The sequence below is a fragment of the Acartia tonsa genome, chromosome 5, assembly GCF_053477335.1.
Source record: "Acartia tonsa isolate MP-2025a chromosome 5, ASM5347733v1, whole genome shotgun sequence".
Lineage (NCBI taxonomy): Eukaryota > Metazoa > Arthropoda > Copepoda > Calanoida > Acartiidae > Acartia > Acartia tonsa.
In genome coordinates, this window is record NC_137264.1 from 46,950,322 (window position 1) to 47,022,410 (window position 72,089).

General features: G+C 30.5%; 4 protein-coding genes across 7 annotated transcripts in view; 2 read left to right on the forward strand and 2 right to left on the reverse strand.

Annotated features, from left to right (window-relative positions):
• Positions 1 to 1,388, forward strand: part of LOC145320174 (uncharacterized) — a 2,145-nt gene extending 757 nt beyond the window's left edge. Inside the window, exons 3-5 of the mRNA XM_080162614.1 lie at positions 258 to 395; positions 569 to 672; positions 1,244 to 1,388. Coding sequence (XP_080018740.1) covers positions 258 to 395; positions 569 to 672; positions 1,244 to 1,388 — 387 coding nt within the window. The remainder of the gene's footprint in view (positions 1 to 257; positions 396 to 568; positions 673 to 1,243) is intronic.
• A 139-nt stretch (positions 1,389 to 1,527) lies between these two features.
• LOC145319659 (4-galactosyl-N-acetylglucosaminide 3-alpha-L-fucosyltransferase FUT6-like) lies at positions 1,528 to 10,545 on the forward strand. The gene is made up of 4 exons (XM_080161935.1): positions 1,528 to 1,737; positions 3,409 to 3,515; positions 8,111 to 8,205; positions 10,263 to 10,545. The coding sequence occupies exons 1-4, from the start codon at positions 1,610 to 1,612 to the stop codon at positions 10,365 to 10,367; spliced, it is 435 nt and encodes a 144-aa protein (XP_080018061.1). The 5' UTR covers positions 1,528 to 1,609; the 3' UTR covers positions 10,368 to 10,545.
• Positions 10,546 to 11,563: 1,018 nt separating this feature from the next.
• Positions 11,564 to 59,049, reverse strand: LOC145319660 (uncharacterized). Its single transcript, XM_080161936.1, has 79 exons — positions 58,913 to 59,049; positions 57,217 to 57,307; positions 57,122 to 57,140; positions 56,965 to 57,016; positions 56,508 to 56,560; positions 56,315 to 56,362; positions 55,676 to 55,792; positions 54,533 to 54,596; positions 54,151 to 54,301; positions 53,761 to 53,826; positions 51,560 to 51,615; positions 51,360 to 51,436; positions 45,375 to 45,435; positions 45,202 to 45,231; positions 44,967 to 45,033; positions 44,006 to 44,033; positions 43,276 to 43,363; positions 42,950 to 43,011; positions 42,301 to 42,357; positions 41,834 to 41,884; positions 41,736 to 41,757; positions 40,826 to 40,936; positions 40,490 to 40,713; positions 40,323 to 40,414; positions 40,119 to 40,212; positions 39,920 to 39,997; positions 39,726 to 39,794; positions 38,126 to 38,213; positions 36,837 to 36,937; positions 36,544 to 36,614; positions 36,213 to 36,303; positions 35,963 to 36,076; positions 34,904 to 34,940; positions 34,683 to 34,767; positions 34,276 to 34,439; positions 33,786 to 33,892; positions 33,638 to 33,709; positions 33,489 to 33,527; positions 33,195 to 33,382; positions 33,025 to 33,126; positions 29,052 to 29,198; positions 28,827 to 28,912; positions 27,945 to 28,074; positions 27,439 to 27,515; positions 26,167 to 26,247; positions 26,056 to 26,105; positions 25,224 to 25,294; positions 24,995 to 25,118; positions 24,636 to 24,758; positions 21,580 to 24,066; positions 20,255 to 21,265; positions 19,961 to 20,081; positions 19,433 to 19,533; positions 18,902 to 19,067; positions 18,610 to 18,791; positions 18,466 to 18,540; positions 18,274 to 18,388; positions 18,141 to 18,192; positions 17,988 to 18,075; positions 17,783 to 17,919; positions 17,603 to 17,700; positions 17,356 to 17,464; positions 17,087 to 17,209; positions 16,930 to 17,022; positions 16,460 to 16,568; positions 15,805 to 15,925; positions 15,602 to 15,655; positions 15,355 to 15,448; positions 14,887 to 15,058; positions 14,610 to 14,770; positions 14,417 to 14,537; positions 14,064 to 14,170; positions 13,501 to 13,612; positions 13,280 to 13,358; positions 12,606 to 12,718; positions 12,429 to 12,492; positions 12,257 to 12,328; positions 12,080 to 12,144; positions 11,564 to 11,798 (listed from the first exon to the last, which is right to left on the reverse strand). The coding sequence occupies exons 1-79, from the start codon at positions 59,017 to 59,019 to the stop codon at positions 11,680 to 11,682; spliced, it is 10,704 nt and encodes a 3,567-aa protein (XP_080018062.1). The 5' UTR covers positions 59,020 to 59,049; the 3' UTR covers positions 11,564 to 11,679.
• An 8,071-nt stretch (positions 59,050 to 67,120) lies between these two features.
• LOC145319668 (uncharacterized) overlaps positions 67,121 to 72,089 on the reverse strand; it is a 5,377-nt gene continuing 408 nt past the window's right edge. The window contains exons 2-5 of one of the 4 annotated variants that reach the window (XM_080161952.1): positions 72,074 to 72,089; positions 71,191 to 71,244; positions 70,501 to 70,573; positions 67,121 to 69,079 (exon numbers count right to left, since the gene is read on the reverse strand). The exon at positions 72,074 to 72,089 is cut by the window's right edge and continues 55 nt beyond it. In XM_080161952.1, the coding sequence (XP_080018078.1) occupies positions 67,462 to 69,054 (1,593 nt within the window). In that variant the 5' untranslated portion in view covers positions 69,055 to 69,079; positions 70,501 to 70,573; positions 71,191 to 71,244; positions 72,074 to 72,089 and the 3' untranslated portion in view covers positions 67,121 to 67,461. Of the gene's footprint in view, positions 69,080 to 70,500; positions 70,574 to 70,960; positions 71,046 to 71,190; positions 71,245 to 72,073 lie in introns of all 4 variants that reach the window. The other 3 variants (XM_080161950.1, XM_080161949.1, XM_080161953.1) reach the window with 3 other exon arrangements.

Here is a 72,089-nt window from a genome sequence, read left to right on the forward strand (position 1 = left end):
AATAACTATTCCAGTATGGCTTCCAAACTGATTATTAAAAGCCAGTTTGCAGCCACTCTGAAAAATCATGTATCATATCGTATTATATCCAGTTTTTTATAATATACAAATGTACAATCATGATATTAAAACAAGTTTTGTTAGCCTCTGCCTTCGGGATTTCGGGGTTAACAAAACAGGTTTTAATCGTATAATTGTACATTTTTATAACCACTGAAAGCTGTTTATAATACAATGTGATTAATAACTATTATCAGGGTCCCCTTGATTCTTCCATGAGACTGCCTCAAGGATTTACCCCTCCAAGATCTCAAAAATGGATTGCATGGTTTAAGGGAGAATCTCCACAGTGGTTAAGAGGAAACAGAGGAAAGAACCTCAGGAATGACTTAAAGGTAATCAATGGTATGGCTACAATGGCTGTGATCTTCTTTTAGAACAAAGAAGCTACAATTGCCACTTATAATGCTGCATAGAGTTATAGGAACATGGTAATATTTTTCCAGTGAAATAATTAAAACTAAAATTAATATTGCTATTATTAAGAAATAAAATTTTTAATTTTCAGTCTTGGAATGGAATATTGGATTGGACAGTAAACTATCGGTCAGATTCAACCTTTCAAATTAATATGAACAATAATTGTGTTTATGTCAAAGGAAAACCAGAAAGGTACCTTTTAAGAGAGATTGTGTAAGTATCTGTCTGTCTGTATGTATAAATTAAGCTATAAAAATTGGAAAGAATTTTAATGAATATAATAGATTTGAAATCTGCATAAAATTTTAAGGATTTTTTATAAAATTCGTTTTTTATATAATTCATTATTTAAAAGCGCAAATCCAATTTAAGTTCATACATTTTGACCAATAGGATAGGTGGATTGGAAACTGCCTGCGCTCTAATTGGTTGAATGATGTACGTCACTTAAGCTTCTCCAATCAGGGTGCAGATAGTTTTCAATCCACCAATCACAGATGTCAAAATTATTTAACTTAATTTGTATTTGCGCTTATAGATAAAGAATTATACAAAAAACGAATTTTATAAAAATTCCTTAAAATTTTATGCAGATTTCAAATCTATTATATTCATTAAAATTCTTTCCAATTTTTATAGCTTAGTATACATGTTATATTTGGGTTTTATAGAATAGTTTTATGTTGTTGATTGACATATTCCAATAAAAAAATATACCTGTTTCATGTCACTTAACCATAATTTTTCATTTTAAATTTAATAGATACCTGAACAAGGAAACAATCCTTAGTAACAAAACTGGTCAGGCTCTCTGGATAGCCTCTCATTGCCCTACTGAAGACAAGAGAGAGAGCTATGTGGCTGAACTTAGCGAATTTATACAAGGAATATTTGAATATATATTTTAAAGATTTTTATGTTAATAAAAGTTACAAGTTAAAGCAAATTTAAAATACAGTTTATTTGTGTTAATTACTTGAACTTAAATTTTATAACAGTTTTAATCATTTATTATTATAAAGAAATAACAAATAAAATTACAGTGACCAAAAAGGGAAAACAAAATTGTGATCTCACTAAGCTTCCTGATGATGTTCCACTTAATGATAAGGGAAAAGAATTAATCAATATGGACATTAACAACAACTACTATTTCTACCTTGCATTTGAAAACTCTTTGTGTGATGAGTATATAACAGAGAAATTCTTCAGAACTCTTAATTATAATACTGTTCCAGTTGTTATGGGGGGTCCCAGGTAATTATAATACTGTTCCTGTTGTTAGGGGTGGTCCCAGGTAATTATAATACTGTTCCTGTTGTTAGGGGTAGTCCCAGGTAATTATAATACTGTTCCTGCTGTTAGGGGTGGTCCTAGGTAATTATAATACTGTTCCTGTTGTTAGGGGTGGTCCCAGGTAATTATAATAATGTTCTTGTTGTTAGGGGTGGTCCCAGGTAATTATAATACTGTTCCTGCTGTTAGGGGTGGTCCTAGGTAATTATAATACTGTTCCTGTTGTTAGGGGTGGTCCCAGGTAATTATAATACTGTTCCTGTTGTTAGGGGTGTTCCCAGGTAATTATAATACTGTTCCTGCTGTTAGGGGTGGTCCTAGGTAATTATAATATTGTTCCTGTTGTTAGGGTTGGTCCCATGTAATTAAAATACTGTTCCTGTTGTTAAGGGTGGCCCAGGTAATTATAATACTGTTTCTGTTGTTAGGAGTGGTCCCATGTAATTATAATACTGTTCCTGTAGTTAGGGGTTGTCCCAAGTAATTAAAATACTGTTCCTGTTGTTAGGGGTGGTCGCAGGTAATTATAATACTGTTCCTGCTGTAAGTGGTGGTCCCAGGTAATTATAATACTGTTCCTGTTGTTAGGGGTGTTCCCAGGTAATTATAATACTGTTCCTGTTGTTAGGGGTGTTCCCAGATAATTATAATACTGTTCCTGTTGTTAGGGGTGGTCGCAGGTAATTATAATACTGTTTCTGTTGTTAGGGGTGGTCGCAGGTAATTATAATACTGTTCCAGCTGTAAGGGGTGGTCCCAGGTAATTATAATACTGTTCCTGTTGTTAGGGGTGTTCCCAGGTAATTATAATACTGTTCCTGCTGTAAAGGGTGGTCCCAGGTAATTATAATACTGTTCCTGTTGTTAGGGGTGGTCGCAGGTAATTATAATACTGTTCCTGTTGTTTGGGGTGTTCCCAGGTAATTATAATACTGTTCCTGTTGTTAGGGGTGGTCTCAGGTAATTATAATACTGTTCCTGTTGTTAGGGGTGGTCCCAGGTAATTATAATACTGTTCCTGTTGTTAGGGGTGTTCCCAGGTAATTATAATACTGTTCCTGCTGTAAAGGGTGGTCCCAGGTAATTATAATACTGTTCCTGTTGTTAGGGGTGGTCGCAGGTAATTATAATACTGTTCCTGTTGTTTGGGGTGTTCCCAGGTAATTATAATACTGTTCCTGTTGTTAGGGGTGGTCTCAGGTAATTATAATACTGTTCCTGTTGTTAGGGGTGGTCCTAGGTAATTATATTACTGTTCCTGTTGTTAGGGGTGGTCCTAGGTAACTATAATACTGTTCCAGTTGTTAGGGCAAAAAGAAAAACATATTTTCACTTCAGATTATCAATCCCCTTTCCTTAAATTTATATAATAAAATTTAATAAATTAAAATTTTAAATCCTGATGAAAATTTATGTGGGTTACTATTTTTATTTTTAACTCTGCTATATGATTTTACAAGTGTCAGAGTGTATTTTTAATACACCTTTCAAAAATGGTTCATTGAAATCATTAATACAAATATAAGATGAGAACAGTGCCCCTAGTTGCTATTTTTAAACATATAAGCCCAAAAAATTAACTGACTGTTTTTTTTCCTTAAGATCCCTGATATATATATAATTATTATATAGGAAATATTATGAAGACATGGCACCACCAAATTCTTTCATCCACATCAGTGATTATAAGTCTCCCAAAGAGCTGGCGGAGTATCTCATCTTTCTACAGAATAATCCAGGTAATTACAAAGGTACCCAAAGTTTGGTAAAAACGTCTTGGGTACTTTTATTAAGTTTTGACCCTAGGGGTCAAATGAATAATATAATTATATCACATAAAAAATTGTTGTCAAAAGAGTGCCGCTTTTAAAAACACTTGCTATTTTAAAATGTGGCTTTAATTAACTTAATTGATACAGGTCAGAATTTATAAAGAACAAGGATGACAACATCCATAAAAGCGAAGCTCTGAAACGATAAGACAAACGGACATTAACACTTATATAGTGTCAGAACTGAATAATCAGAATATAAATGAACAAGAGTCGAAGCAAAATTGTAAGAAAATTTGTTGAAAAACTTCTTGATTTACATTTTAAGGACTTCATTATATAGTTGCTTTGCTTATAATATTGTAGTTTGTTGACCCAGGAATCAGTACACCAAAAATCCGAACAATCGGATAATTAGATCACATGCAAATTTGTTGCTAAAAAAGTGAAAAATCAATATGTTTAAAATGGACGTACAGACATTCTGGTACTGATTATAGAGTTGCTATGCTTTCTAAAACGTACCTAACTACTACAGAAATTATCATGCAAAGTTTGAAATCGATAGGATAATTCTAACATGCCTAAATTAACGAAAATTATAGAAAAGATTCGCTTTTAAAAATATAAATTGCCTGGAAACAAATAATATAACTTAAATTATATTGATAAACAGGGATGACAACTTTCATAAGTAGTGAAGCACAAAAAAAATATGGTATGACTAACCGTCAAAGTGAATCAAGCATATACAGTGGTCATAAAAAATATGGAAGAAAGAGAAAGGACATAAAAACAAAAGATTAAAAGTGACTATAACATTGCTTCAAAGCAGTCAGACTGCTATGATTGTTATATACTCAAATATGCCCAATAATGGTTTTAATAAAAATCAGAGTTCTACCGTTAATAACAGCTGAATAAATCTTGTTTCCCCCATTCTGTTACGTAAAGACAAGCTGACAATGAGTTAAAGAGTAACTCATCTACTAAGAACACTTGCTTTTTTGCAATGTGGCTTTATTTTAAATTAAATGCAGCCGCTTTGTAGCCAACCAGCTTAAATTATCTTAACTGTTTTCAAAGATCTACTGTTGTATTATAGGGATCTTAAAGGATAAGACATTGGCTGATACATTAATGTAATTGTAAACAAAAGTTTGGACACTGCAAATTTGGAACCATTGTGGCCATAAAAAAGTGCCTCAATCTACTCTCACTGTGGGCTACAATTGAATCAAGACAAAAGTAAGTGCCGAGCCCTGGGACCTATGTAGGGTGAAAATATACATAAATCCTTGATGATTCCAGGTGGAGACAAAATATTTTAGCGGGGTCTTTTGGTTTTTTTTCAATTTAAAGTTCTGAAAAAAAATTGAAAAAAATATGAAAATCTTTAATAAAAAACAAACAAAAATAATTTTTAATATTTTTTTTTATTTAAAGATATAAACAACTTATATAAATACTATAAGCTTAAAAAAAATCACAATTTTCAAATTTAGACTTTCAATATAAAGATTTGTAGAAAAAACCTAACAACAAATTCTAACATATTTCTGATCAACATAGCAATAAAACGTCTTTTGCAAAATCTTTATCATCAAAAATAAATAGCACTTACTAAAGACTTTTTTTCATTTAAACTTATACTTTTCACATTATTTAACTTTAAAGATTGATTTTTTTAAAAAGAAAGGTTGCGTGATTTTTTTATTCATAATTAATTGCCTAATTTTGAGATTCAGACCTTACAGCTTTATATCATGGGTTACTCTACTAGCAGCGGCTACGCCTCTAGAGGCATATAGGGACCCTTAGGTTGGGTTGGAAGACGAACCCCCCTTACAATTACAGTTTTTTTTAATGAAAAAGTTAAAAACATTTATTTTGGAGAGTTGATTCTCTTGGGATAGTGATGGTACCCTTCCCCAAAATAGTAATAAACCTTACCAGGACATATAAGAAGCTACCATGTAAAGGAGAACCATATTGGTTCAGTGGTTAGTGAGATCCCTTGGTACACAAAGACTCACATAGAACGTGTTACTTTATTATAAAGATACATATATACACAGAAACTCTACAATCAGAGTATGTCTGTTTGTTCATCCGTCTGTATAAAAACATTACAGAATATATTTATTTGGTACTAGCGGCTACGCCCCTAGAGGCCTTTAGGGGCACTTGAAAGGGGAAGAAGTGGTTGAATTCTACAACTAGATTTTTATTTTAGACTTAAAAGAAAAAGTTATTTTTTGTGTGTGAAATGGGGTCCTTTTTTAGGGGTTGATTTCTCCTATGATGGTGGAGGTACCCTCCCAAAATAAGTTATAAACCTTCCAAGAACCAATGAGAAGCTACATAGAAAAAAAGAACCATTGATCATTGTTAATTACTATTCAGGGATCTAAAGGGATAAGACAATGACCGCTAAATTGATTTACATTCCCAAATATGATACATGGATAACCCTTCTGTATGTTTCAGTTAATGGTTGAAATGTTGGGCACTTAATTTAATAATCCAACCAAACAAAACTTGCAACAGGTCCCCTAATTAGTTAAGCCAACGAATAACAAATTCCTATATTAAACTATGGGGACTAGTCTAATAAACAGCCTATTGTCCCATCTCGCTCTGATTAATACATCTTTGTATCTGTATGTTACACTTGCTATTTTCTTTATTTGTATTCTTTTAAGCTTAAGAGCTTCACTAATTATGGATGTTGTCTTTTTCCCTTGTTAAATCCAATTACCTAATTCTGGATATTCTTTGAGGTTGATAATTACAATTATATTTTATTAAATGGAAAAAGAACAATTTAATCATAATTCAAGATAAAAATTATTTTATCACTAGCGGTTTTGCCCCTAGAGGCATCTAGGGGCCCTTGATAAGTGGGGGGAAGTTGACCCCTCCCCTACTTTCAGTTTTAGTATGTAAAAGAAAAAGTTTTTTTTAAATGTTGGGTAGGAACTAATTTTTTCTAAACTCAAAACTTCTCAGGCCCATGAAAAACTTGAACCAAAGAATCTTCGGTACTGACAGACACCCTCACACACACACACACACAAACAGACAGACACAGAAACTGTTACTTTTATATAAGGATTAATAGACACTAAACTACTCCTTAATATGTTGATCCTATATCAGTCTAAAAGATAGGTCAATAAAGAAGAACCAAATTGGTCCAGTGGTTAGCAAGAACTTCAGGCACAGACAGAAAAAACACACGGACATCCTATCTTTTTTATACAGGGATATAACTTTTAAACGATAGTAAAATTTTTTTTTTTCCAGATGATATTTCTCTCCCTGCTTTAAAGCACTATTTATGATACAAAATAGATTGATGTCTGTTTGTCCATCTTTCTGATGCTTAAGAACTGATATGGTTCTTTTTTTACTTTACTATGTAGCTTCTCATTGGTCCTTGGAAGGTTTATAACTTTTTTTGAGAAAGAGAAGAGAAATCGCCCCTTAAAAAAGGACCACAACACACAAAAAAACTTTTTCTTTTTAAGCCTAAAATAAAAATATAGTTGTTGAATTCAACCCCTTCTTCACCTATTAAGTGCCCCTAAAGGCCTCTAAGGGCGTAGCCGCTATAGCAAAATAAATATATTCTGTATTGTTTTTATACAGACGGATGAACAAACAGACATACTCTGATTGTAGAGTTTCTGTGTATATATGTATCTTTATAATAAAGTAACAGGTTCTATGTGAGTCTTTGTGAACTATGGTTCTCCTTTACATGGTAGCTTTTCATATGTCCTGGTAAGGTTTATAACTATATTAGGAAAGGGTACCACCACTATCCCAAGAGAATTAACTCTCCAAAATAAATGTTTTTGACTTATTCATTAAAAAAAAACTGTAATTCTAAGGGGGGTTCGACTTCCCCCCCAACCCAAGGGCCTCATATGCTTTTATCTGAATCTCAAAATTAGGCAATTAATTATGAATAAAAAAATCACGCAACCTTTCTTTTTTAAAAAATCAATCTTTAAAGTTAAATAATGTGAAAAGTATAAGTTTAAATGAAAAAAAGTCTTTAGTAAGTGCTATTTATTTTTGATGATAAAGATTTTGCAAAAGACGTTTTATTTCTATGTTGATCAGAAATATGTTAGAATTTGTTGTTAGGTTTTTTCTACAAATCTTTATATTGAAAGTCTAAATTTGAAAATTGTAATTTTTTAAAGCTCATAGTATTTATATAAGTTGTTTGTATCTTTAAATAAAAAAAAATATTACAAATTAATTTTTGTTTGTTTTTTATTCAAGATTTTCATATTTTTTTCAATTTTTTTTCAGAACTTTAAATTGAAAAAAAAACCAAAAGACCCCGCTAAAATATTTTGTCTCCACCTGGAATCATCAAGGATTTATGTATATTTTCACCCTACATAGGTCCCAGGGCTCGGCACTTACTTTTGTCTTGATTCAATTGTAGCCCACAGTGCTCTATGACGACTTAGGTTTAAATTCTATGAAACTATAGCCAATCAATCTATCAAATACCATGTTAGTTATTTTTCCTATTCTAGATAAATATTTTGAGTACCTGGCCTGGAAGGACAACTATGTGCAGAAATGTCCAGACTACAACCTTGCATGCCCAATTTGTGATAAACTACACAAGGTTCCAGTTTTTGTTAGAATTGTCAACTTGATTTTAAACTTTACACTAGAATAATTGTATCAATCCTATAATTTTTTTTATCCTGTAGAATCTTGCAAAGCTCTCAACCACTGATTATATTCTTCAGTTTAGGGAAGCTTTTCATAGGTCCCGCCAAGGACATCCAAGGGGGAGTAAAGTGGTGATTAACCCCCCCCCCAAAAAAAAAAAAAAATTAATAATCTCTAAAAAAAATTCCAGCATGCTACGCGTTCTTTGTTACTCCCACTTTCAAGATTTTTTACCACTGCCAAAAATCAAAAGACTATATAGTTACACCAGATTAAAACAGTTATGAACCATAATAAAAATACATGTTATAGTTTGCAATGGCCCTTTAATTAAACAATGCACTAGGTGTGTCTAAACAATGTCTATTCAAAGAAGTAACATTTTCCCAATTATTAAGAAAAAAATGTTTAAATCAAAATTAATTGTCTAGTTTCCATAAAATAGATCAATCAAACATTTCAGTAATTATCAAAATATCAAATTTTTTTTTCTAGGGGCAATTTATCTTGGCATGCTGCCAGGGTGGTGGTATCCTCCCCAAAACTAGTTAAAAACCTTACCAGGACCTATTTTAAGCTACACTATAAAGGAGAATCATATTGGTTCATCAGTTGTGAGTTGATTATTGTGTTTTCATGAATAGGAATGAGATACTACTAAATTTTTTATATTACTTTTTTACATTATTAAGTTACAACTCACCCCCCCCCCCTCTCCAACAAAATTATATATTAAAAATTAATTTTTGGCAACTTGACATTAGCAAAGCTTTTGGTGAAATTCTCAGTTTTTTATCAATTTTCAGGTATCATTAACTTTTTATTTTAAATTTGTTTATAGTTCTTTTCAATAAGGAATACCCATATTTAGTGAATGCTAATGTTCTTCTACTGTTTTTAAGCCTTAAAACTCACACCTTTACAGAATTTTAGCACAACCTACCTCTTCCTTTTATATCCATCCCTAGAGATGATACACAAAATTACCCCTTCTGTAGAATACAATTAGTGGTTGAAAAGTTTGGATACACAACTTAATGAATCAACCATTAAAAATTCAAGTCGAAAAAGTTGTTAAGCCAACGAATAAGAACGTTATTTTAAAACTTTGCGGACTAGAGTAATAATAATAGAGGGTACACCAATTTACAATTTATTGTAAGGGTGGAGAAACCCTCCAACAAAATACTTAACTATCTATTATCTCATACGGGCGATGGTACTGTCCATGACAGTCTAACGTCATGTCCAACATCCTAGTATATTTAAGGGGGGTCAAATCTATACTTTTCTGTCCAAACACCCAGATATGAGGTTAAGTAACACCCATGAGACAACCAACTCTTTGGTTGCATCACCTTCGGCTATAAGACCAAACTTTGCATACTTCTATAACTATCAACGTCGCGCACCTGACATATCAAAGATAGGAACCATTTTTATTGTCTTTAGTTATGATGCAGTGTTAAACCGAGATTTGAACTAATCACCTCTCCGACGACGAATGGATGTGCTATGGGTTGTTGAGCCAAAGTCGCGGGTTTTCCCCAAAGAATACTTAAAACATTATCTAGAACTAGCGGCTACGCCCCTAGAGGCCTCTAGTGGCACTTTAATTGTTTTTATTTATATTCAAAATATAGCTATTTAATGCTTGACGTTTATTTTTCGTTGAACTCTCTTTCTAAAATCGATAAATTTAAAAAAAATTTAATTTCTCTAGGGAGGGTGGTGGTACCCTCCCCCAAAATAGTTATAAACCTTCCCGGGACATATGGGAATATACCCTGTTAAGGAGAACCCGATCAGTTCAGCGGTTAGCGAGATCCTTCGGTACAAACACACAGACACACAAACACACAGACACACAAACATCCTGTTACTTTATTATAAGGATTATAGGAAGCTTTAATGCAGAAGTGGCTAGCAAACTCCTTAACTTATAAATATACAAGTACACACAGATATCTATTACTTTTGTAATAAAGACATTCATCTATATTTTAGGAGGATGGATGGACAACAGATCATATTGAAGACTTTTTAGAATGGTACAACAGAAAACCCTGTTATGGACATGATTATACTCTTACCAACAAATTAATCATTTAAATTTGTATAACTGTAACTTGTTATGATTTATTAAATATAGGTTAATTATTATGTCTGTTTCTGATATGCCCTCATATAAAAGTAACAGGATATCTATATGTGTGTCTTTAGGGAGTAGATAAGTTCGAATCTCGGCTCAAAACAGCCTCATTACTAAAGTTGTTAAAAATTTATTCCTACTGCTGTTATGTCAGATGCACCACAATAATAGACAGAGTAGCCATGCTATAGTTAGGATTCCCAGACAAAGGTAATGAAAAAAAACGGTTTGTTATCTGTGGGGTGTTGCTTAACCTAATACCAGGGGTGTTTGGAAAGAAAAGGGGAAATTAGGCTACCCTTTTTTATCCTTGATTGTTGGACTTGACATAAAAGTGGTATAGACAGCAGACTCGTCTTAATTTATAACATAATTTCAGAAAACACCTTGGATTATAACAAGGATTATAACTTCCAAATGTAACAAACCTGTTTAAATTATAAGCAAAATAATATAACTAAATCAGAAATTACAATAAAAAAGAGAGATAATTTTCTACTTAAACCTTTATAATATGTAAACATATGAGTACAAATACAGAAAATTTTGGCCTATATCCAATAGCCTGAATTTTGCTTTTAGTATTTAAAAACAAAAGAAATAACAAAACTACATGTTTGATTCAAACATGAGTTTGTTATTTGGATAGAACAAATAGATTATACAAATGATAATGCCTTTTGTAAAAAAAAAGTAGTTAATATTTAGCAGTTATACACTTACCTAATTATTACTTGCTGAAAGCTTGAGATTTTACTTCTTTCTCTTTCCAAGAGTGAAAAATAAAATAAAAAGTATATATACATTATTAATATAAAAGTATTTGATAAGTATATCATAACTGTATTTGTTGTCAAAAGAATTGTTTAGACTATACTATAAGGGGGACTGCCATTTACACATCCAGCAAATTTACAGTGGATTTTTTTTCGCCGGAGCAATGGATGTATTTATTACAAACTGAATTTTGACTGTTAAATGACAACAAAATCGTTTCTCCTGGCAATCTTACATCTAATATATTATTTATACTGTCAATAATACATCCATGACTGGCAAAAATACATCTGCCTAATTTAAAATCTATAATACAAAGTAGACTAATTGGTCATGGTCATATCCTGTTAGCCTGTTATTCTGTTAGCCTATGGGTTTTACATATGACTGCATTTTTGCTGGACCCTTGATATATTGTCTAAATATTGCAGTTTTCCTATTCTTGAGTACTAATTTAACCTACTGGATCTGTCCTTTTGCAACAAATATATAGTTTTAAATTTTTTTGTTATAAACTTGACCTGTACAGTCACTAACTGACTCTGGATACCACATCATTGTATCATTCAATCCTGCTTCAAGATCATGCATCCAGGTACAGGTCACTATTTGATCTTAATCATAATTATAAATTAGAAACAAAATATAAGCGTTTTGTTCGTTTAGGCCTGGATAGGATGAGTTAAATTGGGTAACAGGTAGCTGTGCATGGTTATAAAAAAACAATGATAGAAAAAGATTATCCACATTCTTATTTTCATTTTATTTTAAAAATAAATTGTTGGAGTACTGGGTTATTCATTATCAAAATGATATTTGTTTAATAGCACTGTTATATGATCATTTATTTTTTAAAAATTTCAAAAATTTTAGCACATAAATTAAATGTTGTTACCTCTTTGGGGATGTTCCTCTGTTCCATAGTCAGACCAGGTTTTTCCATCTAATTTTTCCCACCCACTAAATATTTAGTAAATTAGTACATTAGAAAAATTATATAGATTATTTTTAGCAGATATAATTACAACAAATAAAAAAAGTTTGAAAAAATTCATGAAAAAAAATGTCTTACTAAGGCAAAGGAATTTCCAACATTTTTCCTGCAGGACATCTGTAAATTATTTCATCTCCAAGCTCATTTACTCTAAATTTGTTAGTTATGTTTCTTTAGAATAACGGTTTTTTTTTAAAATGTTCTAAAAGGGAAAATGACATCATTTTCAATATTTATTTTTTAATACTACTTGTAGGGCCAAATAATTTCCATTCTTAGTTGAGCTGAAGGAGGTGGTTCTTCACATCTTCTCTCTAAATTAATGAGATATTTTTAATAATAAAAAAATCTGTTTAAAGTCAAAAAAAGAAAATAAACATTTGTAATGAAAATGATTTTTAAAAACAAATATTTGTGATGTTCTTACTTTTGCAAGGAACTGCTTCATCTGGATTTGCCCATTCTCTGTTAGGTCTGCATTCATTCATCCAGAAGGGAAAATCATTATTCTCAAACATGTATCCATTCTGACATCTATACCTATGTAAACAATTATTTCAGCTTACAAAAGAAAGATTTATAAAAAAACTTGAAAACTTTTAATATTTATCAACCAATACTTTAAGGAGCTTATTATTTTCCCTTTGTCCCTCTTTCACTATTCAAAAATAAGTGCACAGACACTAAATCTGCTAATTTATAGTTTCATTGGTTTCACTTCTATCCTGTAGGACCTCAGTAGTTTAGAATTTTCAGATCATTGAAAGAAAACAAAGCATTTGTTGTATTTTCACATTAGCTTTTCTATATCAATAAACATTTACTTAACCAAAAATAACCTTTGAAAAATACAAAAAAAAACACAACTGTCTTTCCTTGATCCAGTTTTTCTAATATGACAAAACCTTTTTGGTAGAGAAGCTTTTATTTTTGTGGGGTTGACCTATATGATAGTCCAAAAATTTCTATGACCTAAATTTAGGTCCTCTGTAAAATTGTGGACAGAAATTGCAACCCTTTACAAATTCTTACTAGACACACAAAAATGTTCAAATCTGTTATCCTGGACAATAAATATAATTAAATACAATAAAGTCTTACTTTGTTGCCAAAAGGCCATATTTTCTAAAAGCACCAGGTCCTTCATGGGAAGGTGGAGGTTGCACAGGACAATCAAGCTCTAGTAAGAATGCACAAATTTTTTTTTTATAATATTTATTGTGAGAAAAAGTAACACTAATTTCTTTTGCTTTCAAAAGAAAACTTGTTAATTTTCTTTTAAAAGTAAAGTTATATGAATTTTTTGTTTTAAAAGTACTTACTAACACACATCTCAATATTAGGATGGCTCCATGTCCCATTAGCTTGACAAACATTAATTGTTGTATTATATCCAGAAGAAGGATAACCCCAACCTTGTCTGGCACAGGAGTACTTTAAAATATATATTTATATATTAGACAAAAGAAATTAACATTAATTTATTATTTAACTAGCGGCTTCGCCCCTAGCCTCTAGGGGCTTTGCCCCAAGAGGTGATAAAAAAAAATTGAGGTGAAATTCGTAAAAGGACCAAGGAAATCTTCTGCAAAAAAAATAAAGGACCTAGGAAATCTTCTGCAAAAAAAAATAAAGGACCTAGGAAATCTTATGCAAAAAAAAATAAAGGACCTAGGAAATCTTCTGCAAAAAAAAAATAGGGGGGGATTTTTTTGTTTTTTTGGGGGGTAGGGGGTGTCCCACCCCCCAAGAAAATAGCCTAAAACCACCACAGGACCAGTAGGTATATACCCTGAAGAGTAGAATCCATTCGGTTCAGTGGTTACCGAGATCTTAAGGGACAGACAGACGGACAGACATCAAGCTACTTTGTATTATAGATTACCTCTATATGTGTGTTGTATGGCCTTGCATTTCCCTCTTCTTCAGTCCAGTTCATTAGAGATAATCCAGATGCATCAACTTGAAATGGAGCTTCAGTGCAGTTTATAGCTATAAAATAAAATTATTTGCATGGATATTAAAAGGAAATAGTATACTAATAACAATTCCAGTTATTCCAGAAAGGTTTATTCTATTTTGTTTTTCATATAAAAATCTATGTGATACAATACAATTAATGATTTTTCTTAAGAGCTTGAAACAGTGTTTTATCTAGCAGAATTTTATAGGATACAAAACCATACGGGAAAAAGATTTCTAGTGCATGTTACTTTATGCCTGATGTATAATACCTACCTATACAACTTGGCATTTCTGGAGGTTCAGGATATGGATTATGTGGGAGGACAGGTCGCCAGTAAGCATCTGCATCACATCTAATCTCAAACTTTGTAATGGCCAAAGTTTGCTCTGTTAACTAAAAGATTTAATATATTTCTTCCAATGTAATTCATTAATTCATATAATTACTTCATAATTGCAAGTTTACCTCATCTGGAAACTCTAAAACAGAGCCTTCAGGGCATGTGTAATTAACAACTTTTAAGAAACTGTTCCAATCTGTATCATTGGCAGCCAATGTTTCAGCATTGTGTAGAGCAACAACCGATCCTTCCGGGGATTCTGGGACAGTTTGGTTACAGTAAACAGCTATCAATATACATTTGAAATATTAACTTAATATCATATGATTCAGATCAAATTCATTAAATGAAACAAGCTCATGCTTCATTGCTTTGCAAAATAACAGTTGAAAAATTACTTACGTATACACTGAATAGAATCAGAAAAGTTATAATGCCAAGTTTTGTTAAGACACACAGCATGTTGTGTTATGTCATGTGTTCCATTGAATATGTAGCCAAGTCCACATCCATAGGTCACATTGTCACCATGAAACATTGGGTTGTACAGGGATGAGAGATCATCAAGATTGCTCTAATTGTACAGTCAAATATCCAATTTTATTAATGTCAATTGAATATTTAAAATCGAAATTTGTTTGTCATGGTATCTTTACACCAGGGTCCATGATTTAGTTTGCCCTGATAGGTTATTACTACAAAGGCTTTATGCTACTGCACAGCATCATTAAGAAAATATTTCAGAAAGGCATTTACATTGCCCCAAGAGGCAGACTTTAAGACAGGTAATTTGATGAAATATTTTGGGCCCTATACTCTTTTGTCCTAACTTCAGATGTTTGTTAAAGTTTACATTAGAAAAATTGATTCCTTGATGAATATTTCTACATCATCAGTTCTATTATCAGAATTGTATGGCCAGGTAGGATAATGAAGTCTTTCTCTTGTATTCCAAAGGCGATACCTGGACAAATGGTTAATCAAATATGCATAATACAATGTGTAAATATGTTTTGTGTGTAATATTTATGTGGTTATTATGTCCAGGATAGTATCTTTCTGAAGTATTATATAAGTATGATTAGAAAAGTTTATGAAAACATATATTTAGATTCACCTAGGTTTCTGGCTTTCAATTTCAAACCAGCTGGAGGTAAAATGTGCTTGAACACTATATTATGAAAATTGTTACAATTTAAAAAACATTTAAGGCATCATAATTAACCAGAGTCGTCAGTTTGATGTTCTATATTTGTATTATTAATAAACTATTATAGGTAATGAGTTAATTTTAGTTAGAAATTAGTAGCAATTATTTTCCTGCCAAATAATGGAAAGTCAGGAACAGGTGGTGGAGTCTCACAAGCTGGAATATAATCTTCCACAGGACAGTCCTTTAGGCATGATCCCCAAGATAAAATTTCACTGTTGCTTCCAATCTCTAAATATTTTGGGGTAACAAAAGAAGATCTTAAAATCAATAATGACACAAAAATAACAATTTCACAATACAAAACAAATTTAAAACATTCTTTTTTTCTTTTAATAAAAAAATTTACCAATTTATTTTGTGTTTTTACAATTTTTCCTTACTAAATCTTAGAAACTTTTTGAAATTGAATGAAAACTCTTTTATTTAATACTAGCACATGCGCCCTTAGGATCTAAGAGTTTTTATTCAAAGGGGGTAAACAAATAGCTTAAAACCATTCTAAGACTTTAATCGGAACATTAAAAAGTCTAAAACCATCACAGGACCAATGTAAAACTTAACTAAATTAGAGACCACAAATAGTTCAGTAGTTATTGAGATCTTAAGGTTCAGACAAAAACACTTATTAATTCATACAATAGGATAGATTATGAATCCAACAAATTTTGAGGAAAGGTTTAGTGATTTAATTATGAGATTAAAAGAGATTTGGTTTAAATTTTAAACAAATATACCTGTTGGGCAAATTTTATAGAAATATACCTGTTGGGCACCATGGATGAAAAATATCATCCATAATACATTTTGTATGTTCGACATCCTTGTAGGTAAAGGGAAACTTGCATTCTCTGCCCTCAATTGTGTAACATGCCTTGTTTGAAACAAAGATATAATAAAATATTCAAAATAAACAAATAATGAATTATATATAAAACCACTTAGGTTGTTAAAACATTACTACTTAGGTAAGTGATAGGTTTGAATCTCGACCCAAAAGAAGTTTCTACTGCTTCTATTTCACAACTGTAAGATAGCATTAGTAGGGACAAAACAAGTGTTGCAAAATACTATGCATATTTAGCACTTCTAGACAAGTTAGTTATCATAGGACATTTTGCTATATAATCTTGAACTCAATAAAGATTTGGTTTAGAGATACAAAAATATACAATTTGTAAACATTTTCCAGGTTAAAAATTTTATCTAAATTGAAAGGAAAGAAAAATATTTACCTGGTATTCACAAAGAGCATGGTGTGTTTCCAATTCACAACCATCTCCATGAACTGATATGACTCGACCATTAGGGGCTAGTTTCAAACAATTCTAAATACATGAAATAGTGTATAAAGATTTTCTTTTTAAATTTATTCATAGTGCTCTAGTATACCTTATTTCCTGTAAATCCAGCTAAATTAACTGTAAAACTTCCAACCATTTCAATATCAGAAATTTGTGAAAACAGGGAAGTATTATAGCTCAATGTTCCCTCATGATCGTCATTTACTGTCACCTATGATAATTAGATTAAATTTGATTATGAAAATTAAGACTTTACTTATATAAATGTTCATGCCTATAAATTTTATTTTGTAGATGTTAGTTATTGTATACAGCAATAGATTTGTGTAAATTAAAAAAAGAAAGAAATGTATTTACCACAAAAGTGTCATTAGCAGCTACTATTTTGACGCTAAAAGGCAAGTCAAGATCCTTTAGGTCTGGAAGAAGATACTCAACTTCATCTAACAGTTGTCCATTTACAACCCTGAAATTTAACTGTGTAGATATGTCATAGCATTACAGTTAAACTCAACCATAAAAGGTTTACTTAACGATTTAAAAGTAAAAAGTGCATTTTATTTTAAGCCAAACCATACATATTTGTAATATTTTTATTTATTACCTTGCCAGAGAATAGCTGTGTGGTTGTCCTTCTTCTCCAGCTTGTCCATTCATATGGAATGTCCATTTAAATGGATAATTTTCACTGTCTAGTTTGAACTGAAATGGTTAAAAATTAAAATTATTAGGAATATAATAAAAAATTAGAGAGCTGCATATATGAACTAAATATTCATTTTACCTTGATAACTGGTTTCTTAGAACTTAATCTTCTTGTTCCAAAACTTGCAAATACTGCAAACATTTGATTTTCATTTCCACCAATACTGTGTAACAAGGGCATCTTCATAGGGGTTTTCATATTTTCCACCATGTATCCTTCATTGAAATCAAAGTAATAAATGTGTCATAAGTTTCATAAATATAGTTTTAATTATTTACAGTACCTGAATCTAATAAACCCTGAATCCAAGATCTTTCTATTGAAGTATCAACTATGGCTTTAGGATTATTGAAAGAAAACTCTCTAGCAACCTAAATATTTTAAAATATAGAGCAATAATATAAACTAATATTTAATAAAGCTTTAATTTTAATACCATTGGAACATAATCCATTGTTCCCTCAGCAATTCCATCAATCCAAATGTATCTTCAATTATAAGTTTATTAAAATAGAATTAAACATCTTAATTATTAAGAAAATTTAAAGGAATAATGTTTAATCACTGACTTGTCAATCTGACGCATAGCCTCTACATCCAGTAAAGTTCCAGGTAGCGCTGGTCTTATTAAATCATGATCAGCTCCTTTGCATGTGCTGTTAATATCTCCAAATGATATTGCATCTACAATTATTTTGATATTGTATTATAAACATAAAAGTTTAACTAAATAACATTAACTCAAAACTAAAGTTAAATACCTGCAGACAACCCATAACATGTTCGTCCATCCTCTTCATGATTTGCAAGTATGTAATCCGTTGGACAAACTGGTGCTAAAAAAATACCTAGTTTAGTTTGAATTTTAAAAAATGTTATAAATAAGGATAAAAATGTATACTTACGGTTCCACAGACAGTAGTAATTCATATAATCTGTACAATCAGAACCCCTTGGTTTAAAGCCAATTCCTCTTTTTGCATAAACACAAAGTTTATCGAGGAATTTTATGTTATCTCCCTCAAAGTTGTAGCTGTCAGAGTTATAATCAGTTCCATCTGAATACTTGGCAGTAGTAATATTTATACCTAATATATATACCTAATATTGTCTATGTCCTTGTAACAAATATGTTGAATTTCTCTACATACTAATACTAAAATAATTTTTAAAAATATGTCTATAAACAATATTGTTCCTATGTGAAAATCGTCCATATTATTCCAAATTGCATGTGCTTTCAGAAAATTGAATAAGCCGACACTCTTTATTGGGACAATTAATCCTCCTCTAAATGCACAAAATTCCTTTGTTTCTGATACATTCAGTCTGTCTTGAAATTTGCTTGCATAAAAACATTTTCCTGAAAAAAAGAGTATCTTAACTTAGCTAGTAATCAACCACCTAATCTGCAAGAATAACATCTACATGGTACTTTGACAAGATACCTTTATTTTCAATAATATCAAAAACATGTTGGAAATACTGTTAGTTTATTTAATGAATGTTAAGAAACTGCTGGAAATTAAAAATTTTGAAATAATACGATCCTTGTTGCAACAAGACTTTCAAACAAAGGGTTCAAAGTCAAAAAGCAAGAAAAGCAAAAAAGAACCTGACTGACTAAAAAAACATTATGAAAAAAGGAAAACAGCACATAATCTTTTAAACCCTTAGCTCTGAAAGAAACGAAAAAAGTCAATTTATTAATGTTACAAATATTGTTACCTTTGTGGTAGAAGTGATCTTTTGGGCAAAGTGGCTTTTCTTCAATTGGAGAGCTACAGTAAAAATGGAATTTGTGTGTACAGTCAACAGATCTCAGTTTACTAAAAGTAGTTTAAATTTTATAGCTTATTTAAAATCAAATTTGAAAAATATTTTATACATGTGATTTCTTTTTTATGTTACTATTACATATACTAGCGGCTACGCCCCTAGAGGCCTCTAGTGGCACTTTAAATGTTTTTGTTTGATAAAGTCTCTACTTAAATTTTTTTGTACGATACCTCTTCATTTGACGTTGAAGTCTCCTAAACGTGTTTTAAAATTTCGATTTTTTTGTCATTTCTCTTGGGAGGGTGGTGGTACCCTCCCCCAAAATAGTTAAAAACCTTCCCGGGACTTATGAGAAGCTACCCTGTTAAGGAGAACCCGATCGGTTCAGCGGTTAGCGAGATCCTTCGGTACACACAGACAGACACACAGACAGACAGACACACAGACATCCTGTTACTTTAGTATAAGGATACGCACTTTTCAAGACTGTAATCAATGACTGCACAGTTGTTACCAGTAACAGGTTGATCATCTGCCCATGCAAGTTTAGTTACAATATTACCATCACTATCAATCCAATTACCACCAGCAGGGTGTTCTTAAATAGTGGGATATTATGAAAGAGATAGATATTATAATAAGAGTAAGTGTAAGAATAAACAATCAACTTCAAAAGACAAACTACAACTTTAAAAGCATGAATATTGCCTGTTGTCCTGTTCATATAGGATAATAAGAAGAAAAAATAATGTAATTAGAATATTTTCACACCTGTAATTCTATCAACTCCAACAAAGATAGCTTCTACTGATTTGTTATTTTTTGCCATCACAAGTAAATTTTGTTGATATTGGTACTTTGATGGAAAAGCTAATCTTGAAACTCTTTTTTGGTTTGGTGGAGAAGTACACACAATCTGAGCTTCAACATATGTCATAGGTCTTTCTGATAGTTTATAACAGACATTATCAATAAGAATGGAATCCTCTGAACATGCTTTTGCTCTAAGGTATTCTTTGTCAACATGACATACTTTAGACAGCTGATATATTTGAGATTTAGACAAAGCTTTTTCAAAGTATTGAAAACAAGAGAGCTTAGCCAGAAGAGGATTATCACCAACTTTATTCTTGCCAAATAAAACAGTAGGAAATTCTTCAAAGACTGTAGAAAAGTCAAGAGTTGCAACAGTAGTAAAAGTGCTTTCGCCATCAGATGTTCCATATGTATCATCAACAAAAAATGTACAAAGCTGGGTAAATGTATCATAAACAACAGCAACATACTGCCATTTTAATACTTCAAGAGCTCTGTGTGAAACAGCCATTTCACATGGATTCTCACTAATATGGCATAGTTTTAATGTTATTTCTCCATTTATCATGTAAAGTTGAATGATATTGTCAATGCTAAAAATATGCTGTTCTCCATCAATTTTTCCTGGATTAATCCAGAAACAAAAAGTGAAACCTTTATGTGTTGATAACCCTGGTAATAGTGGTTTGTCAGATAAATATGAGGTAGTATCTCCCATAAAACTAGCTGCTGACATTAATTCTGTCTCTGGAACAGCTATATCTGAAAACCCAACAAATGATTCAATGCTATTTTCAGTAACAGTGTCCAATGGATTTATATAGTAAGGTAATTTCATGGCTTCAATTTGATCAGGGTGTGGTTTTTGCTTAACCTGACATACAAATGGTCTTTTCTCAGAACAGGGTAAAAATTTTATTTCTGAATCAAATACATCAAGGGCCAAGCATTCACCTGGAGTAGTAGCTAAAAATAGAAAAGTAATATCAGTCATTAAATTATAAAAGGGATAGTTGCATGAAATGCATTTAACAAGTTTGATTCAAGTACATGTTACAAGAATACCATGTGACATATATAATTTTGTATTACAGTAAATAGCAATCACTTTGGCACCACCAAAATAGTCAACATGCTGTTTGTATGAAAACAGGACAGCCATTTATGTTGCATGTATTCAAAAAAATATGATTTTTAAGTCTTGATATTTTTAAAGCTACCTGGTAGAAAATTTAAATTCTTTCAAATATATAGAGCTTGTAATACTATAGAAAGCTTACCATTAATGTCAGATAAAGTAACTACATTGTTCAATGTAGAATGGTATATTTGATCTTGGGTTTCTGCTACATTGGTTGGATCTTTTCTGTATCCTGTCCAAACTTCTGTCTGAATAGAATGCTTTGCCATTTCAATGACGATAAGTTGAACTGTTATTGTTGGAATTTCTGCAAGAATTCCACCCTCTTCTTGACAGATAATCACTGCATCAGTAAATTTGTTTTGAATTTTATGAATTTTATAACAATCCTCTTGCAGCATTAGATATCCAGTGGGGCATATCCAATCAAAGTTTTGTTCACATATATAGCCTTTCTTATCAGTAGAATCTAAACCAGCATGATTAAGAGTAATGTCAGGTTTTTCATAAGACAAAAAGGCTATTTCAGGGGTTGTTGCTGATGTATCAGGAAGTGTTGCACAATCCTTTACTGAAGAAAATCCATCAGATCTCAAAATCGGTCTTTGAGCTTTAGTTGCCTCTGTTATTCTGCGAGGAAATAAATTATCCAATCCATTAGAAAATAGTCCTATCCAAAATAGATCAGATGTTTGTGTAATCATGAACTTTAGATCTAATGGAAGATTTTCTGCTTGGTCACATGTTTCAAAGCTAAGTAATCTTGCATTCATGTTAGAACATTGAAAAAGTGCATTTGATATTGTACTTTGGGATTTTTTGCTTACCACTTTAAGGCATTTTCTAACCCTTTTGTACCACAAAAACCCAGCCTGGCATTTAGACTCACAAATATAAGGTTTCTCAATATTTTTGTCAGCTGCTTGCCATGCAAAGTTTTTTCCAGCTTGAAGAGTAAGTCTATAATTATCAGTGCACTGATACAGTACACATCCTTCATTTTCTTTTTGATTTAGCCAATCTGAATATCTAGAAAAGTTCTTCCCATTACCTTCCCAAAACCACATGGAGTGATGAACCTCCCCACCTACCCAATATGAGGAAAGATCAGGAGAATATTTGGGAAGATATTCAATTCTTTTCTTAGAAACTAAACCAATATGCTCTTGTATAGCAGGAACAACAGTATCATCAAGTATTGAAAGCAGTGAGGCTCCTTCAGATTTACACTTGATCGAAGCAGCTTCAAAAGTTTCAGGAAATGGAGATACTCTTACACACATTCCGCCAACATTATCATAATTAACATTGCAGTTAGAACCATCACTTGCAAGATATTCAGTACAGTGGCCATATTCATCTGTAGTTTCATTAAACATTAAACCAGGATCTGCTAATTCCGTTGGACACCAAATATGTTCCTTAGGTTCCATAGCACATTTACCAAACCAAACTCTGTCATATAAGAATGGTAAGTGACATTGTTTACCAGATCCAGGACCATCATATGTTATTTCCCTTTCATCTGGACACAAACCTGTTTTGTCAGGAATGCCAACATTGTTGGTATCAAGTTCTGTGAAACACCAGGAATATCTTGAGGTTTCATTGTAAATGCATGAATGATGTAACATTTCTGTATTTTCAACAGTATAAAATGGAAAATGACAAAGTTTACCAATATCTAATCCATCAACAGTTATTAAAGGCTTTGCTTCACATATATATCCAAGTGCTTTGGTTAACCCATAACCAGTACACTCCTCGGCTTGAAACACTTCATTAGGAGACATGACTATACATGCTGAATCTGTGTAGGTAGATAGGTCTGATATGGTGGTTGAAGTTAGTCCACCTTGTTCAGCAACTTTGTATTCCAAATAATAAGCTCTGGTACCATCATTGTAAAATATTTCTTCTGTTACTGGATAGTTTATAGTAAGAGCCCCAAGCATCAACAATTTTGGATCTAATGATTGATGACTATGAAACATATGTTGCACAAAGTATTCCTCTGACTTGAAGAAATCTCCATCCAATAAAACATCTCTAGGCTGATATAACCTTGCTCCTAGTTCATGACAGATTTCCTCTGCCTTTTGACTATCTGTAACCATATCTATAGAAGTCATTGCTGAGATATGATAACAATTACCATTTTGCGAAAAGAAACCAATTGGACAGTTTTGAATAAGGCATGATGCTTGGCATAAGGCTCTACTATTTACGTCATCAATGTGGTTATCATTTTTATCTGTGTTAATACTACACCATGCTTCAGGTGAGTCTAGAGTTATACAAGAAGAATATAATCTTCCTTTGTATCTAAAAGGAAATAGGCAAACTTTGTTATCTATTGTTTTACATTCTCTATAATGGCAAGCAACACTGCTGTATTTGTCATCGGAATAGACACTACTTCTATCAGTCTGTTCCAGTTTGGTAGAGGTTGCAGTACCTTGAGAAGTTGCAGGTGATGCTGGACCATTTGTGTTTAATTTCAAACCCAAAATGTCAGTTTGGATAAGTAATATTGATCCAGCAATATCAGATTCACCCCAAATTTCCATTGTGCTACTGGTACCATAGTAAACTGTTCCATTTTCTGTTATTGTTCTTTTCCAACCTGTGTAAAAGTAATTTTTCATTGCATATTATTTATGTTTTTTTTTTGAATTCCTTAAACATTAAAAAATGATATTTAGATATTTATAAAGGGTCTTGGAAGAAATGTGCTTTTCATTTTCTACATGACACATCTGATGGAAATATGGAAATCACAATTTCTGTTTCTAAGTTAATAAAAGTTAGATAAAATATTTTAGATGTAGATATATACCTTGTAAAGCAGCAGTGTATTTTAAAGCTTAAAATTTTGAATTAGTTCATTTGTAGATAATGAATTTCAATATTTTTCTAGACTCCCAAGTAGATCTATAACTTGTAATACATTTTTGCTTTTATGGATGTTTAGAAACACATAGAATAAATTAGATTTTTTATCAGAAAACATGGACTGGTATATTTCATGCTGTCATTGTCTGAGATCATAAAACATTGTTATTTTACTATCAATTTATAATCTAATTTGTGTTTGAACTTAATGATGTCATTTTCTATCTTAAATAAAAGCAGAAAAATGAAAATGTTGTTGTTGACAAATATCTCTACTTATTCTTTTTTAAATGTTATTACCTGTGAGAGCAGTAGAGTTTTCTGGAAGATAAACACTCAGGAAATTGTCTACACCAGTAACATAATCATCTTCAGGAGATATGTGGAGAAGCCTTGTATTGTCTTCCATGCATAATCTTTCATCTGAAATTAATATTCTTCAGTTGTGATTTCAAGTGAATTATTGATAAGGGTTTGTAGATAGAGGAGAATAAGTATATTACATATAATGTATGCATAAAATAATTTTGAAAATGAAAAATTGACACTCATTAATTCTGTATCTATGTTTATTGGCAGATATTCAGTCAAAGATTGGAAAAATTGTCATAACTAATGTACATAATTTCCTGTCTTTAGATTCTTTAAAGAAATCAAACCTGAATGAATATCTCTGGAGGTGTCTGGATTATCATCACCAATTTTCTTTATAGTTACACAAGATCTTGATGGTGGCATCCATATATATCCTTCAGGACATACTGGACCAAGCTTACAGTATGCCTACATAAGGTAAATGAATATCTACTATTATCTAAGAATGAGGAAAATTTTTAAAAATCGAATATATTCAAAAACATATCTTTTTGTAATGTTTAGAATTTTAACCTTTGTTTTTGAATCACATGGAACTATCTTTCCCTTGAAATTATTTGTTGAATCAGCAATCATACAGCTCCCTTAATTAGACTTATGTAAAAGGGTTAGTTTCACGAAATGCATTTGAACTTAATTTAGTGAACCACATATTTTTTCCTAGTTAATTGGTTAAACTACATTTATATAGCATATATTTGAAATAATTTAAATTTTAATTGATATAATTTTCAATTTTAAAATATCAAGACTACGAGGTAGAAAATTGGAATTCTTTCAAATATATGCCATATAAATATAGTTTAACCCATTAACTAGCAAAAAATATGCTGTTCACTAAATTAAGTTCAAATGCATTTCGTGAAACTACCCCTTTATGTTATAATTTAATTCTAAGTTTTATATTATATAACGCTTAATTGTTGGGTGGGCCTTGAAGATAACCCCTCCGTTTTTTCCATCTCATTTTCTTTGTGTAAAAGATACAGAGCTGTAACTAACTAACTTTTTAAGTCTGGGATAATACATAATTGAGGTTTGACATTTATTTGATATCACAATCCTGGCAAAGACAGTATACCTTTGAATGCAATTTATAACTTTTGACTATCTTATTTATCCATTTAATATTAAAAGGTTGTCAAACTATAAGGGTTAAATTGGCAAGTTGACATGTCAGGAGCTTTAAACAATAAGTAAATCATTTAAATAGGGGTAATAGTCCTGCAGAATAATAAGATAATCTAATTTAACCTAACCAAAGATCAAGTTGAATTGTTGATATAAATTTTGTCTAATGGATTATACTAATGATACAAAAGAATAACAATTTTTAAATAATTACCTTGTGCTTCAGGATTTAAAACCTCAATGTCAACAACATGTAATGGTTTCCTGAAAAAAATATGAAATGATTTTTAAATATTATTCTCTGTGTTTTAGTAAAAGATTGTACCTGTCTAATTTTATCCATATACCATCTATTTTTTGGACTCCAAGCCAAAATGAGCCAAGTTCAGAATAAATTGAGTATGCCCTGAAATATCAAGTAAGAATTGTGTTTATTTATTAGTCATTCTAGCATAAATATAATGAACATTATCTAAATTATTCACTTTGTTTGTTCACTTAAAGGGACTGTAAACGAGAAAATTTCTCATCAGATTATCAAACCTTTCATCTTATTCATATAATCTCAAATATAGGGCAAAACTGTCTCTCGTTTCCTTAAAAAACGGCTTTTACCGCCGTCTTTTTTCCCTTCTATAGCTAAAACTAATTTTTTTGACATAGTTCTCTATTTTTCCTAACAGTTAAGCTGATTTTTAACATAATCCTTGCTTTAAACAAATGTATAGTTACTTAGAAATTGATAAAAATGAGCAATATTTTTTATATAATACCAAATACAATAACAAAGCTAGAAACAGGTTTTTTTTATTAGTATCCAAGTAACTTTAGTTGGCCCATCTCTCGTCCACCTTTAATTACAAAGAGAGGGGTAGGTTTCTAATAAAATCCGTAAAGGTGTGTGTTTTAAGGCTTAAAAATAGTAGTAGAACGATAATATTCACTAAATATGTGTATTTCTTATTGAAAAGAACTATAGACAACAAATTTTTTTAAAAACTTAACATAAATTTTTATCGTTCTACTACTGTTTTTTACTTATAACACAAAACCTTTACGGATTTTACCAGAAACCTAGCCATCTCTTTGTAAATAATAAACATGCAATATTTCTTTATAAACAGTCTGATAAAAGTGTAAACTAATTCTCCTAAGTGGACTATTTATTGTCCAACACAATAAAAAAGGATATTATTGTTTTAAATAACCTCTAAGATTCAACCCTTTGTAGACAGTGAGGTATTTTTGTTGTCAATAATACAAGTTTAAAATAGAACTTTATTACCTAATTACTATGTTATTAAAAAACTAATTGGCAATCTTATATCATAAAATAAATCCTTAACAGTAAGTAAATTGTTTAAACTATATATGACAAGTTAAATATTCCTACTAACATTATAAGGAACAAAAACGTTCAGATTTTCCCTGTTTTTTCCTTTTCCCTTCCAAAATACCATAAAATCAAGGCATTATTCTTGCATATTTTTGATAATAAGACGTTTTTGATTGATCATTATAGTAAAATGTGCTTAGAAAATGTTAAGATTTGATAATCAGATTAGAAATTTTTACGTTTACACTCCCTTTAACTTACCCAAGCATCCCAATGCTCAAATCACCATCTGGGATTGGCATATGTCCTGAATCTTGGTCACACTCATTAATAGCCTCCTAAACCATACATCTCTTATAACAATTTAATGTGATGTCTATCTGTCTGTCAAAGGATCTCCCTAACCCCTGAACCTATATGGTTCTCCTTCACAGAGTAGCATTTTATAGGTCCTGGGAAGATTTATAACTTTTTGTGGAAGAATACCACCACCCTTCCAAGAAAAACAGTCCCTAGAAAAAATTTTCACCCCCAAAAAAATAAAAAAATTATTTTAAAACTAAAATTGAAAATGTGGGGGGGGAAGGTGGTCAACCCCCCCCCCCCAAAAAAAAAAAAAAAGTTCACTTTTTCTTTTTCAATCTTAAATAAATAATTGGGTTATAACATTCATCTCTTCAGTCCTTAAGTGCCCCTAAAGGCTTCTATGGGTGTAGCCACTCGTAACTGTATAATAAAATAACCTTGATAAGATTTATCTAACTTACATCATATGTTTTCTCAGTTTCAAATAATTTAACACAGTGATGTTCAATTCCGATAACTGTATCATTAGAAGGACAAACAGCCATGGAAGGTGGTAAGATTTGCTGATTGCTGTCATCCTCCCAGTAGTTCCTAAAAAAATTATACCATAAAATTGTAATGATTATTTTACATAGTTATGTTCTTTATTAAAAATGGGTATATCTTAAAGAGTTTTATTGCTTATAGTCGCATTGTAATTCCGGAAATTTTTGGGATTAAAACTCCCTCCCCCCACCTTAAACCTTCTAAAGGGTTATGTAACAACCGTGGATACCATAAGAAGTGTCTGTCCATTTAGTTCTATAATAAAGTTAAAAAGAATCAATAAGCTCTCCCAAAAGAATTAAGATTTGAAAAAAAAAACTATAAGGGTTTGAGTTTAAACTTTAATGCAGTGTTCTGAAGCCGGAGCCGGGAGCAGCAACATTTTTGGTGGAGCCGGAGCCGGATCCGTATTTTTCGTTAAAAACGGCTCCGGCTCCGGATTAGCTAAAAATGATTTTTTAAAGTAATATTATAATTTGGCAACGGTCTATTTCCATATAATAAACTGAAAAACTATTGTTACTTAACAAATAGACACACATCCTTCTACTTTTATATAGCTTTAATCAAATAAAAGCAAAATATTTTATATTATTTATTTTATTTTATCAAATTCAATAATGAAAAAAATTGATATATTAATTTTAAGGTAGGAGCCGGAGCCGGAGCTGGAGCCGGAGCCGCATCAAAATAATACGGCTCCAACACCCTGCTTTAAAGTTTATGTATGGAGGGGTGCTATTAACTTGTATAAATAAGAGTATTAGGTTGATAAGGTATAAAAGTATATAGCCTACCATAACGTATCTCCAACATTGCATTTGACATTGTTGGTTACTGACTTGTGACAGATTATTTGAGAATGTCCTTGCACAACCTTGATCTGTTAACAATTTATTGTTATAGTATAGAACTAAAATATTAAAATTACATGTAAATATCAGCTCTCAATTTCATTTGTATTAATCAAATATAAAAAAATATAAAATAATCTTAGAATTGAAAATATATAAATTTATTACATTTGTTGAGGTCATGTTGTACATTTGAAGCATTTTATGTTGCCTCGGCAAAGGAAACAATTGTCCAATCCATTGATCATTAAATTGATCACTTTTAAAAGATGCTTCACTTGTGGGAGCTTGTACTAAACCATCGTAAATCCACTCCTGATGACAGAATATATATGCAAATAGAAATGAGATAAATATCAATTTTGAAATTGATACATTGTAACATTAATAAGCAAAAATTTATCCAATATATAATTCAAAGAAACAATGTCTGTCTTGTTCGTCTGAAGTTCTAGATATTGGTTGCCCCTTAACCAATTGGGTTCACTCTTGAAGAAATATAGCTACTGGTTCTGAGTGTATTTAATCAATTTGGGACACCACTAATCCCAAAAGAATAATACCCAATCTAAAAACCTTTTATACAACAAATAAACACAAAAAGTGGGGGTTGGCCTACCCCTCCATTAAAAAAGTAGTTGGAAACATTTTATTATTGTAAAAAATTATGGGCTCTGTGATATGAAAGTAAAAATATAGGAATGAAATGAAAACTACGCAGATTACAACACTCAGAACACCAACAAGAAGTGTTAGATCTTCAAATAACCTCTTGAAGCAAACCTTTTATATGCTAGGGGCAAATCCACTCACATTTCATTTTCGGAAAGTATATACTTTCTTGAAGTCAATCTTAACGAAGAAGGTATTTTTGGAAAGGGGAAAATGTCAGGGAATAAGGGAGGGGACAATGGGCAATTAATTCAATATAAGAGTTATCAAAGAAAGGGCATGAAATCCAGTTTAATCCAATAAATTTGTAGGAAATTATAAAGGGATTGTTAATTGAATAATAGATTTCCATAGCGTCATGTAAAGTGAAATCACAACTTGTTTTTGATGAAATATATTGAGGTTTTTTGGTGTAATTTTTATATTAAAAGATTATTTGACCCGGCCAGCTGCTAGCAAGAATATGACTGCCCCTTTTTATTCTGTTTATTTCCCTTGCCCCTTGCCCCCACCTCCCTTCTCCCCGTCTGCTACATTCCAAACTAACACAATGAGTGTTTATTTCCCTTGCCCCCACTTCCCTTATCCCTTCTCCCCGTCTGCAATATTCAAAACATACATAACGAGTAGCGGCATTTCATGCGCAAGTCCCCAAACTCAGTCAGAAACTGCTAAATTCTTGCACATTCCCTTTAAGCCAGTCCCCAAAGTCTGAGACTCCTAAAAATTTAATATTCGATCCATTGTCCCCTCCCTTACTCCCTGGGAAAATGTGCAGAAAACATTTTTAAAAGTTATTTGCAACATTTGCAATGTTAATTTGCAAAATTAATTTCATGCCTTAAATGGCATATTTTGAAATAAATATTGGTATAAAATCTATCATTTTAAATGCAAAAGTCAGATAATAAATCATTTTTAGAGCGAATATAATGCAAAAAGTAACCAAGGCATTTTAGCAAAGTATGAATATTTAAAGAAAGAAATACTTTTTATTTTAAATATACATATTATATAAATGAATAAAAAGAGAGAGAAAAAAAACTATAAACAAGTTATATGTTTTTTTCACTCTATAATTGAATAAAATGCACTTTTAGGTTTGATTATAAGCAACGCATCACATAAAAACTCATTTTTTACAGTTGTTAAACAAAATCAATGGAATTCTAAAATCAAGGCAGTTTTATAAAGCAGTAATCCTTTTTAAAAGCGAAGCTTTTCTATAATTAGGGTCGGTCCGTACGTCCGTCCGTACGTCCGTCCGTCCGAGATAGATAGCTTTTATTCGTTAATTTAGGCATGTTAGAATTGTCCTATCGATTTCAAACTTTGCATGATGATTCCTGTAGTAGTTGGGTACGATTTAGAAAGCGTAGCAACTCTATAATCATTACCAGAATGTCCGTACGTCCATTTTAAACATGTTGATTTTTTTACTTTTTTAACAACAAATTTTCAAGTGTTCTATTTATCCGTTTGATCTGATTTTTGGTATATTGATTCCTGGGACAACAAAGAACAATATTATAAGCGAAGCAACTCTATAATCAAGTCCAAAATGTAAGTATTATCCTGTTTTTAAGCAGTTTTTCAACAAATTTACCTACAATTTTGATTCGACATTTATACATTTATGTTCCGATTTTCTAGTTCAGATACTATACAAGTGTTAATGTCCGTTTGTCCTACCGTTTCAGTGCTTCGCTTTTATGGATGTTGTCATCCTTGTTGTAGCTATATTTTTTGCCAAATTTATTCTTTATTTTTATAAATAAACTTAATTAAAATCTAATGATTTGAGATTTCGTAATAAAGAACTTCATATTTTTACTGTTTAGACATATAAATTTCAAAGAAAAAGATTAAATCCTTTAAGTTTGAATAAAGCTTTATTTATTTACATAATGAAAACGTGAAAATCATTAAAAAATTTAAAAAAAGAAAAAATTAAGTAATTTTTATAAATGTTTTTGTGTTGTCATTATAAACTCTTTACGCTTTTATTATTAGACTGATAGAATTTAAAATAATAAATAACACTTGTTGGGCCTATCCTATTATATAAACTTAGTAAGATATTTTGTCTGTATCTTAAGGTTTGATAATACTAAACTGATTGAGTTCTCCATTTTAGGGAAACTTTACATTGGTCCCGGTATGAGTTTAAGCTATTCTATGTTCCCTTCTTAACCCTTCAGAAAACAGAGCCCCAAGAGATATCTAAATTGAAATTATTTTAACCTTAACAGTCGGACCCCTTCCAAAGCTTAACCCTTAACAGTTGGGCCTCTTGCCGCACCTTTATCGGCTGGGGGGGGGGGGGGTTCAATGCCCCTCTATTATCTCACTTCCTATTAGAGTTAAAGGGCTTAAAATTTTTGTGCATGTCCTCTGTTTGATAATGAATTTCTGACTATAAGTGAGTGAAAGTCAATTTTCGCTTCCTTCGCCCTTTTATTTAATAACCTTTGTTTGTAGGTCCTTTTTTACTAAAAAATTTAAAACAGCTGTCATTTTCTTATTTTTGAAGATAGAAAAACCTTTTTTTTCATAAAATGTTTATTTTTATGTAAATTTTATATTAGAAATCTCAAAACATAAATTTCGGCAGCTGCAGCTGTACTTGGCAGCTGCCAGACGCCGCAATAAAATTTTCTTATTTTTGAAGCTAGAAGAAATTTTTTTTGCAGAAAATGTTTATTTATATAAATTTTACATTAGAAATATCAAAATATAAATTTCAGCAGCTGCAGCTGTACTTTGCAGCTGAAAGCCGCCGCAGTCGGCAGTCGGCGGGAAAACAGTGGCGGATCTTTATGAAATTTTAATATGTTATGTAGACATGTAAGAAAAGCTGTAAATGTAAAAACATGTAAAATGTTTTTTTTTCCGTTTATTCTCTAACACTTTTTGTTCCCCCCAGAAATTCAGAGACTATAAACAAGAATAAAGGGGAAATAAGTGTACAAAGTTATTTACCCAGAAACCAATAATTTATGCCGCTATCTTTTATAAACAAAAATCCTGTATATTTTCGTTCATAAAAATGCAGATTTTATAGCTGAACGATATTGTTTTTAAAAAAGTATTTAATTTTTACAAATATTTTTTATTTAATATATCCAATCATGGGTATAGAGTGTACAAATGAAAAGAAAGGAAGAAAAAAAGCAATTAAAATAAAAGATGCTTCCGCTGTGGTAAAAATTACTGAATCAATTTAAAAAATAAATTTTAAAATCCCCAAAAAAACTATCTTGGGGACCTAATTAAAATTAAAGCCCTGCAGTCTGATTCTAAAAATGGCAGAGTATATTTTTGACCCCCCATTCAAAAATAGGTTAAAAACAGTTTAATAACATATAGCTTTTAAAGAGCCAGGGTTTGTGGATATGATCAACCTCAGCATCATTCTACTATGACTGTACCACTAAAAAAAAATTTAACATAAATTAAATCTATTTACCTCTGCAAAACCTACTTTATCATAAGAAAAATCCCAAGCAGTAACTATTGGCATTTCTCCTGTGTGGACTATAGAACCTATAAGCTGATTCTCCATGTAAACCTAAATTCATAGCATATTTGTAGTGTAAAGGTAAACATTTTTATTGCAAGTAAATATTTTTTGTAAACCTTAAAATCCAGATTTGTGCAAGTTAAGTGAAGATGTACAATTCTGGCTCTTGTGTCAAGAATAGCATCTGCAAACTCTGTTTTAGTTCCTCCAATGTCAACAGTAATGCTACTTCCACTTCCAGGGTAGATAAGTGTTACAACGAGAATATTTGCTCCACTACTGTCTTTCAAAGTTACTACCATTACTATAATATATATTGTTTAAAAATTTCAAAGATCAATTTTCAGTTTGCATAGTTTCTTTATTTTTACAATTTCACATAATTTCACATACTATTTAAATGTTCTTACTCGGTAATTCAGAAGATGGCAATGTTTGCTTCAATGCACCTAGACATTATATCAGCTTGATTAAGGAATAAAATTGAGCAAAAAATAATTTGAATTTGTCTCATTTGTTAAATATAAGCTTAACTTTAGCATGTTATAAAGGTTCCTACCTGAAAAATGTACACCTCCATCAGGACAAATTTTTTGATTATCTTTGGAAAGATTGTCTGTTATAGTTAATCCTGAAATTTATTGTTGACATTTTAGGATACTAATATAATCATAGAAATAACTAAATTAAGATAATTATGCACTTACGTTCAGTTTGTAATAATTTAGTATCAACAAGGTTAGATATTAGTTCTCCATACAGCTCAATATTTAATTCAAATTCAATTTCATTTCCAACTATCATCAGCTCAAGCCTAACCAATATATATTATTCTGTCATTTTCTTGCTCATTTTATTTGTTTGCAAATACAGTTATAACACAACAATTAATTAAAGAAGAGTATGTTTTTGAAAAATCATATATGAAACTATCTGAAATGTTTTGATAAGCAAATGAAATGACCAAAGTTTTCAATATACATTATAAATTTACTATAGATAAAAATAGGATAAATGATGCATTTTTAAAAACTACAAGGTTTGCAGGACACAAGGAATATATGTATTTTAATAACACAAAGAAAAAGTTTTTGCTTTAGTTTGATAACTATAACATCTTAATTTTGATAACTTGAAGTATAAGGTGATAACTTTAGCTTGTTCAATTGTGTTTTTTTTACTAATAAATTATCTTACCTGTCAGTTACAAAGCCTGTTTTAGGTTTGTATCTAAAATCTATTGCCTCTGTAGTTGGATCTGCATCATCTGTTATCCAAGGTATTTCATTTTCCACCATATTATCAGGCTCAGATGCTTTATATGACGGAATATTATACTTTAAATTTGTAATTGGCTTCTCCTAAAAATAATATATTTGAACCTGCACCCAACTTTATCTTTATGTATACATATATTACATATTTATTAGTCTATATATTTTATGTATAAGGGTAATGTTAAAACAACTGCGTTTTCCAGTTTTCTGAGACAACCAAAAAGAATAAGTGAAAAAACTATGAGTCTGTCTTCTCATGTAAATTATGTATATTTTATCCAATTTTACATAAAACTTAAATATATTTATGTGAATAAATATCATTACCTTAGGATACACAAAATACATTTCTTCAATATAAACATTTTGATCAAATTTCAGATGAATTTTGATTTCATTTTGGTCAATCCCCCTTTAATAAATACATAATGATGCATAAATACAATATGAATGTAACTTGAATATTTAAGCAAATTCTTTTTGTATTAATACTTGATTTCAGAGATTCAATTAAATATATTATTTTTGTTTTCTTGGAACCTGATTACCTGAATTTTTTTATTTTGAATGACACTCCTTCATAATCTATTTATATATTTTTTATATACAGGGTGATTCAGAATAAACTGCATTTCCCGATTTTCTGATACAACCAGAAGGAATACAAAAAAAATAATTATACATCCTTGTTCTCTGTAAAAAAAAAATACATTAAACTTAGAAAAGGTCTTTTTCAATATCTCTGAAAATAACGGCACATTTTAGAGCATAAATATTTCAAAAGAAACGTATGATGCTTTTTTCTGGTAGAATTTTGTGCTTTAAGGTTGGCTTTAAAAAATTTATTTACTTGAAAACAACATTTTAACAGGGCAAATAAAATATTCTACCAATTACAAATTTTTTTTTTTTTAATTCCTTCATTGTAAACAAATATTCAATTTTTCTTTTTGTATACTTAATAAACATAACCTTAAAAAATGCTCATGTTCGCTAATCCAAACCCCTAAATTATTTCTATAATCCTTTCATCTAATTGACAGATTAAGATATAAACTCATAATTTAGAAATTTTTGTCAAATGAAAAGGTATTTTTCTTTGTACTATAAGCTACGTTATTAAAATGTTCTTTTACTGTAAATGCATCACAATTAAGAAATGTGAAAAAATGACAAATTGCAGTTTCTTAAAACACTTTTGTGGGGAGCTAAAAAGCATTTCACCTTTAAAACTTATTAAGGTACTTTTCTCAGACCTTTTTCTAAATAAATATTGAAATTTTAAGAATTTTTATACATAATAGAAGAGTTATTTTGATTTTTCTTTCACAATATTTTTCACCCAAAGCATTTTTGGAAACTAAGTACCTATAATAGAGGCCGCATTTTTAGAGATAATGAAAAACACCTTTCATAAATTTGATGTACTTTTTTACAGAGAACAAGGATATATAATATTTTTTTTCTGTATTCATTCTAGTTGTGTCAAAAAAACGAAAAACGCAGCTTTTTCAGAATCACCGTGTACAATTTTATAGGTAAATTATCATAAATAAGATAATGAATAATTACTAATATAATATTTAAATAACAAAAATAAAACTTACCTTCGAGTATTTCTTCATTCATCTCAAAAAACACGTGACTAGACTTTGTTTTGTCAAATTTAAATTTGACATAGTCTTTTGAAAGTAAAGGTATTTCTGTTCCTTCTCCTTCCACTACAAAAATTTGAATTAAAATTGCTGTTATATTTTTTTAGACTAATTTTTTAACTAGATTTTTTAGATTTTGCACAACATCAATCAGTCTCAAAACTTATCATTATTTTTAATTTTATATGAAATTAAATCTTACTGATGGGTTTTTCACAAATAACTTTTCCTGGTCCAGCAATTGCACCATAGGTTAACACTCCATCAACAAGTGTATAGCCTTCTCCAGTAGCCTATTTTAATGTAAAATATTCAAAACAAATTATTTAACCTGTTGGTTTGTAAAATATAATTTCAATAGAAAAAAAAAATACAAATTCAAAATATAACTTATTTTCTAGAAAACTATTTACCATTTTCTTCCCCCCCCCCCCCCCCACAATAAATTATTGATGGTTAAAGAATAATGTGATCTATATAATTTCCTTTCTTGATCAATAATTTGACTAGAAGTAAACCAAGATTTTGCTTACCAGATTTGACTTTTTGTCCAATTCAATTGGATTAGGTGCTCTATGATCATTTACAATATATGGAATAGAATCTAAATTAAAGTTGAAAATATACTTAGAGAGTCTCTAAATATTATTTTTTAGTCACAATGAAAAAAATTTAGCGTGAAAATAAGATATAATCTATTCTCTTTATATTTCCACACCAATATTCAAAGAAACAATTATTGTGTAATATTGTATATTTTAATAACTTCTTATGTGGACAGCAATTATAATATTTATTTATGATTATTTATACATAAGAAACTTACAGTAAAATGGACTGTATCCTGGTATAGCTGTATCATCAAGAAAATGAACTCCATTATCAATTATATCCTCAATTCCAAGGATAATAGTAGCTGAAGAAATTCTAAATAAATTACTGGTTATAAGATAAGAAAATAATTGAAAGATTTTTGCACAAAAGTATATTCAGGATAGAGAGAGAATAGTCCCTTTTGTGGCAACACCCCTTAAGGGGCGATTTGTTATATTTTTAAAATGGCTTTTGATAGGTAATTCTAGGTTAGGTTAGGTTATATTGGGTAGGGATGGGAATCCGTCGAATTTTTGGGCCGGATTCGGATTCCGGATTCTGAAGGAATCCGTCAAAAAAAGTGACGGATTCTTGCGTATTCCGGATTCTTAATTTTGGCGGATTCCCGATTCTTAATTTTGGTGGATTCCGGATTCTTAATTTTGGCGGATTCCGGATTCAGATTCCGGATTCTAGCAGTATTTCAAAGGCCGTCCGTCACAGAGGGATAGCTTTTTTCGTTAATGTATCACTATGTTACTTGGTTGAAGCCTTGATTTGTTTAAAGTGTTGACTTCCAGCATAAGTAAAACATTTACATCACATTAGTAATTATTAAAATTTGTTATGTAGAAATTGAATAGCTCATCACGTGATCGCTGGCCTGACAATGAGAGCTCTGTGTTATCAGCTGGTATATCAACTTCGTGGTTTATCATGGAAGAAATGGGGGGGGGGTGAGGGGGAAGGTGGTGTGCTGGGGTTGGGGGGTGATCTTTGCCTTCAAAAAGAGGGAGTTGTAAGAAAAAACTCAAGACGGTAATTTTAGCCTACCAATTTAGAATCCGGAATCCGCTATAAAAAACGGATTCCGGATACGGATTCCAAAATAGGCCGAAAATTAGGCGGATTCCGGATCCGGATTCTCATCACTAATATTGGGTTAGGTGATTGCCCCACAGGGTTAGGCAATTGGCTCCGGAGGGTTAGAGCCCCCCGCAGGGGCTAGAAATAGGAGAAAAGCTTTGTGAAAAAAACAAAGAATTGCCCCTTAAGGAGCGTTGCCACGAAAGGGACTATACCCGATAGAGATATTTGAATTCTTAAAAACAGTTTTCTGGAGATAGTGAAATGAAAAGTCTAAACTAAAAATACAGGGATTAGTTTATCATTTTCATACCATTTCTTTTTGAGGAAAATTACAAATATATAACATGATAAATTGTATTTCATTATGGCTAATAACCAGTTCTTATCTAACAATAATTAATTGGATTTGAAGATATATTAAAAAAATTTTACCCAAATAAAGCTGGTATGGCAACTTCATCGCCTTGCTTTTTAGGTGCCCAAAGCATTGTGCCTTTAGAATGACAAGCTTTTAATGCATCTGGTAGAGGGAGTGGGGACAAAACACCTAATTTAAAAATACCTAATTTAAAAATGCCTAATTTTATAAATGTCTAATGTGACAAAACACCTAATTTATAAATACCTAATTTAAAAATGTCTAATTTAAAAATGCCTAATTTTAAAAATGCCTACAGTGACAAAACACCTAATTTTAAAAATGCCTAATTTTATAAATACCTAACTATAAATACCTAAGTTTAAAAATACCTAATTTTAAAATACCTAATTTAAAAAAAAACCTAATTTTAAGCATATCTTAAAACTGTTGTTAAATGTATTAAACTGGTGGCTACGCCCCCTAGAGACCTCTAGGGGCTATTGCAGTGCGGAGGGGAAACCAATTTAGTCTTGGGGTGGGGGGGGGGGGGTTACAACCCCCCCTCCACAATTTCAAAATATAGTTTGAAATAGAAAAATTTAGTAGAAAATTCTCTTAGGAAGGTGGTGTTAATCTCTCCAAAAATAGTTACCTAGACCAAGACCTATGATCTTTTAAAGTTATACATTTTTAAAGAAATTATTAGCTACTTAATAAGTGTCTCTTTTTAAAATTTATTATCATTAGATTCTAATCATTAGGCTGCTAATAATGAAAAAGTTTCTTTTCATAAAAAAAGAGAGTTCTTTATATCATTTATTGTCATGGACAAAAAAAATTATTATAATAATTTAAATATGAATCTCCTAAAATTCAACAATTGTTTTGATGTATGAATGGTTTACTTAATTTGCACACAAATAAGACACAATTGCAAAAAAATTGTTGAATACATTTTTTAAATTGATTTTTAAAAATATCTAATAAATTAATTTCCTTTTTTGGGGGAACATAAAAGAATATATATGTGAATCAAAATCATTATTGAAATTTTTGGTATTATAACCTAAAACTTTGATAAATTAAATGAACTCATATTTTGTTTACACGCCTAATAGAAAAATATCTAAAAGTTAATTATCGCATCATAATATTATCAAAGACAATTTTTTCGCGGATAGTTAAATGATTTTTTCAAAGGGCCATTTCTCATTGGAAGTTGTTGGTAACTTCCCCAAAAGCATTATAAACATTCCATTCCATGACCTATGGGAAGCTTCATTGTAAAGATGAATCATATTGGTTCATCGATTATGGAGCTCCTTCATTAAGAATCATTAGCCAATTGTATTAATGTTATCAAATTTTAGGTATTTTAGTGATAGAATTATATATTTTAGAATTAGGCATTTCTAAATTAGGCGTTTAGATAGTTTAGAATTAGGTATTTTTAAATTAGGCATTTTTAAAATTAGACATTTTTAAAATTAGGTATTTTTAGTTAGGCATTTTTAGTTAGGCGTTTTTAAATTAGGCATTTATAAATTAGGTGTTTTTAAATTAGGTGTTTTTAAGGTAGGTGTTTTTAACATTAGGTATTTTTAAACTTAGGTGTTTTTAGTTAGGCATTTTTAGTTAGGCATTTTTAAATTAGGTGTTTTGTCCCCACTCCTGGTAGAGTACTCTCTGCTTCTTCAATGTAACAACTTCCTCCAAATCTTTTGTAATCAGTTTCACACTCTAAGAATAGTAACTTAAAGTTCATATATCACACATATAAAACTAATGTTTAAAATTAAGCCCTTTCCTCTCTGAATAGATTTATTTTACCTAAGCAATGATTTTTATCAATAAAATTTTGTAACCTGCAATGTAAGCAGAATGTGTTTTCTCTCCTCCACACATTTGATTGTTATTACCAGTGCAAGGAAGATTACATTGACCTTAAACGTTTTATAGTCATAGATTTCATGAAAGAATTAGATAAACATATGTTCTTTATTGTAAACATCTACTTTTTCAAGGTAAGTTTTATTAAATATTAGTTAGCAAATTAAGAATTACCATTTATTACATTCTTTAATTGTAGTTTATTAAAAGAACCTCTACAGGAACATAACTTTCCATTAGTAATCAAGGCCAAGCGTTTATTGTTTTCCTAATAGATATAAAAAATGTAAAACTAAAAATTATTTTAAATGTTATAGATAACATGCATTTGGAAGAATATAACATCTAGGCTAACATCTAAGATATCAGTAAAAATACCTTACAATGTATAAGACAGTCTACTGGTGTAGCTACATCAGTTTCATGATCACCTTTTTCTGTCAAATAGCAACCCAAATAGTAGGGTAAATCTGTAATTATTTTTGTTTTCAAATTTAATCAGATTGTCATTAATATTTTCTAAGAATTTACAAAATATCTCTTACCAATATTATACTCAATTGGTGATATCCAAGTAAAACCCTGATATTTAGTGATTTCTACTTTGATCTCAATTGGAAAGTTTGTTGGAAAGGGACTTATTGTAGCAATAATTGGGAAGCTTTTGGTGTCAGAACTTCTAATTGCTTTGCCTTTTGTATCAACTTTAATACCATTAACATATATATCTGCTGTGATGTCTTGTTCTGAACCTGCCTCTTTTGTAGACCTTAAATAAAAAAGTTATCTAGTTTTAAAGTTTATAAGCATTCTCACTAAATAAGAGTGGGAAAAAATATGTTTGTTTCTTTAAAAATTAGATTAAGAATTTAAAAAGTTACCTTAACCAAAACTTTATTATTCCATTTGGATGGAATAAGTCTAGATATTTTTGTGTTAGTCCAAAAGACTCGGGACTTTCTAATCTTGTTCCCAAACTCCATATAAAGTTGCTGTATTAAAGTAATTTGATTAATCTTATTCTACATTTTCCAACGTAATTCCTAAACTACTATTTCAAAAAACTAGAGTTTGTGATGATTCTAACGGTATGCATAACATTTTTCTACTATTAACACAAGCCACGCAATTTGAATTTTAAAAATGTCTGCATTTATTTGCACAACTTTTAAATCCATAAATCTTTTAAAATAAGGTCTTTTGAAAACCCGGTTTTTAAGGCATAATTTATTGAAATAATCATTTTTAGATATTTTAAACATAAATGTTCCAAAACAGGTTTTCCAAACATATAAAGTTATGTGCATACTTTTTTTTCTATGCGTAATTAAGTTTTAAAAAATAACATTACTTTGAAACACCCTGTAAAGTATTAATTATTATGAAATTTGATAGATGAAATCCAAAGAACTGATTTTATTTTATGCTATAGTATAATATTTATGAAGCAAAACACACTAAAAGCTGAGAATTTTACCCAAAAAAAGAAGACACAAAAGCATTTAGCCAGATGGACCAAATAAATGAAAGAAAATAAAAGTTTAATTCATGATGAAAATTAATGTGGGTTATTATTCTTATTTTTAACTATGAAAGGTATCAGAGTATATTCTTGATAGCCATTTCAAAAATGCTTTAAAAAAATTTAATAAAATAAATATTCTACCAAAACAAAATCCATTTCTGGTTTCAGGTATGATTAGGTTCATGTTAAACTTTATAATATAGGCCTCCATCAAACTTAAGATAGCTCCTGTTATTATAGTTACTATATATAGTGAATATACTTACTTTGTGGCCGTTTGACAGATGCCTTAAACAAACTATAGGTAATTTTGAAAATTTTAGATTGGTGTTTTCAATTGAATTTTTGTTTTAATATATATTACCTAAATGTTCTACATAGTAACCATCAACCATGCCACCAAGACCAGCACTTTCTAAAAAAATAAGCAGTTAAAAAAATATTTTCAGGCAAATGTTTTTATCTGATTATTGAGGCTGTGGATGGATGAAACAAAGCTAAAGGAGGCTGCAACTGTTTCTTACTTTGAGCTACCTAGATTTCTTAAATTTAATTTATCCTTTTATCATGTAAGGATGAGGCGTAAATAGGACTATGAAAGCAGCACAGATAAAAAAATTCAGGAAATGCACTAAGAGCTATGAGTGAGTACTATAAAACATATTTGATGTGAAATAAAAACTTGAAATTCTTTGATATAATTAAATTGAGTTGTGAGGATGAGAAACCAAAAAAGGACACTAATAAACATTTATAACTATTATATAAGAGAAATTGGTAAGAAATGAGCTCATTAAGCATTTGTTTTGATAAAGTTTAGCGTGAAATTACCTCTTTTTCTTTGGCACAACACAGTTGCACCACATCCCATATTCTCAAACTTCATCCCTAGTACATTGAAATAATAAAACTGCATTCAATGAATTATAACAATTATTTTAAATGTATTTTTTTTATAATTAGCAGATTAAAGACATTTGTCACAGTGATATAGACAGTTGAAAGTTGAAATTTAATTTCCCATTATATAAATTACTGCAAATGTCATTGGGTCGGAATATACTATTTCATCTTCAACTATGGTACTTTTTTAATAGTGTCTATAGTATATGGTCTTTTTTATTAAATTTATATCGCTAAATTGAACTTACTTAAATTAATTATTAACTTAAAATTCTTCATTGGATTGGAGACTTTTATACCCAGAAAAAAAGTATATTTTATGAATTTAAACATTTAAAGTTATGTTGTTGAAACTATGACCTTGTAAACTGGTCTTCATTCATCAAATAACAATTACTAATTTATTGTCAAGGCATACTTGTTAAAAATCATTAACTATTTTTCTGCTAAAAAACTTCCCAATTCAAAGGAAGAAAATAAGATACTTATTATTCATTTCTGTTAGGGGTAAATTTATTAAATTGAGCAACAACAAAATTTTAAAAACAAAGTACAAAGTATAAATATAAAATCTTACATACTGCTTCAGATCGATATCTTGCACATTTATTATTTGGAAGTGTACTCTGTAACCACCAACTACAAATATCAATAAAAGTGAACAGTACATTTATTCTGTTCAATCAAAATTTTTCATTTGTTTAAAAAATCAGCTCTATCTATTATTAGATATTATGAATAAAACTATATTCAAAGTTTGAAAGGCATTTCAATAATAACAAGACAATATCATCAAACTTTGCGAAAGTATCAATTATAAATCATTTATTAATTGATTATTAATTATTAATTAATAATTTAAATCTCTCTTAAAAGCATTGACGTAAGAATTAAAACATATACCCTGGGTATAACGTTGCCAAATTATCAATTTCTGGAGTCCAATACCAATTGTCTTTAAGCCATCTCCATTTATGTGTAACTTCTATATCTAAATTTTAAAAAATCAAGATATTTTCTTTAATCGAAAAAATGGCTCTACTTATCTTTAAAAAGAAACTATTCCTTATCCTCATGTGCTCAGGAGTTTTGCATTTTTAAAGAATATAAGTTAGTGTATTTAGAAAAAAGTTGATCCATACTTAGATTGCAGCCCAACCCATATTAGTGCTGAAGGTCTAAAAATGGCTTTATAGTTTAATTTTTCATAAATATTCTCCAACTATTATAGCCAATCAAGGTCACATTTTGCTTCCTATTACAAAATACTATAATATCCCATATTAATAGAATCTCTTGCAAATGTAAGTATCTTATCCAAACTATAATTTTAAGCTCATCTACATAATGCAAAATTTTAGTATAGAAATCTTGCCATTTTTTAGCTGATTGTTATCTGACGCTGTAGCTGCAGCCATTGACCAAATTGGACTACTGCTGCTGTTAAAAATTCATATTTTAAATTCTATAAAAAAAACTTTACAAAAATAGACAATTATAACTAGATAGTATTCCCCTTGTTAACCCACAACATTAGAGTAAATTATAGTGTGCCTGCTTGCTGTCGGGTTCTTGTATGATCCACACAACATCATACCAAAGAAGTGTGTAAATTGTAATGATTAATACTTACCGTTTAAACCAAAAGAAATATCAGTTCCCTTAATAAATTAAAATTGGTTAAATAGTACATGTTTTGCAAAAACATCTAAGATAAGGTTTAGAATTTAACACATTTCAAACAGATGTTGGTATGGGAAATACCTTCTGCGCCGTCCTGGCTACATAAACTAAGCATAATTTTTTCATATAATTAGTCATATATAATGATTTCAATTATTCGAGAAACAAATTATCTTGACAATATAATTTCTCTAGTTTAAAAAAATAACTTCTTTACCAAAATGTGTCCATTAGGATATTTAAGTTGGAAAGAATTTTAATGTTAGGGGGGAGATTTGAAATCTGCATCAAATTTTAAGGATTTTTTATAAAATCAGAGCGCACATAGTTTTCAATCCACCAATCACAGATGTCAAAATTAATTAACTTGAATTGTATTTCCGCTTTTAGATAAAGAATTATACAAAAAACGAATTTTATAAAAATCCTTAAAATTTGATGCAGATTTCAAATCTCCCCCTAACTAATTAAAATTCCTTCCAACTTATATATCCTAGTGCCCATGTTCTAACTAATAATAATTCTGGATTGTTCCTACAGTTTGTTCTAATAGGTTGAATTCACCTATTAGGGTTCTAGATCTACTTTATCTATTATTATTTTTTTAACAAGAACAATAGCATTTATATGTAGATTAGATGTTTAGAGCATATTAAAAAGAGGGGGAGGAAAAGAAAAATAGAAAAGAATGAAAATCAAGAAACTTAATTTATCAATATATAAATTCATTTTTACTTAATTATTCTTGAACCAAGTAAATTATATATATATATATAATATAATGAATGCTCTGTGGAAAGAGTTATCATATACAAATGAATTTTAAATAGCAGGCAAGAAAATAACATTTTCTACTTAGCATGATGGAGAGCAGTTTCGCTCTTTGAAAAAAGGATCACATCTTGACTTACTGGAAAGCTGCTTTTGATCCAGGTAAACTTTGGATCATCTTCAACAACAGCAAACATTGAATTGGAGCTAAAATCATAATTGTTATTGATTATTATAAAAATCAAGAGGATGTCATTGTCTATAAAGGGGCTGGTTGAATTAAATTGGCAAAACATTTGTTTATTTTCCAATAAAGTATATACTAATGAAACAAAACTTATTTTTATTTATATAAAAAAACATAAACATACTCACTCCTTGCACACATGGTCATCAAATGAATTACTTAAATAAAAATTTTATCATTTAAATATATCAATCTTTATAGCCTTAACTCAATAATCAGTGTTGCAAATCAATAAAAGAAAATTTAGCATCACAAATCATTTCCTTTGATTATTATTTAGTGAAATTAGTTAATAAGATACCTGTCTGTACGCAATCTTAAACACTGTTTACCCATATAATCTTTCCATCCAACAGGACAAGCTATAACATTTAAGTTTCAGATATATCCTAAAGATGTTATTGATGTTGTAAAAGGCATGGAATCTAAGAACTCAACTGATATGTTTGATATTTCAAATTCAATTTTAAAGAAAATTATTAACTTTATAGCTGTTCCTTTATGCCACATTATAAATAGATCTTTCTTTACAGGAGTCATTCAATTAAAAATTGCTAAGGTACTGCCAATCTGTAAATTAAAACCATTAGATGCTGGAGATAAGTCTTTACCAACTAACTATAGACCTATAAGTCTTTTGCCAATATTCTCAAAAATATTAGAAAAAATAGTTGCAAATAAATTGAATGATTTTCTACTTGAAAATGAGATTTTGTTCAAACACCAATATGGTTTCCAGGCCAAAAAGTCTACTTTACATCCCATAATGCACCTTATAAATGAACTTGCTTTAGCTAAAAATAATAATAAGGTTTCAATTGGAGTCTTCTGCAATATCTCCAAAGGTTTTGATACAATTAACCATGACATTCTATTAAAAAAGTTAGAAAAAATAGGAGTAAGAAATAAAGAACTGGATTGGTTTAAAAATTATTTAAATCAAAGAAGACAATTTGTAGTCATTGGGGATGAATCATCAGAATACTTGGAGATAACAAAAGGAGTGCCACAAGGATCGATACTAAGTCCAATTTTGTTTTTAATTTATATAAATGATCTTCCCAGTGCTACTGATTTATTTACATTGCTTTTTGCAGATGACACTAGTTTTGTTGTGTCGGGAGATAACCTAAATGATATTATTATTAAACTAAATAATGAACTTAAAAAAATCAACAATTGGTTTGGGGCAAATAAATTATCTTTAAATGCAGAGAAGACAAAAATCATGATTTTCAACAAAAGAGAAGACACAAAAGAATAAGAAAATATCAATGTATTCATTGATTCTAATAATGATAATGAAAACAATCCTGAGCTGATTGATAAGATTGGTGTTGTTAATAGCAGAAGTAAAATACCTGCAATAAAATTCCTAGGTGTATTTATTGATTGTAATCTCAGTTTCAAGTATCATATAAATTTTATTAGAAAAAAAGTTTTTAGTTCTTTGTATATGATAAATAGAGCAAAAAATTTTCTTTGCAAAAAATCATTAACCACCCTTTATCATTCATTCATTCATTCTCATTTATTGTATTGTTAACCAATTTGGTCATCCTGTCCTAAATCTTACCGTGAACCATTGATTAAATTACAGAAAAAAGCAATAAGAATAATTACTGGTACTAAATATAACTCGCATACAGCAGAAAATTTTAATCAATTAAATATTATGCCTCTCCCACAATTAGTAGATTACTCCAAACTTCTTTTCATGTATGATTATATAAATGACAAACTTCTACTCTCTTTCCAGGAGACATGGAAAAGAAAAAAACGAGGTTTATAATAATATAAGAAACAACAGGAGATTGAATGGTAATCATTTTTATATCCCTATTATTAGATACAAAAGCATTGAGAATCTCCCATACTTTTGTTTACCTAACCTTTGGAATAAAAATTGCTTTAATGATCTTCTTAATTCTTATCAAGTCACCCTTCCTTCCAGGGATATGGAAGGTTTGCGTAGGACTAACTATCCTACCTGTAAAAATCCCCACAGTTAGCGAAACCACCCACAAAACCTCAAACACTTATGGCTTTAACACAGCCAGAGGTGTGCATGAAACAAGAACTGTTGGAACTGATGCTCAGTTTACTGAGAATATGAAAGATGATGGTGAAATCCGAAAGGAAGCTATCAACTTGATGACAGGACCAATAAGTTCTAAGGAAAGCTGTAAGATAGGAACCTGGAATGTTAGAACAATGTATGAGTCAACCAAAACAGCTCAAGTAGTTAAAGAAATGACAAGTTACAATATTGGAATACTTGGAATTGCAGAATGTAGATGGACAGGACAAGGACAAACCACAACCAAAGATGGCCACCTAATACTTTATTCTGGTCATGAAAGCCAACACATGTATGGTGTTGCTATAATTGTTCTAAAACGACATGTCAATTCACTAATAGACTGGAAACCTATATCAGACAGACTAATTAAGGCTAGATTCCAATCAAGGCACTGCAAGTTGACCATTATCCAATGCAATGCCCCAACAAATGACAAAGATGAAGAAGTTAAACAAGAGTTTTATGATCAACTGCAATCAATCAGAAACTCAGTACCCAAACATGACATGTGTCTAGTTCTTGGAGATATGAATGCTAAAGTAGGTACTGACAGGACTGGAGTGGAGAATGCACTGGGACACTTTGGCATAGGTACAAGAAATGAAAATGGAGAACTTTTACTTGAATTCTGTTTAAATAATGATATGGTTGTAGGAGGTACATTATTCCAACACAAAAACATTCACAAATATACCTGGACAACACCTGATAGACAAACAAGAAACATGATTGACCACATTATGATCAATAGAAAATGGGTCAAGTCAATGCAAGACTGTAGGAGCTACAGAGGAGCTGACATATTCAGTGACCATGAACTAGTTGTCAGTAAGATTAAATTAAAGCTGAAGCGTACTGGCCATGATAAAAAGAGTGAGATTGGTAGACAATATGATTCGTCAAGATTAAAGGACCCTGTGATAAAGAATGAATTTGTCTTAAAACTCAGAAATAGATTTCAAGTTTTAGAGGACCTAAATGACGAGACTGAGATCACATAGACTTCAATTAAAGAAAACTTTCAATCTACTGCTAAGGAAATCCTAGGACACAAGAAACCAGAGAAAAAGGACTGGATCTCTGAAGAAACATGGAACAAAATAGAAGAGAGAAAGAAGCTTAAAAACAAAATTCATAATGCTCAACATTTGGCTGACATGAGCAATTTAAGAGCTGAATATACTGCTAAAGACAAAGAAGTCAAAAAGTGCACAAGGAAAGACAAGAGAGATTACATTGACAATCTAGCTGAAAAGGCCCAGAGAGCAGCTGACTTTGGTAACATGAAAACAGTATACAACATAACTAAGCAATTAAGTGGCAAATATAACAAAAAGAGTGGTGAAACTATCAAGGCTAAAGATGGTAAATTACTCACTACAGAAAAAGAAGTTGCTGAAAGGTGGAAATCGCATTTTGAAGAAGTGTTGAACAGACCTGAACCAGAATTACTGCTGAACCAGAACCAGGACATGAAATAGACATAGATATAAGACCACCAACTATTCAAGAAGTTAAAGCTGCTATACATAGTCTAAAGAATGACAAAGCACCAGGACCTGACTTGATAACTGCCGAAATGCTCAAGGCAGACATAAATCTTTCTGCTAGGACTCTAACTGATCTCTTTGATAAAATTTGGAGGCAAGAAAAGATACCAATGGACTGGTCTAAAGGAATAATCATAAAACTACATAAGAAGGGAGATTTGAACAACTGTGATAATTGGAGAGGAATTATGCTGCTTTCTATCCCAAGCAAGGTCCTATGTAAAGTTATTTTAAACAGAATTGATGAGAAAATTGACAATAAACTAAGAGAAGAACAAGCTGGATTCCGTGCTGGAAGGGGCTGTGTTGACCAAATTTTCACACTTAGGACGATTATTGAACAATGTGTTGAATTTAACAAGCCACTTCATGTAAATTTTGTTGATTTCTCTAGGGCCTTTGACTCCATACACAGACTAACACTCTGGAAAATACTAAAAAGTTATGGTATACCTGAAAAGATGATAATTATGATAACTAAATTTTATGACAACTTCCAAGCCTGTGTTTCAGTTGCAAACAATAAGACATCTGATTTTTTTCAAAATAAGCACTGGAGTTAGACAGGGATGCATTTTATCACCTATTCTTTTTATATTGGTCATTGACTGGGTGATGAAGAAAACCACCAAGGACAAAAAACGTGGTCTCCAGCTGGGCATACTAGGACACATAGAAGATCTGGACTTTGCTGATGACCTGGCACTGATTTCAGAAACAATCAAACATCTACAAGCTAAGACAGATAGACTAGTCAAATATGCAGGACAAGTCGGGCTCTTTGTTAATGTCAAGAAGACCGAAATTATGAATATACCTACAAACCCTGATCAAAGTATAACAATAAATGGTGAACAATTGAAACAAAGTAACAAATTCACCTATCTGGGGAGTGTTATCAGCAGTGAAGATGGCTCAAAAGCTGATATTAAAAACAGGATTGATAAGGCTAGGGTTGCTTTCAACAGTCTACACAAGGTTTGGAATTCAAAGAAACTTGCTCTGAAAACAAAAATCAGACTTTACAATAGTAATGTGAAATCAGTTCTTCTTTATGGGGCTGAATGCTGGAGAACTGTGAAAACTGAAACAAAACAACTTAATGCATTTCATAATAGCTGCCTAAGAAGAATTTGCAAAATATTTTGGCCAAACAAAATATCAAACATTGAACTGTATGCCAAGACCAAGTGCAATAGTATTGAAGCAGAAGTGAAATATAAAAGACTAAGATGGCTAGGACATGTGCTCAGAATGGAACTAAGCAGGATTCCAAAAAAGTGCTTAAAATGGAACCCTACCACTGGTAAACATAAACAGGGACGACCAAAAATGACCTGGAGGCAGAGCACTGAAAAAGACCTCTTTAACTTAGAATTAACATGGGGAGAAGCTGAAAACCATGCCAAGGACAGGACATCATGGAGGAACAGGGTGGCCGTATTCTCTGGACTACAGAGTCCAAAAGAGAGACGCGCCTGATGATGATGATGATGACTAAATATAACTCACATACAGCAGAAAATTTTAATAAATTAAATATTATGCCTCTCCCACAATTAGTAGATTACTCCAAACTTCTTTTAATGTATGATTATATAAATGACAAACTTCTACTCTCTTTCCAGGAGACATGGAAAAGAAAAAACGAGGTTAATAATAATATAAGAAACAACAGGAGATTGAATGGTAATCATTTTTATATCCCTATTATTAGATACAAAAGCATTGAGAATCTCCCATACTTTTGTTTACCTAACCTTTGGAATAAAAATTGCTTTAATGATCTTCTTAATTCTTATCAACCACGTAAAATGTTTATTAAAAATCTTACAGCTTATTTAATGATTCAAGTTGAAACAGTATGTACTAAGGCTGTCTGCAATAAATGCTTTCCTGACAATCTTATTTAAACTTTGGTTAGCAAAGCCACGGTTTTGATTATTTTCACCTATCAATTCGGCTTGTCTTTCTTTTTTTAATATTATTTAGCAAAAAAATTGAGCCATTTTATATGACACTGCTTGTGAGAGAGCTTAGATTAGGATTAAAAATCAATTTATTTATTTTTTTCTAAACACCTTTCTAATACATCATTTTAATTTTTAAAATACTTTTTAAAATATGTAAATACTTAAATTATTTTTAACACTGAAGGCCCCATTTAATACACCTCTGGTTTATGGAATGTCTCATAATCGTAGGTAACACATTAGTTAAAGTTTATAAATGATGTGATTTATTATATCAGAAAATGCTATGTAATATGTTTATCATAACTAAACCGATTTGAAAATAAATCTTATTCTTATTCTTAAGTTAAGAATAATAATAATAGGAACAAGTAGTATTTTTAAGAATTGAAAGGTCTTATCTTTACCTAAAAGAATCTATCAAGATTTATAATGGATCTTTCATATGTTTAAAAAAAATAGTTGCAGCCACCCTAAAGTTTAGCCCACTTTGTCTTTCTAACATGGTTGATATTTAATTTTAAGAATACTCAGCCAGCATTCATGGACTTGTTCAAAATTATGAAATTGAAACATTTGTCTACGTTAAAGTACATAATTAATAGGATAAAAATTGGTTTATGTTCATAATTTTAAATCAAATAAGAATTACTTTTTAGATTTTGAGAAAAAATAAGTACCTGGAAAATCCCTTTCAAGATTGGGATAATAAGGTGATTGTTTTGTACTTATATAGGTATCTTCTACAGGGTCACCACTTAATTAAGAAATATATTTTAGAAGTATGAAGACTGGTTTATAAAGATAATTTATGAGCTATATCATTACAATTTCTCATAAATATTTTTTTCAAATCAATATTTCTAAATATAAAAGTAACCATTCATGAGTTTGGGTCCATGATGCAGGTGGAACAGTTCCTGTCCAATCATTGTCCTGTATATTATTAAAATAATTATTTCACTTATGATAACTTTATTTGATACATATTTATTTTTCAAGGTATGTAAACAACAAAAGAAAATAATCCTATTTCATAACCTATTAATATTTAAATAAAAAAAGATAATAGAATTTATAAAATAACATTTTTAAAAAAAATTTCTATTAAATCTAAGCATAGCTGCAATATGTATCAGGTAATAGCATTGCAAAGAATTTACGGGTTTTTAAAAGCGAAGCTTTTCTATAATTAGGGTCGGTCCGTCCGTACGTCCGTCCGTCCGTCCGTCTGTAACAGATAGCTTTTTTCGTTAATTCAAGCATTTTAGAATTGTCCTATCGATTTCAAACTTTGCATGGTGATTCCTTTAGTAGATAGGTACGATTTAGAAAGCGTAGCAACTCTATAATCATTACCAAAATGTCTGTACGTCCATCTTAAACATGTTGATTTTTTTTTCTTTTTTAACAACAAATTTTTATGTGATCTAATCATCAATTGATCTGATTTTTGGTATATTGATTACTGGGACAACAAAGTATAATGTTTTAAGCAAAGCAACTCTATATAATCAAGTCCTATAAATGTAAGTAAGTCCATGACCATTATCCTGTATCACGCAGTATTTCCTTAAATTTGTTTACAATTTTGCTTCGACTCTTATATTTTTATTCTGATTATTCAGTTCTGACACTATATAAGTGTTAATGTCCATTTGTCCTATCGTTTCATTGCTTTTATGGATGTTGTCATCCTTGTTTTACTTTAATTTGATAAATGACCTTTTTAATATTGCATCATTATTTTAGCACCTCTAAACATATGTTTTTATGTATTTTTCTAGTTTAAACTTTTAAAAAATGATTTAGAATATAAACAACAGCCAGTATGAATACAGAAAACAGCTGTTAATGTTTATCATTTCAATCATATTTCATTGTTTATACTATTAGGGTTTCTTAATATTAAAAATGGTTTTTGTATCTTAATTAATTAGTTATAACATTTATAATTTTCAAGGTAAATTTTATTATATAAAAGCTACTATTATTATTCCTTTATCTATGACTTTCTATCTATTTATTCAATTAGTTTTTATCAATAATTTTGTTAATGTAAAGTAATGAGGACTAGCAACAGTTCATCCTAATTTTGTAATTCTAGTTGAAATCAAATAATATTTTTTAACAAAAGTCTTATATCATTTATTGGTTGGTTATATTTAAAACATTTTGGCTAATTTATCTATTTTATTTATCTTTGACTATAAAGCTAGATTTTTTATAATGATAACTATGATGTAAATGTTAAATTTTAGACAGTTTTAATTCTATTCCATTAAATCAATTGATAGTTTTTTTATATTATTGTTTATTCATATTTTTTTAGTTTGTAATATCTAGCCTGAACTTTTATCTTGATCTTAATTATCTTTTGTAATAATTCATTTAAATAATAATAGGAGGGGCCAGAGGCTCGACGACTATTACTGAATAAAAGCTAAGAATCAAATGCTGACATTCTTTAACACTAACTTAGGAAATATAATAAAGTTTGTAATTTTCAAAATAAAATAGAATTTATAAAAAACTAAATTTGGAACGGCATTTTTTCCACAAACTGGTAAAATTTGATAGATGTTATACAAAAATGTGTTGCCATATTAAAAAATTTTATGCATTTACCAAGATTTAAAAATTTTTATCATGTGCAGTTCTTGGTAAAAAATTCCTGGGATGGATCATGGATTATCCAAAAATATATAAACTTTAAATACTGTTGTAAATATCATGTTTGCACAAAAAAAGACTTAATTTATTTGGGTTTTTGAGTCAAGCTTTCAGTGGTGCATAATTGGATTTTTACTCCAGATTATTTATATGCCTTCTTATTTCACTTCTATAAGTGAAGTGGGGGCCTAACAAGTACATTCAGTTTTTAAACGTCATGGATTTCTGGAAATATTGATTACAAGACCTTTTTACCTAGACTGCATTGTATCAAAAAAAAAAATATAAAATTTCTGCTTGTTTCATTATAAATTAAAGAGCTAATTTACCATTTTTTCTTTATTTTACTTAAAATTAAATTATATATTGTAAGGTATTTTGTGATAAATCAATATTTTACTGGCTCACCTTTAATATGTTCCCTTGGCTTTCATCACATTCCAAAACATAAGTATGTCCTGTTGGTTCAGATATCTAGAAATAATTTGTATCATAAATATTTTTTGTGTAAAGTACCTTATGTGCCAATGCCTCTAAAGAGGGGTTTCGTGATATTTTCACAATAGCTTTTGATAGGTTATTTTAGGTTATATCAGGTTAGGTGATTGTCCCGCATAGCTAAGCAATTGTCCCCGCAGTGTTCAAGCCCCCTGCAGAGGCTAGAAATATGAGAAAAGCTGCTGTGAAAATACGAAGAAAAGCCCAAAAAGGGACTATACCCTATTTTTCTTGTAAAGAAGAAAATAAATAAATATTTAAGATATTTAAAATTGAATTGTCAAATCATGATTTAATTACCTGCCACAGTTGTTTTCCTTTCATTGGTATGTAAGGATAGAAAATGCAAAAAAGTTTACTTGCAGCAATACCATCAACATTAACTGACACTGTAAAGGTAGGTTTAAGTACTTGTGTAAACATATCACAGGCTGGGCTAAGTAAGCATCTCCTTAATTAATACAAAAAATGAATTGAATGAATATAAAAAGCCACTTTAGAGAAATACAAAGGCCACATGAGTTATCCATAAAAACAACAAACAACAAGGAGCCAAGACTTTTGTGGACAAAATTTTCAATACCATATTCTATATTTTTAGTAAAGTTTAATACCAGTTTTAGTTTGAGGTTCATATTCAAAATAAATTCATTATGTCTAAGGTGTTTTTATTCATATTTACCTAGCACATTCTGCAGCGTCAAAAATTTCTACCAATTCATATGAACTTTCTATTGTATCATCCCCTTAATGTAGGAATTCAAACATTAAAGGGACTGTGAACGTAAATTTTTCTCATCTTAATATCAAATCTTAACATTATCTCATTCATAATATCTCACAGATAGAGCAAAACGCGCTTTTGTTTGCTTAAAAAACGGCTTTTTCCGACGATTTTTATAAGGTACAGGGAAAGGAAGAAATTTTCCGTATTATATAAAATGTGCATTAAATTGCTATTTTCTCCCATTATAGCTAAAATTAAACTTTTTCACATGGTTCTTAATTTTTCCTAACGGTTAAGCTGACTTTTAACATAATCCTTGCTTTAAACCAATGTATAGTTACTTAGAAATTGATAAAATAAGCAATATTTTTTATTGAAAACCAAATACAATAACAAATTTAGAAACAGGTTTTTATTAGTATCCAATTAACTTTAGATGGCCCATCTCTCGCCCACCTTTAATTACAAATTTGTAAATAATAAAGACGCAATATTTCTTTATAAACAGTCTGATAAAAGTGTAAACTAATCCTCCAAAGTGGGTTATTTACTGTCCAACACAATAAAAAAGGATATTATCATTTTAAATAACCTGTGAGATTCAACCCTTTGTAGACAGTGAGGTATTTTTATGTCAATACTACAAATTTAAAATAGGTCTTTATTACCTAATTACTACGTTATAAAAAAAACTAATTGGCAATTTTATATCATAAAATAAATCCTTAACAGTAAGTAAATTGTTTCAACCATATATGACAAGTTAAATATCCCTACAAACATTATAAGAAACACAAACGTTCAGATTTTCCCTTTTTTTCCTTTTTCCCTCCCAAAATACCATAAAATCAAGGCATTATTCCTGCATATTTTTGTTAATAGGACGTTTTTGGTTGATCGGTGTAGTGAAATGAACTTAGAAAATGTTAAGATTTGATAATCAGATGAGAAATTATTACGTTCACACTCCCTTTAATACATTAATATGGATCTTGAACACTAAGAATCTAGACTGGTAAGACATAATAATCCCTTCCAAATCATACCAAAAGTAAATGTAAAACATCATATATTTAAATTATTGAAAAGCTAGCTTACGCAATTCATAATCTATGCATTCCAATGAAACACATGAACAATCAGTAGTACAATCATTTGTAAGTGAGCAACATTTCTTCCCATTTGATTGGTCACAACCAGATGGGATATCAGTCCCTAAAAATGGATGTAAAAATTCTCATTTCAGTGTTAGACTGTTAAACTCTAATAAAAATTAATTATAAAGAATATAACTTTTTTAGAGCAATTAGTGTAGAATTATTGCAAAATTTCTACATTTGAGTAATAATTGCAAAAGGGGGGGGGGGGGCGAAAGTGACACTTTTTGTAACCAAAACTAAAAGTCAACAAAGGAACTCAACTAAAAAAAGAGTTACAGGTCTGAGATTTTGCATGGCAGTTGCTTTATAGGGGTACAATATGGAACTGTGAAGAAATTTTTTTGCCTTTTCTCGGCGGTTTTCGGCGGTTGCGCCGCCGTTTTTTTCACAGTTCCATATTGTACCCCTAAAAAGCAACTGCCATGCAAAATGTCAGACCTGTAACTCTTTTTTTAGTTGGGTTCCTTTGACTTTAAGTTTTGGTTTCAAAAAGTGTCACTTTCGCCCCCCCACCCCCTTTATATTTACTGTCATATATGTAAAGAACTAAAAAAATTATTAGGTTCTTTGGTACAACCTTCAATAGGAAAGCCTTCACCACACTTTCCATCTGGTCGGAACATATCTAAAAAAAGGTTTTAATCCTTAATATTGAACCTTATATTTTAGGCTTAAAAATGAATAAATAAGATTATTTAGACCATATAAAATGATTTATTTAATTTTCAAATTTAATGAAACCCATAAAATCTTCTCTGTTTAAGAATTACTTTGCTTTGCTGTCAATCCAACAAAATTGTTCACCAGTGTTACTCCTTCCAGCCTAGAATTGTTTATGAAGGTAAACATTCATTTTGTATGACATTTGGAAATTTAGATACTTTTGGTCTATTCTACTTTGAACACAATCCTCATTGTTTTTTCTTGAAGCATTCAATAAATATTTTTAGTATAGATGTGAGTATAAAAAAGAACTAAGTTTATTGCATTTTTCAGTAAGAAAAGGGATGGTTCAATAAATTAACTTATTCATTGACTTAATTTTGATACCTTAAATATTATTATATAATATTTGTGAACTATATGATGAATATAGTTTACGATGAAAATATTCCTAAGAAATAAACTTTTACTGTGTAATTTCTTAGTTATGTCCAGAAAATTGAAAAAGAAAAAGTTCATAATACATTTCATGGAACTACTCTTTTTTGCTAAAAAATGTTATACCTTCTCCACTTTGGATGACATTTTTGAAGTTGAGGGCGATATCCAATATAACCTAATTACCAAAAGGTATAAAAATATAAGTGGTTCTTTCAAAAATATTGTTAGTTTAACTGAGTTTGCTACTATTATTAATATTTGGTCCATGTTTATTACATACCTTTCCCAAGGAGGTCTTCCTAAAAAAGAATAATAATTATGTTAAATAATAAAAACACTTATTTCAATTTTCCTGTTTCATTAACTAAAATGAACCTGTATCATAAAGTCTAAAAATGCAGCAGTCTGATTAACCATGATCCCAGTGGACATGATAGCGTCATATTCATAATGGTCATCCCATAAACTAAAAATATGCAAACTTTAAAATTATATTCCTTCAACTCTTCTAATTCAGATAAATGAAATTGTTGAATGCTGCTTAATATTTAATTGATTCAGATAAAAACAGATAAGATAAAAAAGCAATGTTATAAAAAGACTGTGAAACTTAAATATGTAAAATATTGAAAATTAATTTTAAAAAAACATATTTCTCTTTAGGTGGATTGTTCACTCTATAACCAACTTTAAGAAAGGTAAAGGAGTATTGATTTTTTTTTATAATGAGATGGGTATGGTAATTTTTAAAAATTAATTTTGAATAATGAAGAGAATACATTCAAAGAATCGTTAAATAACTATCAAACTCTATACATATTACATATATCTAAAAAAATATTAACTTATTGTGTTAAAGGGCGAATATAGGTTGAATATAATATGGGCTCAAAAAAACCGTGCAATTCCATAGATTATAAGTAACTTTAAGATATTGACATATCCAATTGTATAAGTCTGTTATAGCATAAAACCTGAACATTCTCAGGATAAATTTTTGTAATAAGTGTGGTTCCCTAAGAACTCCAAACACCCTAGCATCACACAAGGCTTCGGTTTAAGGTTGAATTAAAAAGCTTTCGTTAAATGATAGTCGTAATAAAAGTGGAAACCAGTTATCAATCTATTTTTTTGTATTGTGGATTGTTTCTTCCTTGACAATATTCCCCAACAAAGTGTAAAGTATATGAATTTTATTTTTTAAAAAAAAACCTTTACAGGAGAAATTTTATTTCATGTAAGTATGAAAATTATATGGTAATTGTTATAATTAATTTAAAGAGGACAAAAATAATAGGTGAATAGTGTTTTTTTTTCTTATATTTTTTTCTGGAGAAAATCTGGCGATCGGTGCGTTTGTGTGTGTGTGTTGAAAAATGCGTACTAGGGTAATTATATCATGAAGAATTAATCATTGATCTTTATACAGAAAAAAAAACTTTAAAACGTATTATTTACCCTAGTAATTACTCCGGACGCAAACTGACGCAAATTATTTTTACGATTTTTAAAAAATCAATAAATAGTATATAATATAAAAAATAAACACTTTAATTATCAATTAAGATGCATGCCAATGTAATAGTCAATTAAACTTAAGAAAAATAGTCAAAAAAAGTCTTGTAAATGGCTAAAATAAACGATTTTGTTGACTTTCTCATTTATCATATGTTGAAGTAAAAGCAAAAATTGCAAAATCTACTTAAGGATTTTTTTGATTTTTTAAATTTAACATAGATATTTTAAAAGTATGTAATGGCACCTTTCATATAAGCTCATATCATATTGAAACTATATTCGCCCTTTAAGGTCCAATTTTTGTTATAATTATTGCAGAAAATAAACATGCAACCTTATTTTATTTTGTATGATAACTGACCGACCAGCGGTTAAAGTAAATTACACACTGGCTGCTCAGAACAAGGTAAAAAGTTTAAAATTGCTCCAATAACACCAAAGATATGGGGAAAAATATAAAAGTAGCCAAAACCTGCCAAAGGCAGCCCGACTGAGAAAGAGAAATAAAACAAAAGAACTTGTTTTGCATGTCAAAACATCTTTGAGTATTTACCCATCTTTCCTTGAGCCAACCTCAAGTGGTGAGAAATGAAAGTTAGCAGCCTGGCTTTGACTAACAAAGGTCAGTGTCCAACACAGGCCTAACAGTTCTCGTAGCATTGTGATTAATAGGAATCATTCATCATATCTACAAAAAGTTAAGGATCATAGAAAGAAAACAAGGTATCTGGTTTTGTTTAATTTTTACTGTAACTTTTGATATGTTATCTTAAGTTAGGTTAGGTAAAGGTTGATAATTGACCTGCAGGGTTAGGAAATTGGCCCCGCAGGGTTATTGCCTCCCTAAAGGGGCTAGAAATAGGAGAAAAACTACTGTGAAAATACAATGAAATCCACAACTTCTTTTTCTTTCCATGATCCAAAGTTTACTTTTTTAATACTCATAATGTAATAAATATCATATTAAGTTGAGTTTTTTTAAAAATACAGTAAGACCCACAAAAAAAATATTTTTTTTAGGGTATGCAGCCATTATTACTTAATGTATCATCAAAAGTACAATATGTTCTTGTTCTATATACAGTTTTTTACACAAGATAAAGAAAAAAATTAAGTTTATGCATTTATCAACGGAGATTATAAAGCCAAAGTTTCTTGAGAAATCGATTTTTTTGTTCAAAATGTTTTCATGGATGTATAATGTCGTTCTGCTAACTGAAAAATAATAAACAAAGATAAACCAATTTACTTGTAATTAATTTTTTATGATACAATAAGAAATAAAGGCTGCATACCCTAAAATACTTTTTTTATGGGTCTTACTGTAGAAAATTAAAAATGTCTAAAACAAATGAAAACTTAAGCATGACTAACTTGTTATTAATGCAAGTAATTTAGATTAGCCTTTCTAAAATGTTAGACTGTGATTTTAACTTTTTGCATTAATTTAATAATCAATAGTTTGGAAAGTGTAATTACATGGTTAAGAATTGAAGAGTTTTTATAATGTAAAAAGGTTTCACAAAACAGGATTCAATTAAAAAGGATTGAAGCAGGCTTTTTGAAATGTTCTATGAAGATGTTATGCGCGTAAAAAGTTTGGAAATATTTAATTTTTGAGGGCGCATGTAAATTAGTTTTGAACCTTCACTAGATGTATAAGAAGCCTAACTGTAATGGAGAAACCTATCGGTAAAGTAAGAATGAGATCTTATGGTATTACGCACGGACAAAAAAAACATCTTGTTACTTTAATTTATGGATACTCTCATATATATTCGACTAAAACAGGCCCTTTAAAAATACTGGTTTTTACGATATAGAATCAAATTAAAACATTTCGTTTATGGAGCTCAGTTTTTCTCTAATTAAAAGATTGAACATTAGGTAATCTCACCTGAATCATAATTAACAATAGTGATATCACAGAATCCCTTTCATGGATACTACTTTTAACCCTAGTCCGGTGGGGAGTATTTTTTGCATCTCATTTTAATGAAAGATAGTTTTAAAAAATTTGGATTCTTCAAATGCAATTTGTAATTTTTTTATCCATTAATCCTGGCGGCCACAGGACCCACCCCTAATAATTAGTTAATCAAATCTTTTTGTGGTATTTTTGGGAACAAAACAAAAAGTAACATTGATAACATTCTTACTAAAGCATTTTCAACCTCAGAAAGGCCGTTCATAGATATACCTGGCACCAGATGTACCTAGTACCTGGAGCGCCCTACTAACTTTAATTGGCCATAAAATATACATTTTAAATGAAAATATCCCCCCCCCCCCCGCCATTCATCTAAAACATTTATAAAAACGGCGATTTTTTGAACACATACTTTCCGCAATTATCCATGAAAAAGTGCCGTTTTTTTAATTGCAACTAAGAAGTTTGTTAATAACTACTATAAAATTATTTAATTGAAAAAATTCAACATTATCAAATTCTACACCTATTTTTTCAGATTTTTACCGTTATCACCGTTTATGACAATGAAAATGAACATTTTTACTTTTAAGTGTGTCTTGATATCTTTTATAGTTTACGATATATGGTGGGGGGAGCATTGTTCCCCCAGAATACTAATAATTTAGACGCTCCCCTGAAATAGAGTTAAGGAGTCAAAAGCAAGTCTATCTATCTCCTTGGTTTCTGCAAATAATTGCTAATATGTTCAGTTCATACACATTAAAATGCACTAATATTTCTGTACACAATTAAACACATGCATACCTTTATATTATTAATCATTATTAAAATCAAATAAAGAAACAAAAAAACAATTTATTAAAGATTGTTAATGGATGTAAAAAGTAAATAAATCTTACCAAAATTTGTTCATAAATTTGTTGCAAAATTGTGTAAATGCAGAATACAGTAAAAGGATATGCTTTCATATTTAGGATTTGATTATAGTGATACCTCGCTTATAATGTTGTACCTTGTTATTCTAGGAAACATTATAGGATAATTATAGCAGACAAAAAGTTGTTGTTAAAAATTTAAAAAATCGCCATGTTTAAATGTACATACGGACTTTCTAGTGAAAATTAAAACGTACCCCAATGTTATAAGAATCATCATGCAGAGTTTGAAATCGATTGGGCAATTTTAACATGTCTTAATTATATAAAACTAGCGGCTTCCCCCTAGCCTCTAGGGGCTTTGCCCCAAGAGGTATAATTACATCTTCTATTACCTACCCAGCTGAAAAAATGCAAAAAAATTCGTAAATTTGCGAATTCGTAAAAATTCGTAAATTTGCGAATTCGTAAAATCGTGAATTCGTAAAAATTCGTAAAATCGCTATTTTATAAAAATTCGCAAAAAAAATTGTGGGGAATTTTTGTTTTTGGGGGAATTGGGGGTGTCCCATCCCCCAAGAAAATAGCCTAAAACCACCACAGGACCAGTAGGTATATTCCCTGAAGAGTAAAATCCGATCGGTTCTGTGGTTACCGAGATCTTAAGGGACGGACAGACATCAAGCTACTTTGTATTATAGATAGATATCTGTTATAGACAGACAGACTCTAATTATAGAAAAGCATTGATATTTTCAAACCAACAATTTATTAAAGTTGTTAATTGACGTCAAAAAGTAAAGGCTATAAATCTATAAAGAGGCAATGGACTGAACTTGATTTAACCAGTTAAGGTTATGAATGATCAATTCTATATTTTTGTACAATGTGATCAATTTTTTCCAAGGTTATATAGTATTTCATTTTTTATCTAGCTTTTTTGTCGATCTGAACTTTAAGATTTTCCTTTACACTTTTGAAAGAGACTAAACTGGAATCGTATTTTCATAATTTAAGTAAAAGATGAGAGGAGACATGAGCTGTATGAGAGGACCCTGGGCCAACTACAATTGGGTCTTTGAATATTAGCCAACAGCATCGGAAATATAAACATATTCAAGTAACTACAAAAGAGCAGGAAACAATTTGCTAGTTGACGAAAAGAACATTTTTTTCAGATGATGTTTATTCCTAAGTAAATTGTAATAAAGGCATAATATTTCAAAAAGGACTCAGCTGGCATTAGCTGCAACAGTATCCTGTAAAACAATGGAAGACCTTTACAAATATTTAAACTGCCATGTGCCCCTTATATCAACTTCTTAAAAAAACCTAACATAATAAAGCACAGAAATAAAATTGTTTCTCAAAATATTTTTCTTGGGAGGATGTTGAAAACTTCCTCTAAAATAGTTAAAAACCTTCCAACTACCTAAGAAAAGGTACACTGTAAAGGAGAACCAAATTGGTTCAGTGGTTAGCAAGATTCTTCAGTACACAGAGACTGATAGAAACATATCCTATTATTTGTATATACTAGCGAATTCGACATCCCCATTTTGTTATTTGAAAAAGGAAAAGTTTTTCAAAATATATTAAGGGGGGTAATTTTTTCTTGTGGTGATTTCTCTTGGGGGTTGGTGGTACCCACTACCAAAATAGTCATAAACCTTCCCAAGACCAATTAATATCCTCACTGTAAAGCAGAACAATATTGATCAGCAAGATCCTTTGTTACACACACAGAGTCAAACACAGGTCCTGTTACTTTTTTATGAGGACTAGCAGGTGCCCAGCCTAAAACAATAACATGATCTATGTGAAGCTTACCTAAAATAGAGAACACAATCGGTACAGTAATTATCAAAATCTTAAGCTAACTCAAAATAAGTTTACTACTTTATATAAAAAAGATTATTACCTAAAACCCGAATAAATCGGTGCACCGACAAACGAACTAGGGGGGGGGGGGGGTAAACTTACAAGTGAGACAAACCTTCTAGGGGGGCTACCATACTAGAGAACAAACATACTAGAGCAACACATTTTAATATATTTATAGTATAACATAATTAAGTGTGAGGTTTGTGTAGATTTTTGTTTTACAAGGTTGTGTCGGGTTCAAACTCATTTTGTTGGGTTTTTGACAAACTTTCAGACGGATTTTTATATTTCAGCCTGTGGACAAATTTATTCAAAAAGCAAAATTAAGTTTTTGATTATGTCCGTGTGTTGTATTGCAATATTGAATTTTATTGGTAAATTGTCTTGCTGTTGTTAGTAAATTTTTGTCTTTTTAAAAATTTACTAATTTTTGAAAAATCCTCTATTTTTTTACTTACAAGATGTCCCCCTATTACGTTTGTCCCCTTAAAGAGTTTGTCTCCTTGTACATTTGTTGCAAATTTACATTTGTCGGTTTATCAATATATATAAAATTATAAGAAAAAAAACTAATGATTAATAACATTTCTGCGATATGCTCTGCAATTTAAAAGTAGTTTGCAGAAATACGTCAATTTCAATTACTGCAAAAAAGGTCATTAAGAATGGTGCATTAGGATATCTTTATGGGGGGGGGGGGGGAGGGAGTTTTGTCACTTTTGCATAATCAGTGTACTGTGGGCTAGGTATTAACGTGAGGCTATAGATTATGTGGGATAAAAGTTTACTTTTAGGTAGTAGTTTATGTATATTTAATCATTTTTTAATAGATCTTCAAGTTCGGGTGCTGCAGGCTGGAAGGTGGTTTCTGGACAGGTCAAATGTAAAAAAAATAGTTTGAAGATTTAGATAGCAATTTATTAGACTAAACATGCATCTTTTTGATTTTATAATCATATTTGAAGAAAAAATGACAATCGACCTCCAGGTTCAGATCCTGCAGGCCACCAGGTTCACTCTGGACAGGAAAAAATTAAGATTTTGAAGATTATTTGAAGAGTTATGGGTACACTTATGAAACCAAATGTGCATCTTTTTAGTTTCTATTATCATATTTGAATAAAAAAATATTTGAATGTGCATCTTTTTTTATGTTATTATAATATTTAAAGAAAAATTCAATTGACCACCAGGTTCAAGTCCTGCCGGCCTCCAGGTCCCCTCTAGACAAGAAAAAATAAAATTTCTTGTTTGAAGAGTTATAGGTACACTTATGAAACCAAATGTGCAACTTTTTAGCTTCTATTATCATATTTGAAGAAAAAATCAAAATCGGCCTCTATGTTCAGATACTGCAGGCCTCCAGGACCACTCTGTATTTACAGGTAAAAATTAAAATTTCTTATTTGAAATCACAGAGGTACACTAATAAATCCAATTATGCATTTTTGTTGTTGATGTTATTATCATATTTGAAGAAAATTCAAAATTGACCTCAAGGTTCGGGTCCTGCAGTCCTCCAGGTCCACCATTTTTAACCATTCCTATAAAAAATAACCATTTAGGATTTTTTTACTAGCTTGCAACAACCAGCGGTCATCCAGGTAAGGCGTCCATATATAAAAGTATCAATGAATATGATATCTACCATGCAAAAATAGCAAAATACCCAGGGGTGTATAATATATTATGCACAAGATTCCTTTTTTCCCCCTACTGCAATTTTATTTTTGTCCAGAGTTGACCTGGATGCCTGCAGCACCTGAAACTAAAGGCTGATTTTGAATTTTTCTGCAAATTTAATAATAACAACTAAAATGATGCAGATTTGGTTTTAAAAGTGTACCTGTAACTCTTCAAATTAGAAATTTTAACTTTTACCTGTCCAGAGTAGACCTGGAGGACTGCAGGACCTAAACCTGGAGGCCTATTTTATTTTTTCTTCAAATACAATAATAACATATAAAAAGATGCATATTTTACCTGTCCAGAAACCACCTTCCAGCCTGCAGCATCGGAACCTGGACACCTATTCAATAAGTGATTATATATACTTAAACTATTGCCCAAAAATAAACTTTTATCCCGAATAACCCATAGTCTCATATTAATACCTAGCCCACAGCACACTGATTACGCCAAAAGGGCAAAACTCCACCTCCCCCTTATTGGACTGAAAGTAAATATACTGGTACACAAAGTTTTAAAAACATGCTCCCTAATTCGTTGGCTTTAAAAACTGTTGTTTTACTTTAACTATATCTTGATAGGTTTGTTCAAACTATCAGTGTCCAAAGTTAATTTAGTTTATTATAATTGTTTGTGTACATTAATTTATCATCAATTGTCTTATTTCCTTAGATCCCTACCCAACTGACGGCCCTCTTTATTTTTCTGCTAAGAACTATCCATGTAAGGTTCCAGCTTAGCAGAACTAACTTAAAATTTGCGTCAAACAACTGCAATTTTTGGTGCCCTCACACTGCCGGCTGAGGCCCGAACCCCCAGCGCGCAATTCTAACCCAGTTCTTTTATGATTGGAGTCTGAATTGGAGTCTGGGAATACTGGCTCTTGGCTTTGCTGCTGTGGCTGGTGGTGTTGCTGTAGCTGCGGAGGGGAAATATGTAAAACATATAAAAATAGCCAAAGCCTGATAAAAGGCAGTCTGACTGCTATGGTTGTTGAAAATCAGACCATAAACACTGAAGACATGAAAAATAATGTAAACAATACAAAAATAGCCTAAAACCTGCAAAAGGGCAGTCTGGCCATCATGGTTGTTTTCTTTAAACGGCGGGAAATTTAATTTTTATATCATAATCTATAACTGTAAAAATTTGAAAATCGGGCAATAAACACTGAAGATATGGAGAAAAATGTGAAATATACAAAAATAGCCTAAAACCTGCTGGAAAGCGGTCCGACCGCCCTTGATGTTTTATAGTCAATTGTGCTCCTTAAATAATGGAACTGTTGTCAAAAAATTTCAACTGTCTATCTGTAATAGGAGCCAAAAAAATCACGTTTCCCCTATTCTGTCTCAGACGGACATTTCGAATTATAGAGTAGCTTCGCTCGCTACTTAAAATGTGGTAATTCTGAGTCGGTGTACCCAACATATATTACAAATAAATTGAAAAAATGGGTGGGGATATTTTTTTTCGTTCTGAAGGGGCCTAAACCCTGCTACTCAATCTCCAATGATATCATAAAATCAATAAAAGAAAATACTTTATTCTCATTTTTGAACTTTAAATTACCTAGGTATCTTTTGAGAATTTTTGTATTGATTATTATAAAACAAGGATATCAACATCCATAAAAACAAAGCTCTTAAGTTGTATACTATGTGAGGATTAGTCCAGCAGTAAGTAAGATCTTAAGCTACAGACAGACGGACATCCTTTTACTTTTTTATGAGGATTTTGAAAAATTGTTAAGTTATTGCCAATCAATATTTAAATCTTATATTCTTTGATTTAGAAAAAAAGCTTTACTGTTAATACTGTATTGTATTACTGCGAAATAGGAAAGAATTGCTTTTCAACTGGTATATACTGGTATGAAACGCCGAGCATTTGGGAAATGAAGAAGAAAAGAACTTTTCATTATAGATTCAAACCTGATAAATATCCACGAATCATAATAAAAATTATAAGATTAGTAATAATCCTATAATTTTCTTTTCAATATTATTTCCCACTCTCAATTTTACTTTTGAAAAAAATTAATTTTTGTTGACGATCTTTTTTTCCATGGGCGATTAGGTATCTTTACTGAAAAGAGAACCAAATCAGTCCAGCGGTTATTGAAATCCTTTTAACAGGTAGACACACATCTTGTCACTTTTATAAAAGAATAAGAAATGTTAACTAGGTTGGAAAATGTACTCCTTTGAATAAGGTACAAAGAAATTTTAAAAATGGTAAATCCAAATTATACCTACTTTATTTCATTATTTACTTTTAACATTATTGTAGAATATGAAAAATATAGCTTAGTTTTAAAGAAAATGTAAATAAAAAAAAGTAGCAAGCACAAGTTATCAGAATATAGGGTACCTAACGTAGAGAATTTTGTAAATAAATAATAACACACAAATAATGGACTACAAATGCAATTTAAACCTTTAAAAAATAAAAAAATATTTAGTTCACTATTTATTTTTAATTTACATATATCTTCTGTTTAACAATAGAGAATCTTCATTAGAATTCTTTTCACAAGAAATGAACCTTTATCACAAATTTCTACATCTTCCATTTCTTGTTTTTGCTTAAAACATTTATAATAAGTCACACATCTTATAATGAGATCTAAATGTATAAAAAAAATACAGAAAAATTAGAAACTAAATTTGAAAAGTAAAATATTTACATAATAAATATAAAGCACTTGTTTATAGACAATTACAATATTTTTGTAACTTTGTAACTTAGAGGGATAAAATTCTCATCAAGAGTTTCTTTTTTTATTTCTAATTTAATACCAGCTTCACCACAATCAACAAAGCTGGTAGAAGCAGAAGGTGGAACTATATTCTTAGAAGTTTTAAACATCTTATGATGTCCTGCTGATTTATTATGTATTGACAAATTTGAACTTGAGTTCCACGATTTTTGGCATAACACACACGAGTATGGTTTATCACGAGTTCGGGTCAGCTCACCATTTGAACAGAAAGATTTTTTACATGTATCACATGATAATTGTTTCATATACTTATGTAAAGTCAATATACTTTGTTTTGAACAAGTCACTTCACATGTATCACATTTAAAGGGTTTTGGAGATAATGGTTTAAAACCATGAATGGTCTTGTGTCGGGTTAAACTATCAATTTGTGAGAATGTCATGTAACATTTTTCACATTTCAATGGTTTTTCTTTTGTCATGTGATAATTATGTTCCATCATGACAATTCTTTTAATGCTATACTCATCAGAATTTTGTTTATGTGAAAGAGAATCATTATCCTGTCTTTCTCCTTCTATTTCCTGAATTAAACTTTCTTTGAGATTCTCAGCCTCAATGTTTATAGAAAGTGGATCTTCCTCAAGGGTTTTTTCTTCTTTAATTTCCTGTTTAATATCAGCCTCACCACAATCAACAAAACTGCTAGAAGAAGGTGAAAATACATCTTTAGTATACTCTACCTTCCTAACATGTTTAGTATTTTTTATGTGCATTGACAGTTTAGAACTGGAGATAAAAGTTTTCTGGCATAAATCATATGAGTAAAGCTTAAAACAAGTAAGTCTCCTTTTATGGAGAATTAAATCAACATTTCGACGGAAAGCTTTTCGACAAGTATCACAAGAGTATGGCTTCTCTTCTGAATGGATCCTCATATGAACGTTTAACTTACTATTTGAACGGAATGCTTTTTTACATACATTACAAGGGTAGGGTCTTTCGCCTGTATGAATCCTCTTATGAACATTTAAAACACTGCTTGTAAAGAAAGCTTTTTTACATGTATCACAAGAGTATGGCTTCTCTCCTGTATGATACCTCCTGTGGATAGTTAACGCACTATTTGTTCGAAAAGCTTTTCCACATGTATCACATGGGTATGGCTTCCCTCCTGAATGGATCTTCAAATGAACTTTTAACTCACTATTTGAACGGAAAGCTTTTTTACATATGTTACAAGGGTATGGCGTTATACCAGTGTGTTTTTTCTTGTGTACAATTAATTCACATGGCCTATAGAAAGCCTTATCACATGTATCACATGAGAATGGTTTCTCTCCTGTATGGATTCTTCTGCGGTGCATTGTTAAGGTACTACTGTCTGTAAATGCCTTCTCACAGAAATCGCACTTGAATGGTTTTTCACCTCTATGAATTCTCATATGTTTTGTTAAGCCACTACTCTGTTGAAATGATTTTTTACATGTATCACAAGAGTATGGCTTCTCACCTGTGTGAACCCTTAAATGTTGTGTTAAATTGTTTTTGGAGGAAAATTCCTTCTGGCAGATATCACACGAGTTCATGATGAATTGTTAATTGTTCTTTTACCTGGAATAAATATTATTTTATATTAGTCCTGAGTAGAAAAGAAAATATTAATTTTTTGGCTTTATTATATCAATAACTATTAGCTGTGCCCAAGTGGGTGAGAGGGATTTTCGTTCAACCAACAGTTAATTTTTATCCAGGTGATATACAGGGTGGAGGGGTTGTTTTGTGCAGCACTTTGTAAGTAACAGTTCTTTTTTTAAATGAAAGAATGAAGAATCGTTTGTTGGGAAAAGGGGGGGGGGTGACTCATAACACGACATACCAGCAATTTTATTATGGTTATGTCAATAATAACCCCAAGTTTTGGTATCTTTCATATACTAAGGCAACGGGACTGCTGCTCATGCCTTTACCACCGAGGCCAAATTTTTTATTGCATTTCTAAATTTTTTACTTTTAGGTTAGGTTAGGTACAAAAAAAACCAGCGGAAATGGGGTTTTTAGCAGGGTTTCGGATCCGGATCTGGATCCGGATCCGCAAGGATCCGCATATTTTTGAGTCCAAGGATCCGGATCCGCAAAAAAATGCGGATCCGGATCCTTAGACTCCAAAAAATGCGGAAAAAATGGAAAAATCTACCTATATTTATATAAAATCTCAGACATTCTCTTGATGAGAGCCAATCTTTAAGGTTTAGGTTCAGACTTGAAAATTAAAAGTATTTTTGACTTCGAATTAAAGAATAAAATTTTTTTTGAAAAATTTGGTGATTTTATTTTTATTGTCAAAGATCCGGATCCGCACTGACCAAATTTTGAGGATCCGGATCCGGATCCGCATAAAATCAATGCGGATCCGAAACCCTGGTTTTTAGACATTATTTGGTCTATTTTGATGTAAAAACTTACCTTTAATTGTTTTTTCCCTTGAATACACTTTGTCTATACACAAGGACATTAATTAAGATGATTCAGCAAGTCGGGGACCGACCTCAGCGGGCTAGGTGGGTGGATCTCAGTGGTTAAGTGCATTTTTTCATATTTTGTGTAGTCATATATCAAATTATACGTTTTTAAGTTTTGGTCCCCAAATTGCTGTATCATCTTAAATAATATTCTTATGAATAGACATTAGATATAGTGTATTCCAGGAAAAAACTTAAGAAAAAAACAATAAAAGTAAGTTTCTACAGCAAAATAGACCAAAATAGACAAAAAAAAAAGGCCTAAAAATCACATTTCCGCAGGGTTTTATTACCTAGGCTAAAAATAATAATTTTTTTTTTCGTTTATATGTAGTACCTATATATAGGACTAGGATTACGTACCAAGTTTCAAGAATCTAGCTCAATATTTAGATCATATTGCTCACTGTTTTAGTTTAGATGTCATTATGCCCCCCCCCCCCTCTGCCATGGACGTTTTTATAGTTATCAATCCAATTCTTCTTGTAAAATGTTTCATATGAATGAATCTACCTGTAAAACTTTAAAAATTGAATTTTGGCACTTTCCTTCTAGGGCATAGTGGGGTAAAACACCCCCCGAAACACTAAAATTATAAGTTCTGAGCTTATTTTTAACATATTGAGCTGATTTTTTTAATGGAGAATTTTTTACATAAATGAGTTAATTAGCCACCACATATTTCATTTTGGCAATTTACTTCTAGGGGCTTGTAAGCTCAAAATTGAATTGCTAAATATAAGAACAAGCCCAAACGTCCAGGGCAAAATATTATACTAAAATTTTATTTCCTGTAAGTGTACAACCCCCCCCCCCCCCCCTCTTAACCAAAATGTAATGCCCCATTTGGTTCGCATGACACTTAATATACAATGACACACCCATCAATATAAAATATTCATGACACATACATTAGTTTAAATGCATTCCATGCAACTACCCTTAAGGTTTGTTCCAACAACAAACAAGTTACCTAGTATTCTGTGGAATTAAACAGCCCCTCAATGGCTAGTTGTGGCTCACAAAAGTCCCAGGTTGCCAAATCTTCCCGTCAATCCCTAACTTAACTCGTGTGAGATCGGAAAGAGTTTATTTCTTAATTCAAAATTATTTCATATTCACCTTGTTTTCTTTTGATTAGGTATTGTTTATTGAAACTACCTATTTGTTACTGATTACATTGTACATTTTAAATGTTTTTACCTTGCAATAAGCTCATAGTAATTGTGGTTTTATTCTAATAAGTTTGCTTGAACTCTGAAATTATAATATGCCTTAATTTTCACCGTTAAGATTCAAAATTTAAAAATACAAGGGGGGGGGGGGAAGTTTTGACACATTTGCGTAAACAGGGAGTATAGGCTTTATCTTTGGACTGAGAGTATAGGTTATTAGGGATAAAATCATTCTTATATGATGAATTTTCCCAAGTTTTAAGATTTTTTGGATAGGCCTCCAGGTTCCGGAGCTCCGGGCCTCCAGGTCCTCTCTATACAGGTAAAAAATGAAAAAAAAAAATTTTTTTGAAGAGTTAGAAGTCAACTTATGAAACAAAATATGCGTTTTTTTCTTCAAATATGTGAATAACATTAAAAAATATGCATATTTTGTTTCATAGGTTGACTTCTAACTCTTCAAAAAAAAAATTATTTTTTTAATTTTTACATGTACAGAGAGGACCTGGAGGCCTGGAGCTCCAGAACCTGGAGACCTATCCAAAAACTCTTAAAACTTGGGAAAATTCATCATATAAGAATGATTTTATCCCTAATAACCTATCCTCTCAGTCCAAAGATAAAGCCTATACTCCCTGTTTACGCAAATGTGTCAAAACTTCCCCCCCCCCCTTATTTAAATTATTAACTTATAAATCTTTAATTAAATTTTACTTTTTTAAGGATTAGACACAAAATGTAAAAAAAAGTATGGCTTTAATTTGATTGTCTCAAATATTTCAGATGTGTCCAAATATGTGAAGTTACATGTCTTTAGTTTTAGATCTTAAAAAAAGGGGAAACAAATGTTAAAATTTTAACAATATTATAAACTTAAACTAGATTTCATGGTTTCCTGTAGAGAAAGGTACCTGATTTGAGTCTTCG

Bases quoted from the DNA above. Each gene is read 5' to 3' on its own strand.
- LOC145319659 (XM_080161935.1), top strand. From the start codon at position 1,610: ATGGACATTAACAACAACTACTATTTCTACCTTGCATTTGAAAACTCT. The intron at 1,738-3,408 runs GTAATTATAATA...ATTATTATATAG, and splicing joins GTTGTTATGGGGGGTCCCAG to GAAATATTATGAAGACATGG. The intron at 8,206-10,262 runs GTTCCAGTTTTT...TCTATATTTTAG, and splicing joins TTTGTGATAAACTACACAAG to GAGGATGGATGGACAACAGA.
- LOC145319660 (XM_080161936.1), bottom strand. From the start codon at position 59,019: ATGCTACGAGAACTGTTAGGCCTGTGTTGGACACTGACCTTTGTTAGT. The intron at 15,926-16,459 runs GTATATTTCTAT...CAAAATATTTAG, and splicing joins TCATCCATGGTGCCCAACAG to AGATTGGAAGCAACAGTGAA. The intron at 13,613-14,063 runs GTAATCTATAAT...TATATTTTAAAG, and splicing joins CATACAACACACATATAGAG to TACTCCTGTGCCAGACAAGG.